Source organism: Halichoeres trimaculatus, unplaced genomic scaffold (assembly GCF_033239565.1).
Source record: "Halichoeres trimaculatus isolate MK-OKI-2021-1 unplaced genomic scaffold, fHalTri1.1 fHalTri1_scaffold_7, whole genome shotgun sequence".
Classification (NCBI taxonomy): domain Eukaryota; kingdom Metazoa; phylum Chordata; class Actinopteri; order Labriformes; family Labridae; genus Halichoeres; species Halichoeres trimaculatus.
In genome coordinates this window covers 2,975,315-3,047,403 of record NW_027437185.1, presented here as the reverse complement: position 1 = coordinate 3,047,403, position 72,089 = coordinate 2,975,315, and the positions used below count along the sequence as shown (strand labels likewise).

Below are 72,089 nucleotides of genomic sequence, written 5' to 3'. Positions count from 1 at the left end.
CTATTTATCTGCCATAATTGTAATTTTTTCTCAGTGAACATGGCTTACCATATTACCATGGTAATCCCCAATTACTGGCACAAACTGCACTCTGTGTGTGACACACAACACGTGCACACACACACACACACACACACACACACACACACACACACACACACACACACACACACACACACACACACGCACACGGGCACACACAGATACAAGGAAGTGAGGTGTGCTGTTTTTTTCATGGTTGTGTGGAGAGGAGAGCCAATTAGTGAGCATCCAGATGCTGTGTAGCTAATTCCTGCTCTGGAGGAGAGCCTAAACACACGCTACCCCACACATCCAAACACACACACACACACACACGCATGCAAAAACAAACAAGCACACACGCTCACAAGCTCACGAGCTCACAAGCTCAAAGTTGTATACTAATGTGAGCAATCAAGCTTCCAGAGAGCACACACATGCATGTAAACATCTCCTGAAGGAGGCAGCGTTTACACAAAATATTCACAAATTCTACAAACAAACCGACACATGTGTGGAAGTGGGTTTTTTATCCTCCTGTTTAATTAAAACAGCATATTTAAGAGTTAGACTCTCCCTGTAGACTTTCTCTGACCCCTGGTAGAGCTGTGAAGCTGCTTCTCCCAAACTGCATCCCTGTTTTGTTTTTAACGGCGCTCACAAACGACTACACGTTGAACAACCAGGTTGATGCCTATAGTGATTTATCAGCTCTGAATGTTGCTCCTCTCATCTCTAACTTGCCTTGTTAAATCAGTGCAAGCATCAGTATGTCACAAGGCAGAAGTGGTGGTTGTATCATAAATGTACTACATGTACTTTTAGGCTTGCTTTTATGCGTTGGGTCTTATTTGTAATGTGTGTTTTATTGCTCCTATTATTATTTTTTTATTGATGCGGGTGGTTTTATGCATGTTTTTTTATGATTTGACCTTTCTGCCTTGATACTAATTATGAATTGGCTGCACCGATGCAGTTTGTGAGCTCCAGTGTTGGGAAAAACAGCGTTAAAACTAACAGCGTTAAAACTAACAGCGTTAGTTACTAATGGTGTTACTTTTTCCAGTAACAGGTAACCTAATTAATAACTGTTTCATAAGTTATAACACCATAATCTCTACTGACAGTTAAATGTGGTGCATTACTTTGTATCCTACCTGGCTCACTCAGCCAGGAACAAGAAATGAGCTGTGAATAAAATGTGGGTAAAAGCGTCAGACACATAGTAATGATGAGAACAATCATGTTGACATGTCTTCAACAAAGAGCTGACGCTAAAGTCAACTTTTCATCAACAAATATCACACAGCTACCTGTGTGTGTCTGTGTAACCTCAGTCAGAGAGGATCTCCTGCAGCATCTCAGGATCAAACCAACTCCAGGGAGAGGGGTGGATGCTTTTCCAGGTTTGAATGTAAGGCAAAAGTAGCTGACTTGTTTTGACTTGAAAAAAAAATTAGAGATGACAGGACCAGACTTAGAAATGAAGGGTTAATCAGGAGAAATTACAAGTCAGGAGTGGAGCCAGAGACAGGGTTAAAAAGTAGAAGAATCCCTTCTAAATCAGGAGAGTTGGCAGGTCTATATGACCTGGATCACTCTGACAGACACAGGACAGGAGCTGCAGTTTCAATACGAGTGAGTGTTTTCAGGATGGGTGTAAACAGACACCACTACGATGTCATAGATCAGTGTTACCCAACCCTGGTCCTGGAGGACCCCCTGCCCTGCATGTTTTAGATGTTACCCCACTCTAGCACACCTGATTCAAATGAATGGCTCGTTATCATGCTCCAGCAGAGCTTGATGACGAGCTGATCATTTGAATCAGGTGTGCTGGAGTTGGAGATGGCCAATGCAGTCTGAGTCGACAGAGACAGAGGAAGACGTCAGGACATAGCAAGAAGAGCAGATACAATAGTGATTGGGAGGAAGCCAGGGTACCTGGAGAGAACCCACATATGCACGGGTATAACATGCATACTCCACACAGAAAGGCTCACCGGCCAAGCTGGGAATCGAGCCGGTGACCTTCTTGCTATGAGGCTGCAGCAATAACGGTTGCTCCACCATGCAGCCCCTTTTATTTGTCTTTCAACCCATTTTTTTTAAAAAACAATGTTTGAAGACATTTTTATTATTTTAAAATTTAAGTCAGCTTTATTGGTGCAATTTAAGACTTTTTATGCACCAAAGAAATGAAGCCTGTTTGCACCAGACTGTCATTGTTTTAATTTGAAGTGTTGCTCTCACCCTGGAAATTAACAAAATTACCTTTGTAGACAATTCTTTACTATTTTTAAACATCTCATTCATTTAGCTACAGTCCCTCCTTACAGGTAGCTTAGAGATGTTCTTCCGCTGGTGTCTGGATTGCAGGACAGGATGTAGAATGATGAATGTTAACACCAAGTATTCAACACAGCCCGCTGATAGGTAAGAAAGCCAGATGATAAACAGGAACAGAGAACCTATGAGGCCTGTTTCATATGCAAACACCATCTGAATCTGCATCTGAATTCTGTGTTTAATTACACTTCATAAAACTGATTAGACTCCGAGAATTTCTGATGAGTTAAAGGACCAAACACCTCATCAGAGTTCTGACAGACGCAGATTGTTATTCTGAGTGTCTGACAGTGTTATGGAAAGGATTCCTACAGGGACAGAGCTTTTATTAAAGAGGAAGAGGATTTTTCAAAGCCTTGAAAATCTGCTATTACATCCCTCTCTCTCAAAACACCAGACTCCACTGACAAAAACAGACATTCATCTTGCATTTAGAGGTAGGTGCTATTCTGCAGCTGCTCCAGCTGCTTAAATAGTTTGTGACTGAAGTATTTTAATCAGGCTTTTCAGCCTTCAACTCCTTAATGTGAATACTTTAATAGGCCAAACCAAAAACAGGCCAAAGAGATTCTAAGGCTAAGTCTGCTGAGCCAATCACAGTGCATATATCTATCCCCATACAGTCAGACATTCTCTGCCTAGACGTCCATTGAAACATAGCAGTATGTCAGTTTTATGAGGTTTTTCTGAGATTCTAAGTTTAAACATGGTCAAACTGTGTTCATGGGGTACATGCACCTGAGAGTCTGGGTGACAAGGTGTATTTTAAACACTTTCCTAAACAAACATCGGAACAGAGCAAAGTGTCTTCTTTGGTTGAAGTTGTGCAGCAGACCAACATCAGTTCTGTGTGAATCAAATGAAGGATGTCTCCATCTGCTCTAAGGTAAACTGACATCATATTTGAGGCAGCAGATTGTGACTTTGGGGTAAAGAAAAATAAAGTTATCTTTAACACCAGAACCACCACTGCAGTCTGACGGACGCTTTGGGATTTTCTCTAACGTTAGCTAAAGTTAGCCTAATGTTAGCCTAATGTTAGCCTAATGTTAGCTTCTAGCTGTGTTGTTCATCATGTCTCTTTGTTTGTTGGGAGTTCAATGGTCTCTTTGTTTTGCTCTGGGACCTCTAAATTGAGTCTGTAACTGAAGCTTTTTGTTGACTTTCTCAACAATAAAATGATTCATATATCCCTCCAATGTGGATTTTTAGACTTAGTCTGTATATAGAATGGACAGTGTGGCTCCCTGTTTCTCTGTACAAAGCCAAAATACCCCTGCCATTGTGCAGCCAGTTTCTGCTCAGTAAAGGTTATGAAGGACTCAGAATATGAGTGGACCGGGTGACTTTTTTTTTCATTTGGAGAGTCTAATCTCTTTAAAGCTCTCCCTTCCAACATATTTTACAAGGCAGCCAAATTATATCTTCAAATTATCACAACAATCAGAGATAAGAAACATTTATACAAGGTATCTTTATTTTTTTTTTAAGTCTGACAACAGCCAATCTGGAGTTTATGACCTGTACTGCAGCCAGCCACCAGGAGGAGCAGTTTTTGTAGCAACCTTACTTTGAGCCAAGCAAGACGACATACATTTCTTTTTTTTTTTACAGTCTATGGTTTGGACCCTTTTGGTGGCTTTACATGACAACATTTCATCTGAAACGCAAAAAAAACATAAAAATAAAAAAAATAACGGGAATGCTGAGGGACTGAAAACACTTCATTATTCTGGCTTTGTCTCCTCAGGGGTTCCATGAAAAGTAGATTCAACATTTTCTTCTCATGTGTTTTATATGAAGTATAATGTTGTGTCTTTTTTGAGGCTAAAACTGAAGCAAATCTCTAAAGCTGAGGCTCCATCTTATCTGACTGTTAAATATTTAAATTTTTCTAAATCTAAGTCAAATTTTTAAAAAAGCATTAAGTGCAGAATCAAATAAATAAATAAATATTAAATCAAGAACCAGGAGTCAGCGGAGTGGGTCTACCAGCTTGAGCATTTATCTCTGCAGAAACAAAACTGGAGATTTACAGCAAGTGCAACAGGTTTTATAGGCATCAAAACAGGCGTTTTTAATCATGTAAACAACCTTTAAGACAACTTTCCTTTCTTTAACAGTTTTTAATTAGCTGTTTGTAAAGATATCTTTTTTGTTTTTGTAACAAAGGTCATTCCCCGACATACCATTTTTAATTCTATAATATATAGGTGAGTAGCATGCAATGAATATATGAAGTAATATAAAACACATTTGTGTAACGTCTGAGAAAAAACATGTTAAAGTACTGTTAGAAAAAAATAACTTCAATATGAAGATACACAAGAAAATTTTCTTCATCAGTAACTCCTATATGTTTACATTTTTACAATAATGGATGAAAAATTAAATTGTCAATATTAGTCTGGACTCCAACTTTGGGAACAAGTGTTTGAGGGTTAAATGAGACTCAACAATGTACTATCCCCAACAGAAAACAATGGTAAAAGTGACTTTAGTGACAGTGCTGCAGGTGCAGGTCTCTATGTTTTAGTCAGTCTCCTCATAAAACTATCCTGAGATATCGTCAAACACTAAGAAGTGATACATCAAGGCTCATGTTTCAGCCATCACTGCCTGGCATAATGAAATCTGCTCAACTAAAGCCAAACCCTCTGAACTTTTTAGTCATTATTATCTTACCATATTGACTCATCCAGTCGCCATCCAAACCAGAGGTTTTTCCTCATTTCTTAGACTGCCTCTATCAATAAAGCCAGCCTCTCCCGGGACGCCACAGTGGATGTGTGGCTCTCTGTTTGTATCTACGTGCCCGATTAAACCTCAGGGGGAAACGAAATGCTTTCACTGAAAGTAAACTTTTTATTTGTCAGACTCCACGGAGCACTTTTAATTGGCCCGTTCACAATCCGTCACTGAGATTCCTCTTCCTCCGATCCCTCGACTTCAGGCTGCATCTGAACACAACAACTGACTTATTAGCATAAAATGTGATCAACATTGAAAATGTGTTCTGACCGGCAAGGCCGCATGGTAAACCCAGGAAGTGAGGCTTTGTGTGTGAATGTGTCATCTCTCCTCAGAAAGATCAAGTGGAACAGATGTTATGCTAATGTGGGCTGTCCGTCAGTTAGTGTGATTGACGGGGGCCTGTCATTATGAGGAGAGGGCCCCGACATTACAATTTCAAATGCTAAGAGCTGCCTCCGAATGTGCAGCATATGGGCAAAGTAACAGGCCAGTGGATGATGGATAGATGAATAGTTTCACTTGGAGCCTGTGAAGGGGAGGGGGCTGTGTTTGCAGTGACACTGAACCGCATGAGGGTGTATAAACAGGCTTTTATGGATATGAAGGTGGGGGTGGACTACTTTGAAGGCTCAGGAGAGTCTTATCTTGGCTCCTCTTCCATCCCTCTCGTATCTCCTCAGGCCCTGATCAGAAGACGTGCAGCTTTCATACTGAACGGCCGACTTTCACTTTGTTTTCTTCAGGCTGTGAGCCTTTGCACGCTGCCTCTGAGCTCCAGCTCGGCACGCTGTACAGACTCCAGATGCTTCATGTTTCAGAAGTGTTCGTAATGTTTCGAGTCAGAGAGGAGAAGTACCAAGTGACTTTGAGCAAAACACTGAACCCCAGATGCTACTACAGAGAACCACCGCCTCTCTGGTCTTTGACCCTTGACCCCCTGCTGCAGACAGTCCATCCCAGCTCTCAGCTGATTGGACAGCACCTGATGCTCCAGTGAGAGATGACAGGTACCTCAGACTTCCTCCGCTAACAGGTTTTCTGCTTCAGGCTCTGAGCTCCCACATGAGAGTGAGCATCCTGGTGCTTTTTTCACACAGAAGAGGAACGATCAGTGTCTGCCCCAGTCTCTGATGTTACTGCAACACGAGTCTCACCCAGCTCCCAGAGCTTTTTATCTTTTGACTCTCTGAAATGGATGAGCTTCTACAGAGCCAAGCAACCGAACATTTGGGCTAAAGTACTGGTGAATTAAAATTGTGGCACATTAGATAGGCTAAATCAAATCCAATAGTAAATATGAAAGAGGGATCATCTGGAGGAGGGCAGTGTGTGTAAACATGAAGGAGAGGAAATACACAATTCTTAATAGTAAAATGCAAAAATCAATAATAGTTTGACAAAAAAGTTAAAATATCGAAATGAAAAAAAAATATAGGAAAATAAAAACAAATAAAATTAACAAGAAGACTAGAAAACAATCTATTTACACAGAGCAGGTAGTGCAGTGTCGTGACATCCCAAGATATAAGATGTGAAATATGTTCATGTTTACACACACACACACTGATGTTTTGAAAAACCCTTACTTTTTAAATCAATTTATTAATTCATTTATTCATTTTATTATTATTTTATTTTTTTGTTTTATTTTTTTATTTAAAAAAGAAAGAAAACATATTTTTATTTTGTATTTTATTAACTAATTAATTTATTTTATTTTTTATAAAAATAAAATAAAATAATAACTTATTTACTTTACTCAAAGGCAGGGTTGGCAGTCCTGAAAAACTAGCATGAATTTGAGTGTAGCATCTTGTCAGGACTCCTCCTAGCCCCTCCTCCCCCTCCCCTTGGAGCTCCCTCAAAGCAACGCCCCTGCTCACATACACATGTGCCGCTGATTCGCGACTCTGATTGTGAATGACTGAAAGACGGACTCGGCACATCTTTTTATGTTTTGCAGTACGTAGAGTCATGTCTCATTTAGAGGTAAGGAAACACCAAAACGTTAAAACGAAAAGCCAAAAAAACAATAAACAAATGTGGCTTTTGTCAGTACTCGCGCCTGTCATGCCAGAATCGTTCACTTTTACCTGTGACATGATATCAGGAGTAAAGCTATAATACAAACAGTACATGTACATTTTCTCTAGGATTTACCAAATATCACAGTTTTTTTTTTTTTTTTTTTTTTTTTTTTTTTGCTTGTCAGAGCCCCTGTGCTGAGAGTTTTTTAGACTGATTTGAACTACAGCCCAGAGCCAAGTACCTCATCGGGTCGGAGGGGACATGCCCGAGGTCGAGCGAGAGGGGCAGTAGTTAGAGGCAGGGGAACAGAGCAAGAAAAGAAAGCCTCTTTCTTTTCTTGCTCTGTTTAGCTGGAGGAGCGGCAACAGGCAAACGAGGTATAGGTAGCTTCTCCGCCGTTCTGCAGCGCTGCTCCTTCCTTCTTGGCTTGGCCACGCGCACTGAATCATGTGCATGCCAGTGAAATGTACGCGGAGGAGGCGGGCCCAACGGCGACGGGATTTGATTGGTTTACAAAAAAGGTGTCCCTGGAAGACGATTGGTTGGTGTTTTCCCTGTTTTACTCCTGCTGTAGATAGCAGATATTTTCTGCTCTGTGATCTGTACACATCATGTATTTCTTGCCATCGGTACATATAGATCATTTTAACCAGCATAACAAAATGTGTAAATAAATCAAACTACCAATTATACCTTTAAGGTAAATAAATCCAGGACAAGAGAGGAATGCAATTAAACATAAAAAAGGAGGATGTCACAGGCAGATCAGAGACTCAGGCACAGACAACAGAGAGACATGGCAGACCAGCAGATACTCAACTAAAAGTTTATTCACAAACTGAAGAAATACCAAAAGTCAGCTATGGCAGAAAGAAGGAACTGAGAAGGGGAAGCTGCACAAACTAATAACGTCCAAATGAAACAAACTGTCAGGAGGGAGGAAACAACTAAAATACAGCAGCAACATAAAAACGTGTATACTAACTTTGTGTGAGGGCTAAAGGAAATGAGCTGAACTAGAAAAGAAGCCAGCAGGCACACAGGGCTACAACAAAAGGCTACAAGCTAATAAAGGCTAACCAGCACTAAACTTAAAGACTAAACTCTCCACTCTCCCTCTAACCCAGAGAGTGAGCAGGAAGCCTGGTGCATGGAGGGAAGGTGAGCTGAGGAGGAGGTGTGTGGAGAGGCTGAGCTGAGAGGAGGCTGTTGGAAAACCAGGCCAGGGACCAGACGGAGCAGGCAGGGGAGACAGGAAGCTGAGGCAAAAGACTCCTAAGCAACAGGTAAACACGGTTTGATAAGTGTCAGGATCAGGGCTGGAGTTATGGGTGCTGTCAGGTTTTATGGCAGAGGTTGGAGAACCCTGGGCCCTGTTCTACGAAGCAGGATTACTGCCTAGCGAGGTAGCTTTGAGGATAGGTTCTGGATTCCCTGTTCTACGACACAGGGATCACTCCTCAGCGAGGTGAGTCTTCATGGCAACGTGGCTAAACTGCTTTGGGGCAGGTTGGGTTCCAGATTGAACTCACAGACTATAAAAACCCCGCCCACTGACCAATGAGCCCTCATGAAAAAATGGCTTGTCCCTTCTTAGAGGATCTCGTGGACATCGGAGCCTGACCCACTCTCATTTTCGGATGACCACCTTTATGAAAGGTACCGGTTTACCAGTGAGGGGTTGGTATAGATCTGCCAGCTTTTAGAGCTGTACGTGGCTCGCGACACTCGTAGAAGCTGTGTATTAACGGTCTCACAGAGTGTGTGTATCGCCCTTCGCTTTTATGCGTCGAGTACATATCTATATACTGTTACACTACACAGTACATGACACTTTCTACAGGTAGTATAAGGGAATGAAGAACTCTCATTGCCGTAATAAGATCCTCAATGCCAACACTTCTGTTCCATGACAATATTTTATTGCCCGTATTAAAACTGTGACAGGAATTCATGTAGGGCTCATGTGGGCTACATATCACACAAAAAATGTAAACACAATAAATGAACAAATGAATAAATTCATCTAAGAAATAAATTAGGTATGTTGCATGTTACAGTAAAAGTGCATGGTGAACAGTGCTATTTCAGGATGATAATGTCACAAAAAGATTTTTTTTGCACTACACTCACGCATTTAGACTGTCAGCAATTTTCTGCCAGCACTCCTTCCATGCTTTAGCAGCGGCGACGGTGTTGCTTTTAACGTTAATTACATGTTTCACCTCGTCATACTTCCTCATGATCACCTCCTGCTCCTCCTGAATGAAGTATGCGGTCCTTCTCTCTCCGGCCTGCTCTGACGCTCCAGACTGCTCCAAGTTCGCGATTGGTCAGATGCAGCGGGCTCCGCCTTATATGTGTGCACGCGCTCATTGCCAAGCTGGATCAACTTATGAGGTTGAAAACCAGTGTCGTAAAACCGTGTAGCGAGACCGCCGGCTACCACGCTCAGTTCAGCGAGGTAGCTCCAAGGCTATCTTGCCTGACCAATCATGAACATGGAGCAGTCTGGAGCGTCAGAGCAGGCCGGAGAGAGAAGGACCGCATACTTCACACAGGAGGAGCAGGAGGTGATCATGAGGAAGTATGACGAGGTGAAACATGTAATTAACGTTAAAAGCAACACCGTCGCCGCTGCTAAAGCACGGAAGGAGTGCTGGCAGAAAATTGCTGACAGTCTAAATGCGTAAGTGTGGTGGTGTAGTGCAAAAAATAATCTTTTGTGTCTTATCATCCTGAAATAGCACTGTTCACCATACACTTTTACTGTAACATGCAGCATACCTAATTTATTTCTTAGATGAATTTATTCATTTGTTCATTCCTATCGTGTTTACATTTTTGTGTGATATGTAGCCCACATGAGTCCTACATGAATTCCTGTCACAATTTTAATATGGGCAATAAAATATTGTCATGGAACAGAAGTGTTGGCATTGAAGATCTTATTACGGCAATGAGAGTTCTTCATTCCCTTTAACTACCTATAGAAAGTGTCATGTACTACCAACCCCTCCCTGGAAAACCGGTGCCTTTCATAAAGGTGGTCATCCGAAAGTGAGAGTGGGTCGGGCTCCGATGTCCACGGGATCCTCTAAGAACGGACAAGCCATTTTTTCGTGAGGGCTCATTGGTCAGTGGGCGGGGTTTTTATAGTCCGCGAGTTCAATCTGGAACCTAACCTGCCCCGGTGTAGGTTAGCTGTTCAGCGTATGTTGCCATGGAGACTCGCCTCGCTGAGGAGTGATCCCGTGTCGTAGAACAGGGAATCCGGAACCTATCCTCAAAGCTACCTCGCTAGGCAGTAATCCTGCTTCGTAGAACAGGGCCCTGGACCTTATTTATAGGTGTGTGCATGCTCATATACTCACTCAGACAAACATTGTGCAGCTCGGGGTCCTTCAGAAGTTATTTAGACCCAACCGATTTTAGCCGCATTTAGCGGGGGCCAGGGAGCTTCAGCGCAGGACATAATCTCTGCAAAATCCCTCATTTCAGCTTTATTTTTTCATCCATCTCCAGTGTTATCATAAAGTCAGCTTGTCTACCGTCTTCAGGTGGGTCAGCTGACCCAGAACTGACCTGGTAAACAAACGTTTGACGGTTGCCCTTACCAGTTTGAGCCTGAGTACACGGCAGAGGAGCTCCATGAAAGAAGGGTGCAGAGGGAGAGACGAAGAGCTGGCTCAAGAACAACAAACAGGAGCGCGTCCACGACTCAGTGTGAACAGGTGGTACACTTGTGGACAGTGTTCGTCTATGGCAACAGGTGAGGAGTGTGTTTGTGATAACTATGGATAGCGATGGATGAAAAAATATAGCTGAAATGAGCGATTTTGCAGAGATTATGTTCCGCGCTGAAGCTCCCTTGCCGTGGCCCCGCTAAGTGCGGCTAAAATCGGTTGGATCTAAATAACTTGTGAAGGACTCTGAGCTGCACGATGTTTGTGTGAGTGAGTATATGAGCATGCACACACCTATAAATAAGGTCCAGGTGTCAAAAACCTGTAGTTGCCCTTTAAGGCCTGCCCTTCCAACATTATGTCATGAACCAGTTAGGAGATTCTGATGTGATAACCTCAGTTTCAGCAAGCCTCATGATGATCTGGTGCTATTTTTTAGAACAAAGTGTTTTGAGTAGTTTACAGACAAATTCAGGTATGTAGAGGTTTGGAAACCTGCACACGCTCAGTCTAAGCAACCAGCATTGTTACTTTAGATGCATGGAAAAACAGATCAACCTCTCCAAATGGGTGGTGGCTGACTGAGGATCAGTGTGGGAGGCTGTGGTCTTGGAGACACCCTCAGGTTGGCACGTTGAGGGAATGTCACAGGGTTTGTGATCTTAGGGTTAATTCCAGGTTCTAGCATGATTCCCTGCATCTCATCCTCTCCCTCGCTGCATCCCCAGCTTCCCTTGAGATGTCCTGGGAAACTATTTAGAAAAAACAAAAACAGTTCTGGAAAAATCAGATGCAGTTGCTTAAACCAGGAAACAATGGCTGATTGAGAGTGATCTCAGTATGAACTGTTTAATGTTGACACATGAGATGTTTTGTTCATACATTCCTGTATTTTTAGGTTTGGACTTTTTAAGCTGCTCTCTTTAATTCATGCTTTCAGAGCACAGTGGTACAGAAATGGAGCAACAGTTTATTTAATTATAAAGTGAAGATTATAAAGTGGATCTGAATTTTATTAATTTGATTCACAAAATAACACACTAGTTAGACTCGCTTTTCTTTTGAATTTGAATTTTAAAACAGTTTTAAAGGCAAACTAATGGAATTTTGAGCATGCAATGAAAAATGTGATCCAACATTTACTCTTGAAACTCTATGATGAATCTTTCATAATTTTAATATCAATCCCCCAAAGAGACCTGACTCACAGCCCTGTTGGAAACACGTTAAGCATGGCCTGGCCTGTGCTTGAAGTAACCCCACTGGAATTAGTTCCTCTGTTTGAAATGTATGTTAATATAATGTCTTCTTCAGTATGATATATTTAATTATTCAGTTTCCAAAATAAGTTCCTTTCTGTTGTGATTCTGTCAGTTTTCTGTCGACAGATTATGTGAGTAGCTGTGCTGCGATGACAGTAATTATTTCCTAATCTGTCAGAATGACAGACAGCCGTTCGACTCCTCTCCCCGCTCCTGAAGCTCTGTAAATGACAGCTTACACAAAAAAACTTGATTTCAAAATGTGTGGGCTAATTTTGACTCCTTCTCTCTCCAGACTTTGACTGATGTGGGATTTAAAAGGCTGATATTTCATTTGCCAGAGAAAATGCTTCATCACAGGGACCTCCTGCAGAGGTGTCCCTGAAGCCTGGGACATGTTTAAGAAGGAGAGGACGGGCTCAAGGCCTACATGAGGTGAAAGAGGTACAGAACTTCCAAAAGGTATTCACAGCACTTTTCACATTTTGTTATCTTACATCTTGATTTCAAAATTAAATGAATTCATTTTGAGTGAGGTTTGATTGGACCTGATGTGGAAAGGCACACACCTGTCTGTATAAGGTCCTACAGGTGTCAGAGTATGTCAGAGCACAAACCAAGCATGACGTTAAAGGAACTGTCCGTAGACCTCAGAGGCAGGATGGTCTCCAGGCACAAATCTGGGGAAGGGTCCAGAAACATTTCTGCTGCTTTGAAGGTCACAATGAGCCCAGTGCACTCTATCATCTGTAAATGGAAGAAGTCCAGAACCAGGACTCTTACCTAAACTGAGCTGTCAGGGTAGAAGGGCCTTAGTCAGTCTAAAAGCCCTTAAAGGACTTTCAGACCAGGAGAAAGAAAATCCTCTGCTCTGATTGGACAAAGATTGAACCCTTTGGCGTGAATCCCAGGCATCATGTTTGGAGGAATCCAGGCAGCGCTCATCACCTGGACCATACCATCCCTACAGTGAAGCATGGTGGTGTCAGCATCATGCTGTGGGGATATTTTTCAGCAGCAGGAACTGGGAAACCAGTCAGGATTGAGGGGAAGAAAACCTGATCCAGAGAACTTTGGACCTCGGTCTTGGGCCACAGTTCATCTTTCAGCAGGACAACGACCCAAAGACCACAGCCAAGATATCAAAGGTGATGTGAGTAGAATTTTGAGGGAAAAACAATTAATTTCTGATTCAATTTTAGAAAGAGGCTGTAACATAACAAAGTGTGGAAAAGTGAAATGCTGTGAAAACTTTCAGGGTGAAGTGTGTGTGTCGGTCGTCAGCGTAGTTTTGGATTCTGTTGGTGTGATTTATTTATTAACAGAGTCAGCAGCTGCTGCTTCAACGACTGTGACATTCAGCTCATGGAGGCAATTAAGCTGCGCTAAAGTCTTAACGAGAAAACACACACACACACACACGCACACACAAACACATAAACACACAACATGCTTGTTTTATAACTAGTGTGACTGAACCATGCCAGATTCTTTTATCTGCGACGTCCATCACAAATAAACATACACTGAGCTGTTCTGTAAATACATTTGGAAATCACACATGCTCTCTATGATCAGTTCATCTTTTTAAAACATTTTATCCACCTCTTTGTGTTGCTTTAAGATATAATTCATAATTTCATCAACTAATTCAGTTTTAAAAAGACATAACAAAAATGAAGACATATAGGGCTCTAATTTCGTAGACCAGGCGCAGGCACAGGCGCACCTGCCCTTGACGGCTTTTGCCATGCGCACAGGGTGTGACCGGTGCACTTTGCAAGTTTCCTGCAGCGCCAAGAGAGGCGCAGTCAAGGCGCAGAGGAGCGCAGAGCTGCGCAGAGCTGCGCGTCCACGCCTCCCTCCGCGCAAATGGCAGAGAGGGAGGAGAAAAGCCGTGAGTGGGTTTAACACAGCCGAGCGCTGCTTTCACCAATCAAATGAGCGCCTCTCCTCGCCTTTAAATGCCCTGTGGCCGAGGCGCATCGTGTGATTGGTCTGAGTGATCACCAGCACCATTGAAACATTGCTGGTAGTGGAGACAGTCAGAGCCGCTGTCCCTGCAGCAGGAAAACAGACAGTGGGGCACATCAGAGGACACGAAGCACGTCACCGTGTGGGCCAGCTCCCGGGACAAGTGTAATCTGTCAACTCCCCTTGGCCCCGAAGTCACACCCATCTCTGCGCAGACAGTCTACCAAATTGTCAAATTGGCAGCGCACCGTGGTGCGCCGCACGAAATTAGCACTGCGCCAGGCTTGCGCCAGGAGCCCTTATGCCGCGGCCACACCAAACGCGAACACGCGAATTTACTCGCGCGAATGGCCTGTCACGCGCCGCGTGAACGCCCAAGTCTCGCCGCTGGACTTTTTTGACAAGCTGAGGCGCGAACACGCGAATGCGCATGCAGAGTAGAGAGCTCGTTCATTTAAAGACCGAAAGTCCAAAAGAGCAGCTGAAAAACAATGAGTTGTGGTTTCCAAAGCATGACAGGAGAGTGTGTGAAAGCTTTGGAGATCACAATCAAGGCCTGCTGCCTCTCCCTGGTAATCCACCAGCCCTGCTTGGCTGTTCCCTGCGATCTCATCCTCGATCCCCCGAACCTCTGACCCCCTGTACCCCCGACCACCCGAACCCCCGACCCATGTTCCCGGAGGTCTCCCTGGGGATAATGAAGGGGTGGAGGAAAGAGAGGAGCACGGAGAACTTCCATCTTTTCCCTGGCTCTGCCCCTGCCCCGCACTTTCCTCCTCTTTATCAGGCTCAAAACTCCGCCGAGGAAAACACAGTCGGACTCAGTGATAGCCCGTGCAGGCAAATCCAGCTGGGAATGAATGTTTTCAAGAACTTACATTCAAAACCTGTCTCCTCAGAGACTTTCACCCAAGCCTGCTCCTGTTTTTCCAGTCTCTGTAGAGTACACACGTTGTACTGTAGAACTCTGGATGATGACACACCACACAGATTGTTTTCTCCTCCATCCTCCGGCGGAGTTGGAGCCGGAGCAGGCGGCAGTTGCCCCCCAACGTTGTCATAACAATGACGTCGTGGGGGAATATTTTGAACTCGAGCGAATTCGCGTCTACCGCCCAAACGCGTGAACGCTCCAAACTCGCTGTGCCAAACGCGCGAATCGCGCCGCCCGAGGCGAATCGGCGGCTAAACGCGTCTTTGCATTGACCTTGTATGTAATCGCGCCGCAAATTCGCGTTTGGTGTGGCCACACCATTAGAGTTATGAGCATAGACTTCCTAAAACATGGACATAGTCTCCCTGACATCACCCGTCTGTTTGTGAGGCGGTAAATGAAGCACATCGGATATAGCGGCCACTTAAGTAGTGGCAAGGGCTTCACGTACAGCTATGGGATGCCTGTCGATCATGTGACCCTGAGCTGTGCCTCTGATTGGACGAGCTTGCGATCTTAATATCCTATGAACAGCCGAGTTAGAAAAAAATTCACCCCCCCATACATTGTGTACTGATAGTTAAATTAACGACTCAGACAGGAGATGTTTTTTGAACCAGGCTGTAAATAGGTTAATTTCTGCATTTAAAACAGTTTTTTTTTTTTTTTAAGCTTGGTGTGTTTGTGACTTCCACTACTTCTGGAGCCAGCATCAAGCGAACACTGGAGAAACAGCAGATTTTAGCACTTCCGCACTGTCTCATATTCATGGATCAGAGGTTGCCGCTTGGTTATGAGTCACAGTTATTTATGAATTCTTTGTTGTCAGCCTTATATGCTGGTCATGTAGTCTCTAAGCTGTACAGCTTCCACCAACTGGGCCTGTAGCTCAGATAATGGCTGCTGCCTTACCTTACCTCTACTACAAGGATGTAAACAGTCACTGATGCCATCATGTAGGCTTTATCTTGTTTCTCATCTCAAACTGTTGATAAGGTTGTATGCAGGCTGTGTCTGGTTAAACTGACACACAACCACTCAACCAGAGACTCGAGGAACACAGCTGGAGCTCGCTCTGCTCATATTAGCATAACTCAGCTGACCGTTTGACAAGGGGGGTATCTGTAATCTCAGGTTCAACAGGTTTTCTGTTAGTCCAAATTTGAACTTCCCTTCAAACAACTGTGAAATGACTCCCCTCCAAACATCCTGGACATGTGCAATTAATTTAATGACAGTAATCAGATAGTAGAGCAAAAACTGGAGCCAATTTGAAAACTTTCAAAGGTGTCACTTTGCTAAATTGGAAACAAACAGTGGGTAGAGATGAGCTGCTAAAACTGTAGCACAGAAATAATTCAATGGACCAACACCAGATTCAGCAGCACAATTTCCCCCAAACCTGTGAGACTCATAAACATGCTGCAGCCATTCAGTTCCACCTCTATAACCCCACCAGCTTATCGCAATGTACAGTAAATCCACAGTAAATCTACAGTGTTTTGAGACCTCTCTTTGCATTTTATAATGTGAGATAAAGCTCATGTTCAGGATTTAGGCCACACTGTGAATGAAAATAAAGGAAATATGAGTTTCTATCCACTGGAATTGACAGGTCTGGTCAACAGTGGTTGTTCTGGACATGTGACTGGTTATGAAACATATCAGCCATGTTTACAGAAGCACCATTTTCCCCAAACCTGTGAGACTCATAAACATGCTGCTGCCATTCAGTCCTGCCCCTACATCCCCACCCCCTCATAGCAATATACAGTAAATCTACAGTGTTTTCAGCACTCAGACCCCTCTCTGGATTTTATGTTGAAAGGTTACTCACATAGGTCACGTTCAGGATTTATGCTCTGTTTTGATTGAAAATAAAGAAAATCAAAGTTGATTTTCACTTATTGTGGCAGGTAATTTAGGAGGCTCTGGACATGTGACATGTTATGAAACACATCAGCTGGGTGTTGGACTGGAATAAGGGAATGTTTTCTTAAAGAGGCTGTAAGGTAGTGTTGTGCGAATCTTGAACGAATCGTTTAATACCCAAGAATCACTCTACTGACTCGAGAATCATGATCCTTCACCCCAAATGACTAATTTACTGACTCGGTACAAAGCTCACGGTAGCCCAGCCCCTCACTCACATCACGGGAGAATGGTACATAGAATGGCTCAACTCACAGTGTATACGGGTCATTAACTCACCCACAGTACATATAGATCACTCACAGAATGACTCATACGTGTCACTCGCCAGCTCGAACGTACGTTGCATTACCGTCTCAGTCCTGGAAAGGTTCGTGAGATCATTTTCCTAAATGCCAATTTGTTGTGAGGACAATTCATTTTAAAGGAGGGGTGACTTTTTGATGACTGCTGACACTTTATTTTTATTTTGTTAAAGCTTTTTCCGTTTATTTTCGTATTTGTCAAGAGCCTTTATTTTACTTCAGATTAATTGTACGTAGTTATTTTTTCTAATGTTGCACTGTTTGGAATTTGTAATTTTTCTCAGTTATATTAATCTAATTTATTGTTATTTTATTTGTGAGTTGGAAAAATATAAGTTTCTTCAATATATGTTGATCTTTCACTCTGTTTTTCACATTGGAGTGTATTAATTGTCCTTTTCAGTCATTTCGCTGGTATGAATCTCCCTGAAATATAGATTTCTGTGTGCACTTTCTGGGTAACTGACTCGAGTGACTCAAATGACTCAAAAATCCGATTCACTTTGGTGAGTGACTCATTTAAACTCGACTCGGTAAAAAGAATCGAGTTTCCCATCACTAACTGTAAGGAGGATCTGTTTTAACTGTATCACCTCACCACCTTCTGGCCCAGACTCTCACGCATACGGTGGTGAAGATGTGACTTTCAACCAGGGGTGTGTTTGTTTTGGAACAAATTTTCTTTGTTCAAGTCAACTTTTTAGCAGATACAACGTGACCAGGTAAGGTATTTATCAGTACAGTTACGTAATGCTACAGTTTGAAACATGTTAACAAGCAAACATGAGTTTGTGCTGTCCGTCAGTAGACAGCTACATGTAGCACTACTAGCAGCCCAGTGCTACATGTAGCCGTAGGCTAATGTGACGACAAGCCAACGCTCAGCTTGTACAGGAGTTTTGGTGCTGTCCATATGTAGCACTACTCACAGCCCCGTGCTCTGAGACATGTGTGTAATGTGTAAGGTTAGTAAATCCTGGTTATGTCCTGCCAGTCATCTACCAATCAGAGCTAACGTAACCTCACTTCATTTTATTGACAGACTCTCAAGTTTGAACAGACCACTGCAGAATAACTGCTGACTGTGGGTTGGAATGGACATTATCACAAACAGATTAGCTCCTGTGTTAGCCTTTAGCTCGAGCTCTATCTCTCTCCTGTTTCTTCTGCTCTTCTGTCCTTTTTCTGTCTGACATTTAGGCTCCAGTGTCCACCATCACTACAAAACTAATCACAGAAATCATTTTCAGCAGAGAAAAACACAGACTTCTTCTCACTGCTAAACTTCATTAGCCGGTGTAGCATTGTCATAGAGACTTCTATGTGCTGTAAATCAATCCAGTCCTGCTCAACCCGATCAGGACGCTACAAAGTAATATATTGAAATAACCTACATTGGTGTTGATAATCTGATTTTAAAGTCTGGATTATGATCAGGCTTATATCTTAAAGGGGGTCTTTTCAAGATCACTTTCAAACTCCTCACAGGGACTTTTAAGATAAACCGTCAGATAGAATAGAATAGAATAGAATAGAAAATACTTTATTTATCCCCGAGGGGAAATTCAGGAGTTACCGCAGCATTTAAGAAAACAAAAGTAAGAAAGAGTATAGAAAGTGCAAAAATGTCCATAAGAAATTAGATGACGACATCCCGTCCACCACTCGTCCACCACTCTCCAGCCCAGCCAGTCTCCACCTCCACAGGGTCCAGGACTGAGCCTCCCCAGCAGTCTGTTCAGTCTCTGTCTCCTGGATCCTGTCTGCTCACAGCAGGCGAAGCTCCTCCGATGTGTCGCGGCGTCCGATGTCTGCTCCGTCAGCCACGTCCGTGAACAGCACGATGCCGCTGGATTAGCACAGCTAGCTCGTCCATCCCCCGGGGCTAGATCCCACGTTCCCAACAACGATGGATGGAAGGACAGGTCCACGTCGTCACCTCCCAGCTCACATCCGAGAACCAGCACGTCGTCCTCACCTCCTCCTCCTCAGCTCGAGGGAAATCATCAAGCACTACACTAGTTAGCATTGACATGCTACAGGCTGCTAACAGCTAATTTTGCATGTAAACAATGCAGCCATGGTTACATGTAGGATCTCCAGACAAACACAGGAGAAAAGTAGTAAAAAATACCGCCGAAGCCACAAAAAGTTTGGTGTCCGTGACCGACAATGAACCAGACAAAGTGATGATCCACTCCAAATACAAAGAGGACGAAAAAGAGACGAAAAAATTACAAGAAACGGACAAAGACGAGAGAGCTGCTGCAACAGGCAGCTACTTGGGCAGCGCCTAGCGCTGGGGGGGGGAAACAAAATTTCCTTCAGAAACTGGCTCACTGCCCCACCTCCTCTCTCCTCTCTCCTCTTGGTTTGTGAGTAAATGAAGCTGAATGAAAACCACATTGAGAAAAAAAACTAATGATTTTTCTGCTTTGTTTTGTTATTGAAAGAGAAACTGAACTGAAGAAATCTATTGAACTCTGCTGTTTGTTATAGACAGAAAAAATGAACTGGGAAAAACTATTGAACTTGTTTTTTTCTCTGATTATTAAAGAAAAACTTGAAGAACTGAGAAAAAAAAAGCCAAACTTTGTTTTTGTCTATGGATTGAAAAGAATAGCTGAAAAACTGAACTCCTTGTTTCCTCTTGCTTTTGAAAAACAGATGAATGAAGTGAGACTGAAAAGATTGTGCAGATTGTTGCTTGAGTTTTTGGGAAATGGTTGTTTTTTTTTTTTTTGTTCTCTTCCTTCATGAGTTGGGTGAAAGTGTTTTGAGTAATGGTAAAGCTGCATGAGTTTTATTTTAACCTTTGACAGGTGCATCCTTTGTGTTTGTCATGACTTAGCCTGACTGGCACCACAGGCAAAACAAAACTAAAATTAAAGCCACGTCCTTTAACCGGGACAATCTGTACCTCAGTGTGTAGAGTTTGCTCATTCATCGTCCTCCACACTAGCACACCTGTCCTCCTGAGAAGGTCCCTGCATTACTCAGGTGTGCTGCATGTTAAAAAACCCTACTGATCCAAAATAAAATGTCTTTGCACTGGATAAAAAAACAAACACACAAACAAACAAAAAACAGCCTTTGTGGCTTCAGATAAATGAAAATACCAAGATTCCCGATGGTCTGAATAAAACTTATCACATTTCATTTCAGGAAAACTTAAAAATAAATCTCATAATTAGACTTTCAAGCATCAGTGTCTCAATGAGTGAGATGTGATATTTTGAAGAAAGCACCTGTTTGATTGGTTTACAGCTGATAAAAATAGTGTGTTCACCATATCCATGATAGATAACTCTAATCAAAACCATCTGCTTCTGTTAATGAAACAGCAGCGTGGGACCTTAGAGATACTTTGTGTTTATGAGCCAAGATTTACAAATGCAGAGTTAAACGTTCACATCGAGCACACACACGTGTGAGTGTCTGCGTTTAGTTCCTGAGAACAGCTGATGCACCCTGGGGAACATTTGACGGGGAAACATGTTCTTCACGGCTTGTTTGAGCGAAATCATGAGATTTTAAGGCTCACTAAAACACACACATGCACACAAGCACACACACACACACAAAAGTCGGTGCATGGGTACAGCTCCCCTGGGTCTACTTCCTCGTCCGTGGTACATCACTTCATTTGACCATTTAAATAATCCCCAGGATGCATCAGAGAGGCAGAGCAGCACTCGCATAATTACCACCTGAGAGAAGGCCGAGCACCGGTGAGCGTGTGTGTGTGTGTGTGTGTGTGTGTGTGTAAGAGTGTGCTCTGTTTATGCATGTGTGTGCACAAACAGAACAGCCTGTTGGGGGATTTTCTCCCCCATGGACAGGCTCAGAACTTCATTCTTTATTCATCAACAAGTGCGAGAGGAGGAACAGTCAGAGGAACACACACACACACACACACACACACACACACACACACACACACACACACACACACACACACACACACACACTGTCTCCCTCTGCCATTGTTTTTTAGCATACCGGAGGGGCCACTGAGGCAGAGAAAGAGCTGCAGGATTACAGGGTTTGTGGAGGAAATGGATGGCGATAAAGTCTCAGGTAATAGTTTGGTTTGTGCGAGCGCAGCGGCTGACTGGAACAGTTAGAGCGACGGGGGCAAAGTAGTTACAGGGGAATTAACTGAGAGGAAACACACACACACACGCGCGCACACACACATAAACAGAGGCAAAATTGAGCGCTGTGCTGGTAAATTCACTGAGATAGTGGTGAATGAATGTTGGGGAGGTTGTGTTTTTGCAGACGTCTCAGAGGAAAAGTAAAGATCTGTTGAACCAAACATGTCCTCACATGTTTACAGGGCTGCACAGGAGACCCACAGGAGACCCACAGAGGACCCACAGGGGACTTCACATCCTCTTGGAGCCTGTAATGTATTTTTAGAGGGACGTATTGGGTTGTGTGTTTGAGCTGCAGACTTCAGCTCTGAAAGAAAGGATGAATCAGTTCCTCAGAGAGAGCTGAAAAAGCAGCTCTTAAGGGATGATTCAGATGGGTTAAATGAAAAGGGAATAGTCATACCGTCTCGAAACAGCAGGGGCTGCTATCTGTCTCTGACTTCTCCTGTTGGGTGTGGTTGTTTCTTCTGTCTGCAGCTGGACAGAGGTGAAAGGACGTGGCAGCAGCAGCTGCCTGAAGCCTCTGCTTCTTGAAATCAGTATCATGACTCCATCTCTGGTGCTGTCTACTTCTCAGTCACTCTGAATGATCTCCGTGTATCTCCACCTTTCATCCCCGTAAAGGCTGACCTTGTTGCGCTGAGATTTGACAAATCACTTCTTGTCCCCATATAAACCATACTTTTCCAACTGTGTTTTAAGCAGTGGTGATTGCTCTAAGACTGCAAGGGAAGCTCAGCTTCTCCTAAAATGTCCCAAAAAAGTGGTGATATCTGCTGCTGTGTGTACATTTCATTGATAAAATATGAGCTAGAATTCCTTCATCTTCTGTTCAGAATCAGCTCCTATCACAGGTAACTGGCTCCACCTCCTTCTCATTCATCCCCGCAGCGTCTCAGCGCTTTAACACAGTCGGACGCTGAGCGTCCTCTGACTTCGGCGGGGAAGCGTAGAGTGGGTTGTTCCACTGTGGAAACTGGACGGTCATTGGATAAACACTGGGCTTTGTCCCGCCCATCGGATGCTCGGCGTCTCTGGGGGTCTATGAGACAGTGGGCTGACCTGGACGCTGGGCTTCTGCATGATGATTGGATGATCTGTCTGAGGCCGAATCCCTTTTTGATTGACAGTGAAATGAGCCAGTCAGTGATCTTGAAGTATAACCCTCCACCGGAGCATCTTCTTAGTTTTACATTCAGTTGTTCTGGTCTGATCTGGTCTGGTATTGATCCCCAGCGAGTTTACTTTTCTTAAAAATGACGAGCGTTGTGTTTACAGATTCTCTCTTTTTTCACCAATAATCAGCTACAGCTACAGCTGTGGAGCTTCTCCCCCTGTCACTCACACTTACAGCCTGTCGTAGTCTCACATAGCATCTCCAATTGCTAGCAAGCTGGTACAGAGGGTAGAATTTACGTTAAATAAACAAATTTATGATGTAGGCCTGAAAAAAAAAAAATGAGCCTCCCCTCCCTGACTGACCAGCAGCCGCCACTGGTTGTAAAGGAATGAAAAAACATTTTACTTTATTACATAAAAAATGTGGAAGTAGTGAAACAATCCTAACAACTTTTCCTCGGAGTAAAACTACAATAAAATGTCAACTGTAGCTGTAGCTTCCCTTACGTTTCTGAGGTTAGTTTTTTTCAGTTCACACTGAAGATATATATGAAGCTGCACAGTTATTTTCCATTAACATTAGGAAAGCTGATTTTTTTTTTCTTTTTTTTTCAGTTTCATATCTGTTTCATATCTATTGATCTGTTCTTTTTTTAATGTATTCAGTTTTTATTTTGTAATTATTTAGTCTTCAGATTTGGCAGGAAACTTTATTTAAAGGAAAACCAAGGTGCTGATTGACTCAAAATTTATGAAACAAACAAACAAATCAAAAAAAAAAAAAAAGAAAGAAAAGAAAGAAAAGAAAAGAAAAAATCCAAAGTTTAAAACAAACAAAACAAACTAAAACAAAGTCACTGATGTTGAATTCACCAACATAATCCAAACTGAATAAATCCAGAAATACTTGCACTAGGAAAGATGCTGGAGTATATGATAAACTAAGGCATACCCAGCAGGGTATCTGGGAAACCATAAAGTATGTATTAGGGCTCTCATAATTGATGCGATAATGGGTTGATTCAATTTTTTCTTAACACCACCAACTTATTTGACATGTGATCAATGCACACATGTTTTGTGTATGACCCTCGGCCCATAGTTGGGAAATCAGGAATGGATACAGCACTAACATAACATTGTGGTTGATAAGTAGACATGAGTGAAGATGTTTTGAATGGGAAATTCCCCTTTTTTTAATTGTGAAGTGTCCAGGCAATTGTGTCCAGGGAATTATATTTCTTTTCTGACCAAAAGTACTTATTGGACAATGCATCTGTTGTTGTGATGACTGAGCTCTATTAGTTTGTGTCGAGCTGCCTAACAAACAGGCTGTTTGGTTTAAAAACTTGAAAATTATCCCTTGAAGGGACATTTGGAAAAGATAGAAATGTACAATCAATTTGAGATTAATCGCTAGTTGACTATGAACAATCATATGATTAAATGGGATGAAATATTTCAATAAAACAATGTTTTCTGAAAACTCTGGCCAATGTGAAGATTATGTTAACTCCAGCTTCATGGTTTCATTTCATGGTTCATTCTGATTGGCTGACACAGGCTTCACATGTGAAAAACACTGCCATGTATAGATTTGGCAAGCTTCTAGCAGCACTTATCAGTGAATATCCCCGGTTATGTGTGGACAAAAGTATTTTTGGACATCAATGAGAGGGGGAATTTGTTTTTGAAAATACCCAGCTACGTGTGTATAAGGCCTGAATAGACACATGGTGTGTGAGTAGACACAGGTCAGACTCATGAGGGGCAATCATGACAGGAAGTTAAACTTTGGTGCCACACTTCTGTGAAATTATTACAATGCCAGGGTGACATCATGTGTTAACAGAAAGCTCACTTTTTCACCCAGACCTGTTTTTTCCTATCCCCTCATAAAAGTCTCCCTCAAAGTCAGGGTGTTCTGAGGTCACATGATGTTAAAGACTCTCATATCATGTGACTGGTGTGACCATGGTGCATGTTCTGAAGCTGCTTCATCCTCTTTTCTGCCTCCATTCACTGATTGTAAGTAGTTAGTCATGGGACATCTCATTGTTAGTGTTCACTGACCTAACACAATGAGCTTTGGGCACACACACACACATACACACATACACACACATGCTGCTGTAGCCTCCCTGACATTTCTGTTTGTCAGTGTGTTAAATTGTGACTCAGGACGACCATCAGATCAGCTTCATCTCTGTGCACAGACTGCTGCTTCTCCGTGTTCCTAAAGCACAGCCCATGTTTAAACTTTATCTGCCATCACGCTCTTATCACACGCTGCTTTGTGTACACTGAGGCAGCAAACAACAGCATGAAGTTCAAACCAAGGTCTCCTCTGCTGTAATCAGAGTTCTTCTGCAGACATTTGTTGTTTCTTTCAGTTTATCCCTAAAGCTTTTGTTGGTTTGAACTCCATTTACACTTTTATCCACAAACACTTCATTCTCAAACTCCACTACACTGATACGGTCTTTATTCTGTTGGCTGGAGCTGTTAGCGCTGAGTATTTTCTCCCATGTCTCTCCAAATATTGGTTTATGAATGTGAACAAAGAAAGCAGACAGAAAAGAGTTTCAACGTTCACAGAGCAGACACTTTACAGCTTACAGCAACAGGGATAGACACCATACAGCTCAGTGCTTCATGTGCTGAATGACTCTGAGATGTTTTCTAAGTAATGTCACTTCAGTCAGTTTGAATGGGGCTCATCAGAAATGTAGGACTTAGAGCCTTTATTCTCTGTGTGGACTTTTTGAATTATTTATCCATAAATGTTTTCATTTTACTGCGGATAAACTCACATATAACTAAAGGGAATACAAATAAAGCAGACGGAGACTGTTTCAAATGTGCAAAAATGTCAAAATAATTTGCAACAAATCAAAGTGAGCTCTGCATTTCATATGCTGATAAATTGCTCTGATTGTTTTTCAGAGATAAAGTTGAATAACTTTAAAAATATTGAAGATTTTTTTTTTTCCGGTGTTCATGTCAATTAAGTATTAGCCAGTTGTCTGCCTTCATACCTATTATTAGCACAGATTCAGGGCTTTAATCAGAAATCAGATGTGGTCTGAGATGAAGTCATCAGTTTGTTTTTTTTTTGTTTTGTTTTTTTCAGAATAAAGACATAGCCAGCTTCAGAAGATGCACAAAGAAGTTAATGGAAATTAGCAACAAAAACAGTGTAGTAACTTTTCTTTGCTGATCTGACGTCTGAGAGTATTTACATTTACTCAAAAATTAAAAAATCTTTAAAACATAAAACTAACCTTAGCTGTGATGCAGTTTTGCTTTATCTTTCGTAATCAGGATTTTTTTTTTTTGTTCATGTAAATAATACATAGCCATGGTGGCCAGTGGGTGTCGGACAATTTGGTAAGCCCTCAACACAACAGGAGTACAGCCACAACTGAAGTTACAGAAGGTTTGTAAATGATTATGTTTTGTATCTCCATGTATGATAAATAAAGCTTGGTAGGGGTCTCTCCTTGAAATATCCTTCCTAGTACTTATATATATATATATTTTTAAGAAACATGTCATGTTACATTTAGCTTTATAAATCAAGAACATTTGTTTAAAGCTATATTATCATAAGTTAAGGTAAAAACAAAAACAAAAAAAAACATCATTAACTTACTTTCACAACTTTTCTGTGTCTGTTAGGATAACTGTCCTCTTAACTTCTCTTGTGTTGTTGCATTTGCATTCTAGTTTTCACTCGTGCATTTGTGTTGAGGCTTTCGCATTCATGTTGTTGCTTTTGCAAATCGGCTGACACATACACCTACCTACTGTAGATAATGGTTTGGATTGTCTGCTTTACATATTCAGTTTGTTATTTATGCTTCTGGAAATTGCTTTTCTAAAGAATCTAGAACAAGTTTCTTTATCAATAAAGAAAAAAAGAAAAGAAAGAAAGAAAGAAAGGTTGCATGTGCAGAAATTTGCACATTCAAAAGCCGATATAACAGTTTAAAAACTAACCAAAACAGAAATGCACTGTTGATGAAAAAAAAAGAAAAGAATCTTAGTAAAGATAACGATTATTTAACAGAAAAAGCCCTGCAAATAAACAGTGCAACTAAATAACACAAAAAATACAAACTGAAAAAACGAGACAAAAAAAAGAACTCTGCAAATTAAGAAGTGACAGAGTAGCTCCAGGCCTATAGGGGGCACTTTTTGAAACAGTTCATTATTTTTTATAAATTTGACTTCAATCCTATCTAATGCCTAATCCTATAATGATAAATCACCCTATCCTCACATGTGGATTGGCTGCAATGCTGTTTGTCGAAACAAACTCTGGAAGGAAAATAGTTGGTAGGGAATAGCTTGGCCATCATTGCCCTGTCAGTCTCCTCCTCCACAGGGTCCAGAGGGTCCAGAGGGTCCAGAGGGCAGCTCAGGACTGAACTGGCCTTCTTCATCAATCTGTTCAGTCTTTTTTGTCCTGTCCCCTCACAACAGGTGAAATCCTTCCAATGAAGCGTTCCTATCCAGTGTTAGCTCTGTTACTCATGTCTACAGAAACAATATGGTGCTTGTCCATCTTTTTTGGAGACAGAGCTTACATTTCCAATAATGATAGCTCAAAGGAAAAGTATGTTGCCTCTTCTTAGCTCACACTGCAGCACCAGCACACCAGCACATCATCCTTGTCTCCTTCTCCTGAGCTCGCGGGGAACATTGGGCCTAGCACTGGTTAGCACAGACATACAGAAGGCTGCTAACAGCTGATTCTGTGTGTAAACAATGCAACCATGGTAACACGTAGGACCCCTGGACACAGGAACAAAAATATTGAAAATACCACTGTAAACATTATCAGTTTAGTGTCCATGACCCACAAAGACATATAAAAAAAAGTGATGACAGACTCCAAATACAAAGAGAACTAAAAAGAGCAAAACAGAAGAAGAAAAAAAAGAGACAAGGAGTAGAGAGCAGACATTTCAGCATGTTTCTCCTCATAAAACCATTTTTTTGTAGACACTGTTGTGATGGTGTTAGAAATACTTTGACTATAAAACATTTTGGTTTCATGCCACAAACACTCTTCACTTCCGCCTCAAAGTTTTCAAACAGTTTCTGCTTCTATTTTTCTTTTCAGAGTCTTAAAATAAATGAGATTCCTCCCAAATCCTCCTGATGTGTCCTCGCTGTTTCCACCGTTTCTCTGCTCTTTGACCCCCTCCACCCCTCCTCCTGGGTCTGGGAGGCTGTGGTGGGGGCTGGGTTGGACCCCCAGGGCACCCCACAGCATGTTTTGGGTCTGTGGCAGGTTCAGGGGCGTAGGTGGAGGGAGATAATGTAGCGGTTCTCTTCAGGCGCTTCCTGGCCTCACCGATCCCAGATGGAGGAAAGCCAGGCAGAGCCGCTCTCAACATTCAGCAAAATATACGGTAACCTTTGCCCCGCTGAGGAGGTGGTGCTGAATGAAAATATGGGTCAGGCTGTTTCATTTTAAATCTTCATTTCACCCTCCATCTGCAGTCTGTCCATTCATCTTTTCATGTTTCAAAGCTTAAAAAAAAAAAAAAAAAACCATCACAGAACACAAACCTGATATTTTCTCTGAGCAGCACAAAGTAAACAAAACAACACACCCACAGTAAATAATGCACAGAAACAGAAACAGAGGCTGCAGATTGACTCCTGAAGGGTTTCATTTTCCACCAGTCAAAGAAAAAAAAAAAACAAAGAGAGAAAAAAAGAAACTTTGTTAGAGGAGATTGTGATGGACAGGGCTGGGGTCAGAGGCTAACATAAAAGTTTTTCTTGAAGGGCTCAACAAAACATTTTCAGAGGCCTGCAGTGTGAGGAAAGCTCGACATGTTCAGGAGAACTTTCAGGTGTTCAAATTTTTGAAAGCTTACACAGGTGAGTGCTCCTGCCCATCTTTGATGTGGGTTTTCAACTACACGAATCTGTAGTCTAGTGGAAAATGTAACTACATTTTGTTCTTATAGGATAATAAAGAAATAAATAAACAGAGTTACGGAAGATTTCAAAGAGGATCTGGTCAAAATCAGATTGTAAATAATGTCTCATCTAAGTTGGGATTCCACTGTAATTTATTTTTTATTTATTTGTTTAATTTTTGCACAATTAGTAATAGAACAAGGACGAAACAACTATCACACACCTCACTGAATCCGAGCATCCTTCTGACATTGACATTCAATTATGAATCAAAATCAAAACATTGAAAAACTTTTTTTTTTTTCTGTTTTCTCCTCTTTAAAAGGAAAACAAACACACTCAATTTGTTTTGTTTTTTAACAGAAAATAAAAAGAAGTTGAATTACAGGCCACTGACTGATTCTGATTTTATTACCGTAATGACCTGAATATAGGTCTGGACTATTAGAAGACCCTCCTCTTTTTACATTATTTTCAACAAAGAAAAAAAAATCATATTTAGGCCAATACTGTATTTTGTTTGTCCGATCATCGTGACCTGGAAGTTGTAGATAGAGTAGCTCCTCCGTCAAGAGAACATAACTAAGGCTGTCTTAGTGGTAGTTGCGTGGGCGATGATGGACAGCTACATTTTATTTAAAGGAGCTAAACAAGTGACTCTTAAGGATGACGAACACTGAATTGCTTTTCTGACTTCCCTACCTCACAATGCTTTCCACCAATCATTTGGTTTTATCTATCCATTTAAGTGTTTTTACTGTCCTTTTAGATCCTGTGTATGTAAATGTCCATGTCAGTGTATGCATTAATTCATCACCTTTACATTTTGTACTTAAAGATCTTTACTTCTCTACATTTTCATGGTATCAATTAAACTGTTATTGCGTATTCTCCTGTCTTTTGTCATGTGTGTGTGTGTGTGTGTGTGTGTGTGTGTGTGTGTGTATGTGTGTGTGTGTGTGTGTGTGTGTGTGTGTGTGCATGTTTGTGTGTGTGTGTGTGCATGTTTGTGTGTGTGCATGTGTGTGTGTGTGCATGTTTGTGTGTGTGCATGTGTGTGTATACCCACCACTAATTGAGTGTTATATGTGCCTGGTTGGTTTTGACCAGAGATGAGTGGGTTTAAAGAGGGAAGAGAAACACGTTTGTTCATGTGCTACCTCAGAGTTCTACCAATGTCCTTTACCAAGGTTTATCATTTTCAAAAAGAAAAAAAGAAAATGTAAATACAAAGGATAAAGGGGAAAAAAAAGGGGATGCCAACATGACAACTGAAAAAAAATCAACAGGATCTTTCAGGTATGTTCATTTACTTCTAATAAACACCTGTGTTTAGCAACTTAACAAAGAACATAGCTTCTAGCTTCTCCGATGTATTACCTGTGATGAGAAAAAACTCTCTGCAATGATTCATCATCAAATGAACAACCAATATTGGTTCCCCATATTTTGCTGCGGCTTTTACACCCACTCTTATTAATCCGAGGGCATATCATTAACCGTTTGGTTACTTTTTAAAACATTGCTTGTGGTTTAAAGTGATCTTTTACTGAGTGACTTTATGAAGAAAATTTGATTTCCCCTTTTAATACAATGTCGAATGTGTAAATATTTCTAAAATGGCCATGTCAGACACTGAGCATGTGTCAGATGCAATGGCCTCCTTATAATATTGCTGAACTTTTTTTAATTTTATATTTATTTATTTATTTATCTATTTATCTATTTTTAAGAATCCAACTTGATCCTTGTGAATAAATTGTGGCAGAACCTGGTCTTGTCTGAGTGCCAATACCTTTAATAAAACCTCACAATCAGCATTTATTGAGCTGATAGGTCGATAATTACTCAAGTCTTTTAGATTTTCATTTTCTTTTTCTTTTTAGAATAAGTGATATGAAAGCTTCATTGAAGCATTGTGGTAATGAATCTATGTAATTGTCATACAGGAGAGCTGGTTAATAGGTGATACAAATTGATCTGTTGTCTTGAATTAAACTTTATTGGGGCAGGAATGAGCCATGATACAGCTGTGCTGTCCAGAGACAATGAGACACAACGAAAGCTGACAAACAACAACCTTTCCTTTTGAGTTAAGTATTTCAACTGTCTTTCTCTCCAACAGCTCCAGGTTTTCTTTCAGAGCTGTGTTTCAAACTTCAGGGGCCCCAGGCCCTGCAGTGACCTCCCGTGGAATTTCCTGTGGACCTTTAGAGGGATCTGAGCAGCTTCCTCTCTGAAATCTCTCTAACCTGTGTTTAATAAATGAGCTCAAAGTTATGATTGGAAGGTTTCTGCTTTCTCTAATAAATATTCTTAGCTCTGTCTGTTTGGTAAATCTCTTTTATTTTCTGTTGATGTCTCTGATTTTTCAAAACTCTCCGTAACCTTGATGGGAGTAAAGAAGTGGAAGTTTTTCCTGTGGAGCTTTTTAAGAGGTCTGAATAAATCTTCATTGAGGATCCACTTTGAATTAAGTAGAGAATGTAATTAATGAAAAAATGAGATGTTAGAAATTAAAGAGTTTAGACAGTCAAAGGAACACACACACACACACACACACACACACACACACACACACACACTCACACACACACACACACACCTATGCACACACACATCCACAGACTTCTTTGAACATGGGGAACCTTACAGTGGATTGGATCATAGGTGTAAATTTGCATAACTTTAAATCAATCAGCTGATTTAAGATATAAAACCAGAAGTTGACATATCTCTGCTCCTTTTTTCACCTGGACTGTTAAATGTGCCGACCGAGTGCGGCCTTCTGAAATCTCGAGTTTTTCTCAGGGGGTGTCTTTGAGCTGTGTCCTGTCTGGACCTGGGGACTGTGAGGAGACAGAAACTAGGAGGGAAGAGAGCTGGTGCAAGAAGATGGAGGCAGAGGCAGGCTTTTGGAGAGGACATATAACCTCTGTCTCACCTTCTTCAGCATGAGATCTCTGTTAACCCTTGTATTATGTTCGTGTCACCCCCCCTTACTTTGATGTTCCTGGTCAAATTTGACCGGTCTGGTTTAACTTCTCTTATATTGACACAAAAAACATAATTCAAGCATAATCATCACCAACACCCTTCCAATGATGTAAACAATGTCTCCAACTCAAAGTGAGCATGTATGAATGCAGTCAATATACAAAAAAATTGACACTGAACATTAAAAGAATTATCCAAACGGACCAAGTTTTTAAATGTAAGATTATGAGGGTGTCTGTGAAAAGATGTGATGCATTGTTAAGTCTGGAAAGTGTGGTTCCCGTGGAGGAATAGGCACATAAGCACGGGAAAGAGACATGTTACAAAAACAAACACTTAATTGTTTTGTTTGATGTGCCTTTGAACAGGTATGATGCATTAGTTTGGAAAGTGGTTCACGTGGAGGGATAGGCACACAAGCGTGCAAGAGAGAGACAGGTTCCCATAATTGACACCTAACTCTTCAGCCTAGATGTGTGTGTGTGTGTGTGTGTGTGTGTGTGTGTGTGTGTGTGTGTGTGTGTGTGTGTGTGTGTGTGTGTGTGTGTGTGTGTGTGTGTGTGTGTGTGTGTGTGTGTGTGTGTGTGCGGGTGGTGGTTGTGGATGTGCGTGTCTGCATGGATGTTTTCCCATCTAATGGATGAACATAATATAGTATTACCCATTCATTTTCTATGCAGGTCATTTTTGACCGGGAACACCACAGGTGTTTCAAAGTTGATTGGACCAGTCAAAATTCAATGAAAGTGGTGATCAGCAATTTTATATGTTCAAATGCCTGGTGTGGAGGATATCATAAGACCTTGAGGCGATCAGAGGAAAAATATTTGTTTTTTTTATGTTTGAATGAAGTTGTAAATAGGTCTGATTTGACCCGAACATCATAGGAGAGTTAAATTAGATGAAGGAGCCAACAGAACCAGCCAGGGGTCAGACAGAGGTAGAGAATGCAGTATGGTGAGTCTTGTACCTCAAACACATGCATCTCAAGTCCAGCTCTGCTCTTTCCCGTGTTGCCTGCATTTGTCGGCTCACACTGTCTGCGTGTTCAGTCTGGCAAGCTCTATGATCAACAAATAGCTGGAGTCACAAACGTAAAAAGTTAGGCCAGAGGGGGTCGGGGCAGTCCAATTAAAACAGATCCTCATCACTGCATCTCTAAGGTATCAGAGAAACCACAATGCTGAAAAGATTTTGTGACCATGGCTGTGTCCCAATGCAGGAGCTGCAGCCTATGAAGGCTGAATTTGAAGACTGATTACATCACAGCCGTGACCCATTTCAAAGGCTCCTCCAAATGCAGCCGATGAATCCGGCCTCCTTTTTGGGTGCCACGAAGGACAGATTCAGTGAATCCTTCGTAGCCTGACATATCCCAAGATCCATTGCCCATGAACGCTGAAGATGATGGACACGGCCAAACTCCACAAGAAGTCCTGTTTTATCCATATATAATAATAATAATAATAATAATAATAATAATAATAATAATAATAATACATTTTATTTGTAAAGCACTCTTTCATCAAAGTGATCTCAAAGTCCAACAGTGAAACAAGGTTAAAAACAAAACAAGATAACAAACAGGTTAAATGCCTTCAGGGAATGCCTTCAGGGAAAGCTTTTTTTTTTAAAAGAAAGGTTAAAAAGACAGGACATCTGGCAACAACTATGTGATTATATTTTCAAAACATCTACGATTTTGTTTTGCTGTAGCAAAAAAAATGTTGTTTGGGCTTTTTTTAAGTAATATACTGAGAAAATAAGTTCTTCGTATAGATCTTTTTTCTTTTTTTCAAGTTAATTAATGTAAATTCTTTGGAAACAAAAAAAACATATTGGTGTTTTTTATTTATTATTGTTTTTTTTTGTTTTTTTTTTACAGGGACTTAAGAAAAGACATTAAATCATGTCAGCAGCTTTCATTTTATTTTATTTTTGTAATCTACCCCCATAGCACTTTTTTAAATGTTGAAAATTGACTCTCATGTAAATGGTGGTTCTATACTCTATCAATACAGGGAGAAAAAATAGAAATAATAAAATAAATAAATAAATAGGCAAAGTTAAAAAAAAAAAAAAAAAAAGTAATAATAATAACAGAAAAAAAAACATCCTGTGAGGTTTTAGTGCTTGAAAAGTAAGGTAAGCCTGACAGGTAAGGGTGGCGCTGTGTGACGTCCAGGGTGACAAACAAACAAACAGGAAATGCTTGGTAGACTGTCCCAACTCAGTTTGGCCTTTGCGGTCTATGAAGGCCAGGTCCTCCGAAGGCCACAGCCTCTGTAGGCTGCAGCCCCTGACTTGAATCACAGCCCATAAGATCCGGAGTGTTAGGGTGTATTCACACTTGGATCGTTTGGGGCAGTTGTTCCAAATAGTGAGCAACCTCCACAGTTCGTTTGGGCATATGTGAACACAGGCATCACTTGGTTGAAGAACAAAACAAGTGGGTCAAGATCGCCAAAAATAGGTGGTCTCGGCTCGCTTCCACTGAAGCCCTGATTCCTTTGCAGTGAAAACACAACCCCCCCAGCAACCAGCACAACTGACTCATAACTGTGGCTCACACTGTAGTGATGGGGGCAGTAATGAGCCTGGTTGACAACTGTACAGTCAAAACAGTAGAAGAAGGTGGAGAAGAATCAACCACAGCAGCAGAAGAAGAAAAGACTGAAGAACTGAGGAAAATGAGTTGTGGGCTTACGTGGAGTGGTAAATAAATAAAGTGTCGGGACTCTTAAAAACTACGTATGTTGATCATACAGCACACACCTGTACATGAGCCATAAACGCTATAATGTGAACTAGCCACACATGTTACTGATGCTCCATGGCTGTTTTTCACTGTGGAAAGTGGGTAAAAACATGAATAGATGAATGAATGAATAAAGATAAGGAAACTCCCTGCCTTCAGGGTAAGATTTCTGGCCAGTGAGAGAAAAAACACAACTGCACATGGGGTTTGTTAAAAACTTTGGACCACAACAGACTTTTGCCTTGTGAACACAAACAACCAAGTGACAACCACTACATTTTGCCCCTGAATCAGAACAAAGCAAACCAGCCACAGGTATGAATACACCCTGAAACATACAGTATCTGCATTTTTGGATTGACTCTTCCAGGACTGACATCATGAGAAAACTTACTCTGCTTTTCATGTGAACACCCCCTCAGAGACGGTGCAATCCCTTCATAGAGCTTGTATTTGCTCTGACCCTGATGGAGACGGACAGGAAGAACCAGCAGCCCTGACTGTGAATCACCACCTGATATTTTACTGCAAAGAAAACACACACTCTCTACCAACCTTGACTCTTCCTGCCCTCCGTCATTCTCCTTGAGTTTGTGTAAATATAAAGAGAGCCGGCCTCTTTTAGTAACAGCGTACACATCACCTCTCCGCTTAAACTCCCCCTCTGAACCTGCCGTCACCTCCCAGCGCTCAGACGTCAGCGCTGTTTACACATGGCCTGTCACAGAGGATTAAAGCCAAGAGGAGCCCAAACTGGGCTGACGTTACCTCTCTGTGAATGTGATATGACCCACACACACACACATGTACACACATATGTGCACACATAAGGCGGATCCTCCCCTCAGGCAGAGACTTTCCTCCAACAGTTAAGAGGTTAAATCAGGTGTTGTGATCCTTCTGGCAAAACAAACGGCAGCAAAGAGCGACGTCAGGTTTTTGCCCCTTCACTGGCTCTTCACCTCCGGCCCCATCAGTCACACACGACTGGCTATTTATTTTCATGTTTAATGGTTCATTCACCTCAACATAAATTCATCGTCAGGTTCATTCAGTCTGATTTGACGGCCTGTAGATGGAGCTGTACTGACCTCACTGAGAGATTTCTGCTCTGAGATGGATGTGCTCTCACTCTCAACATAAATAACTATTATGATCACAGCGAACACAGGAGATGTTTTTATGTTGTCTCTGCATTTGATAATGAAGATCCATGGAGAGACGCGGCAGTGCGGCGTGTTTTCTTCTTCTAACAGATAAATCATACATGAGCTGGAACAATCATTTCACCTTTTCTATCACACATGATTCACGCCAGACTTCAGCTACGGGAAACAGATCAGATGGAAGGCCGTGTCAGGAAAGGATGTGAGGAGAATAATGCTGACGCTGTGTTTTTACTGACAGCGTAAGACGCTCTGTTTGATGAGCGGTTAAAACAGGAGAGAGGTGGATTTATAAACTGTTTGTTTTCAGGGAAGATGCTTAAAGTCTCTGTGAGGATGATCAGTTTGGTGCTGTTTGCAGTGGCACCTGTGGCGGGAATCTGTTTTCAAGGATAAAGACTCTGTTTTCCATGAGCACCATCACCCACTAGGAAGACCAGGTGTCCCCCTTTATGCTGGACTGCACAGCATTTGTGAGGTATTATTAAAGGTAAAGCTGGGTTAACAGTAAAGCTATTAACCCATAAGCCAGTGGGTTAACAGCTGTGACTTTCACAGAGTACCACAGAATATAACAAGTGTTAGGGTGGGTATCAACACCCATTCCTGTACAGAGGTGTCAACTCTTTTACTTTCACAGTTTTGGAACAGGTCACTGATTTATGTAAATCTGCGATAAATTGTTAACTTTAACCATGAACTTTTCAATCATCCCAACCTTAAGGCCATGAGTTTGACGTGATGTAACGTACACAATGTGCTCATAGTCTTTTTATTTATTTATTTATTTATTTATTTATTTATTTATTTATTTATTTATTTATTTATTTATTTTTTATTTATTTTTTTTTTTTTTGGGGGGGTCCTTTTTTTATGTTGGCTGTCAGAAGAAGAATTGAGGGCTGATCCTGCCATTAACCCTATAATGCAAAAAGTATCACATTTGATACATGACTTTTTCAGAGTGGTATTTTTTATCCTGAAAAACCTGATGTGTACAATCAGATACATGCAGTGCACAGATCAACCAACACTGGGTAGTAAGTCACTCATTAACCACCCTGCCAGTGACACTGTAAGACTGCTATGACTCAGGAATTGGACACAGGTGGTTTTTCAAGAAGAACTTTGCCAAGTTTAAAAAGGTTAAGGTAAGAAAAACATTACAATATTTACTGGCACATCAATAGGAACAGTTACTGGCACATCAATAGGAACAGTTACTGGCACATCAATAGGAACAGTTACTGGGTTCATGCAAAGTAAAAATACTAAAAAAATCACAATATATGTTTGAGTAAACTGTGTTGAAGATGGCATATCAAATTTGATACAGCGGGTATATAAGGTCATGAAACTCTAAAACAGTCAATCACCATTTACTTGTATTTCATGCATTATATCTAAAATCAAGCAACAAACAGTCTTTTTATTTTTAAATTACATCATTTGGTACATTTAGAGTTAAAAACTAGGTATGAAACTTGCTGTACTGCTGTATGAAAGGATGGCCTGGATCGTTTCCCAACATGGGAAACCCGACAGAGATGCAAGCAGAGCACAGGCCACTTTGCCCATGTGTACTGTCAGAAATGCAGAGTGCATCTTTGCTTAAACAAGGAGAGAAACTGTTTTCAGGCCTTCCACCGTGCAAAATAAAAGGTTGTGAACGGGAAAATTAGTAAAATACTAAAATGTTGATTTTTTCGAGGCTTCCACTCAGCCAGTTCCATTGGTGGCTTTCTCACTACTGCTGATGGTAGCACTGTTTATGTTTGGAAATACAAATTTGTTAGATTTGTTTGTGATTTATTATGTTTTTGTATGTTCAGGAAAAAAACAATCATTGAGCATTGTGACCTGATGTATCAAATATAATACAAATTGAAACTCAAATATGGAAAGTGATATTTGAATTTTTTTGGGGGGGGGTTGTTCAGAGGGACCAATCAAGGCTCCAAGTTCAAAGAAGTGGAATTTTCTGTCAACTATTCAATGGTTTGGGCTTTACAGGGTTAAGTGATGTGATAATTAACTGTTGTACAATGTAGATCTAAAAAAAAGTGACTGAAGCTGAATTTTGGGTCTTCATTACAAACACATGACATAAGGTGGTTATTTGTATTAGTCAGTGTTGTTTTGTTTTTCACATTGGAAACTAAAACAGCTTTTCCCCCAAGGCTGAGGAGGAAGAGACTGCTGAGGGACACATGACCTCCACAACCACCACCACCACATGTGCGCACACACACACACACACACACACACACACACACACACACACACACACACACACACACACACACACACACACACACACTACTATTACTACTACTACTTATACTACTACTACTACTACTAATGAAGCTTAGCGAAAGTTCAGTCAGGAAGACTGGGGGCACACTCACACACACTTCTGTTCACTCATTCTTTCCCGCTTTGTCTATCAGCTGACTGGGAGGCGCGTCAATTTTTTCTCTGTCCAATCACATCGTTTCCGCTTCAATCGTTAGCCAATCATTTCATAGCTGTCAAAGTTTAAATGCCATCTCTTCTGCTTGTCAGCTGTCTTTCAGGCTCGCGTCTCGACCCTCCTCCTCCCCAGACACCCCCAGTCTTTATGGCTCAGTCCTCTTTCTTCAGCCCAGCAGTCGTCCGCCCTGCAGCTGCAGATTGCAGTTCGCAGCCTCGCAGTCACAGCCCAGCAGTTCTCAGCCCAGCAGTCCGCAGCCCGAGTCCGAAGTCCGCAGCCCGCAGTTCTCAATGAATCACAGATCAAGCCTCTTAGGACTATCACCACCACCAGTGTCTAGACTCCATCGGGGGATATCATAATTCTCAATGTCATTGCACCCCCTTTCATTTATTAATTGCTCAATGATTGATGGGGTCTAACCGCCAAACTATCTTTGCATGCATTTGTTCATTAAATTGGTTCATAACTCTTTATGGTGTTTAAGTCTCTCCTGATTGAACTACCCCCAGCCCATGGCCGGCCCGTGGCATAGGCAGCATTGGCAAATGCTAGGGGTGCCGGCAATCATAGGGTCGCCAGAGCAGCTATTTTTTTTTGTATAAATGAATTTCCAGACTTAAATTAACAAAAGAACAAAAGAATCCAGCAAAACATGACAATAACGTAAAAAAGCCCTATTTTCCTGCACTCAGCTTGATCCCAACATCAACACCGCTCCTCCTCACCTGCTCATTTGTGGACGACATGGACAGGCAGGTTATGCTGCTTAAATGATACTGACCGACAGTACGCTAAATAACAGGTAACAGCTAAAGAGAAGAAGCGAGGAGGAGGAGAAATGTTAGAAAGACAGAGGTATGTGTGGAATGTTATGTAGAGGTTTTACTCTCAGTTATGCTAGCTTGTTAACAGTTGGTAGTCACGTTTGACTGTGTAAGTCCTAACTTCTAATAAAGTTATCGTCAGTGATTTTCACTACTTTTTAATCAGGTAAACAAACACTTTTATTTGTGTGGATAAAATAACCAGGTATAGACTAAGAGTTTTTCTTTTTTGAGGCAGGTATTGTAGAGTCCTGATTCTTATTAACATCGTTGTGCACTTAGTGAGCTAACATCTGGCTGATTTCAAATACAAATATTGTGATAAATAGTTTGAAGCTCACTTGCCCTGCTGCTCTGATGAAGAGGAAAGCGGGGAACCTCTGGAATAAAGCGTTTCAAATGTTTGTTTTATTTTATTATTTATTTATTTTTTATCAATAAATATTCACTACTACTAACTTGACTGATGTATGTGACTACCTTGATTTCTTATTTATTGTATTTTGTTGTAGGTTTTATATATATATTTTTTTCAAATATTCAATTTGTATTTATAGATCTTTGTATTTCAGTTCCTGATATTTTATTAGTTTATTTATTTATTTATTTATTTATTTATTTATTTATTTATTTTGTATTTTTTAATTTGATTAAAGTGTTTGTTTGCAGGTTTTTCTTTTATAAAAATAAAGTCACTAAAACAAAGCGCTGTATGATAGTTTTATTTCAGTATGTAAAAATTGTTATTGGTGCTGGAATACAAGGGGAACCAGATAAAATCTTGCCTGGGCACCAAATTGGTTAGGGCCGGCTCTGCCCCAGCCCAACAGACATCTACAAAAAAAAAAAAAAAAAAAAAGACTTGCACAGTCTATATTTCATGTCTTTTTATATTTTATATCTTTTAAGAACTATTTATGTAAACAACTGACCTGATTTTTTTTCTCTGCCTTTTTGAATTATCTTGCTGCTGCTCCTAAGAGATGCTGCCAAACAGAATTTTGTGCTATTCTGTATAACGACAATAAAGCTTCTATCTATCTATCTATCTATCTATCTATCTATCTATCTATCTATCTATCTATCTATCTATCTATCTATCTATCTATCTATCTATCATGAACTGAAGCGACCTGTGTTCATGCTGTTCTGTTGGGTGACGATTATAGTGGAATTTCCCACTCACCTGGGGCCAGTGAACGCAGCACTGCAGAACAAGAGGCTGAGAGACATGCGTGTGTTGCAGCTTCTGTTGTTTCTGACCACATCAAGAGTTTTGTTTTTGAAGTGCGCCATGCCAAAGTTGTGGATAGCGAAGCCATCCTGAAAGGAGGTAATCAGTTAATGAATGAGTAAATAAATAATAAATGAAGGTCACGTATTTAAAGCCACAAGTTTGAGGAGGAAACCCTGGCGCTCTAGCTTTAATCTTCACGTCATGTAGTTGTGGTTTTGGATTAAAAGCCGAAATGTCGTTGATAGAACTTTATGTGTTGGACCAACATTGAGGTGACGTTTGTGTGCTGTCTGGGTTGTGTTTTATGGATCTGTGTTAGTTCTGAGTAACACCCAAAGCCGACTTTCATATCAATCAAACTAAACCATCGTCTTAACTCTGTGTGAGAGCAGGATAAATAACAGAAATAACACCACACAGGTCTTACCTTCAAGCTCTGATGCCATGACCGACTGGCTGTGTGATCATGACCCATTACCAAATCCAAAGTTTCCTCTGAGTCAGAAATAACCACAGATATTTTCTGCTCTGCTAAATGATCAGGCAGGCTTTATTTTGTCACAACAAGCTTTAGTTTGACATCCAGATTATGTGGGAACGGCTCAGTATGAAAAGAAATATATTAGACTCCCAACCAGCCCCTCTGAATCATATCTCAAATGGAGCAGAGTAATTGCAGAGCTGTGTCTCCTGCAGCTCTGAGCCGTCCTGATGCATTATGAAGCAGAGCTTCGGTGTTTAACAGCCAGCTGAACCGAGTAGTATTTAGCTTTAATGTGTCTCTGTGCCGTCGTGCTGACAACTGTCACCGCCCCGGGAAACAGTTGATATTGTCAGCCGCGGTTTGACTCCCACTAGGCGATGGGACAAATCGGTGTCGGTTTGATTCCCGGCTCGGTGGAGGATTTGGCTTGAGTCTGAGCGGAGCTGGCGTGTGCCAACGCTGTCGCAACGCCAACGAGGAACTGAACCAGGAAGTGACTGCAGCGGAGAGGATGAGAGAGACGGAGACATGGAGGAAATGATTACAGTAAGAAGTGGGTCAGAGTGTTTTTTCCCTTTTTCTTTATTATGACTCAAAGACGCTCCAGGAATCATTCTGTCTCCAAGACAGTTTCATTAACCTCCTCATCTCTACACATGTAAATAAGTCACTCTGAAGTGCATTAGGAGTTAAAAATAGTAGTCTTTTTAAAAATAACAAACAGTCTAAAAAACAGCCAAATGTGCAGTGTTAAGAGTTCCAGCAGTTAACGAATGATGAACGTACCAAAGAAAGAGCTGAAGTGAAGCATCACAAGTTTTTAAAAACACACGCATCAAGTGAGCAGGGGGAATTTTCTCTTAAATACATGAAAAGATCATTAGTTCATCTTCATCCTTCAGCCTCAGTCACCTTTACTGACTTCATTTGTTGACTTTGGGAGCAGGTGAGTTCTGACCAACAGAACCCAGCAGCTCAGACTTTAACTTGACAAAAGCTTTCAGATCATATCAAATTTTAACGTTGGATTGTGCAAAAGGAAGAAGAATTATAAAACTGGTCAAAGGGACTGTGAGGAGTTTCAAAGTGATCTTGAAAAGCTTCTATTTTAGATATATGCCTGATCCTAATCCACACTTTGAAAGGAGATTATCATCACCAGTACAGGATATTTGGAAATGCTGCTTTGTGGCTTCCTAATTGGGTCGGGCAGGACTGGATTAATTTAAGTCAATGGTAACCAACAATGGCTTACAGAAGGTCTGGACTAACATTGAACAAAGGTTGTCAAACTCTTCTTACTTTTTAATTTTTTTTCTGCTAAATTTACTCATCTTTTTTAATTTGTACTTTCTATAGTCACTCTAATGTTTCTTTACTGTGTATAAGGGACACTGTCAGACTGAAACTCATCCAGAGACAAATAAATTATAATCTTATTTATCTTGAGCTTATTTATAGTATTTAAGGGTTATGTCCTTATTTTACTATTTGATATCATATAAATGATAGTATGACATATTATGTCCCATCATCTCTTAAATACGAGTTTAAATTTGTTTCATAAAGACAAAGCGTTTGCCTGTTTTTAATTAAATTGAATTCAATTTAATGAATTTATTTTTTTGTTCTGAGAAAATAAAAGTCCATATAGTCAAGCTTTCAAGAAGCAAGAGTTCATCTTATTTCCAGGTTCAAGAGGCTGTGTGGATTTTTTTAAGTGATTTTGAAAAAGTCTTCCTTCTAGATATAGGCCTGATAGTAATCCACACTTTATCAGTGCCGATGCTACAGGTTACAGGTTATTTGAAATGCTACTTCTTAGCCCCCTGATCAGGTCGGGCTGGATGTTTTTACAGCAAGTTTTAGTCTCTATGACAACACCACGCCGGCTTATGGAGTTTAGTAGAGATAAGTTTTTCTCTGCTGAAAATGATTTCTGTGATTAATTTTGTAGTGATGGTGGACACTGGAGCCTAACTGTCAGACAGAAAAAGGACAGAAGAGCAGAAGAAAGACAAACAGGAGAGAGATAGAGCACAAGCTACAGGATAAAACGGCTAATCTGTTTGTGCTAATGTTGATTCCAACCCACAGTCAGCAGTTATTCTGCAGTGGTCTGTTCAAACTTGAGAGTCTATCAATAAAATGAAGAGTGAGGTTATGTTAGCTCTGATTGGTAGATGACCAGCAGGACAGGACCAGGATTCAGCTGAATCCTGCTCATGTTCTGCCAGTGCTTATGTATTGACACAACACATTATCAACATGTCTCACAGTATTGGGCTGTCAGTAGCTGCTTATCTACTGCCTGAACTGACAGTTTGCTTGTTGCCACGTTAGCTTATCGATCCGTCGTAGCACCAGGCTGCTAGGGCTACATGTAGCCAGCTACTGACATACGGTTCAAACTGATGTTTGTTTGTTGTCATATTACAGACAACAGCGCTAAGTAACTGATAAAGACCTTACCTTGTTATGTATCCTGTAAAAAGTTGTCTTGAACAAAGAAAATTTGTTTCAAAAACTCACCCCTGGTTTAAAGTCACATTTTTAGAACAGTGTGTGTGAGACTGGCCAGAAGGTGGAGAGGGAGTTCAATCAAAACAGATCCTGCTCATAGCATCTCTGAGGTCCCCCATAAAATTAGTTTAACCTTGAGTTTAGGGAATAGGTAACTATATCTGCACTAGATTGGAATAACTTTGGTCCAAAGACCCTAACCTGTTAACCCTAACCCAAAATATAAATATATACATAACAAATATGTCCACCCCAAACCTGATGAATAAATATGCTTGGTTAAGAGTTGTTCAACCTGGGGTCCCTGGCCCCTAGGGGGTCTGTGGAGGTAGTGTAGGAGGTCTGTGACCGTTTTGGTTGATCATGCAATTTTTTATATTTTCAAAAAAGGCCAAAGATTCTATCTTTTAGTCAGAGATGAACACATTCAGCAACACAGCAGCTCTCTCAATCTAAAACAATTTTATGTATACATTTGTTTATCTATATCTATAAGAGGTTCCTGCTTCAGCTCTCCATCAGTGAGGAGGTCCTTGGTCTGAACCTTTAAGGCCTCTGTCATAGATAATTCACAAATTATTTGCGTCAAAGACAATTACCATTCCCTGTTTCCATGCCCCACTCCATACCTACCTCCCAGAACTAACCAAAGGTGTTCAAGACCTCAGATCATTTCCTGTGAGAAAGTACAGAGGTAAGAGTCATGTCCAACATTACAACTGAACAATAAACAGAACAGTCGCACTTCCAGGTGTATTGTGTCATACCCTCACTACACAATTGGCAGAAAAGTCACAATCCATGTTGGATTGATTTATTTATTGACCAAAGTTTCCTATTTATCTACAGGTGAATCAGTAAATGGAAAAGCTTGACAAGCCTGCTGTGGATCACATGACCCTATTATCTGTGGTATAAAGGAAAACAAGCAAATGAAAATCCAACACCTTATTGTCCCTTCAGGGGAAGTTTATAATGTCGACCAAATCTGCTTCCAGTATCCTCAGGAAACAGATCATAAAGTTCAAAATATGCACAGTTTCATTTTTTTGCTTCACAATGTGAACTTAGACATCAGGTCACATCCATACTCTAACATGTTTTCTTTTGATTCCTCAGGAAAAGTCTTATTATGTCTCTGCACAGTTGCTCTGAGCCTCTGGTTTTTTGGTGGATGGTTTTAAATTGGCTGATGATTACCTGTTTTGTGAACAAACAATGCTGTTTTACTTTTGTTTGTGTGATAATGAACAGTGAATACAAACAGGCTGCTTGATTACACAGTGAAATTGTTTGTAAGAGCAGATCTCGGGCTTTTAAAAAGTGTGTTTTTGTTCATAACTCTGTGGCGTACTTTAATGTGTTTGTGCTCCTCGTGGACAGCCCTGTGGAGCGCTGTGCTTTCTATGCCGTCACAGTTAAAAGGATATCTGTAGTAATCCGAACTCTGGTGTGTTTGTGCCTCCAACATACCTTTTCTCCTCTTTGTTGATGCGAGGCCATTGGGAAGCTGTGTGTTCTGACACAGCAGGAATCAAAATTAAAGAGAGCTGAAAGAAGCTGTTTCAATAATATGAGATTGGATTTGTGCTTGCATCCAAAACTGCTTTTAGTTTGGTGCCGTGTCCTCACTGCTAAGTGGAAAAAATTAAGGAAACCAAAGAGTGATAATGCTCACAAAAGAGTCCTGTTTTCAAATGTGCTTTTAATGCACTCATTTTCCCCACAATACATCACACAAAAACAGAACGAGGAGGTTCGAACAGATGCAAAAACTGAAAATAAATTACAGAGACAGAAAGAGGAAAACAAATCGCTCTGCTTTCATAGTAACAAGAGTAATTGGCAGCGGCATTTCAAAGCTGCAGATTGATTAAAGTCTGCGGGTGCACTGCTTGTATCATTTCATCTGTGTTCAAAAAATGCTTCTTTCTGGTTTCACAAGGAGAGTGCTGTGGGAGAAGAAGGTATTGTAACAAGGAAACATCTGAAAACAATGGGCGGTGTGTGAGTGAATGTGTGGTGGAAACTTCAGTGGCTCAGGTACAGACTGCAAGATATAGATTCAACTCAGCATTTGTTTATCAGTGTGCCTAAAAATACCCATTGAAAACGTAGAGGTCCAATTAATAAATACACACATCTTAAAGAGGGGGGTTCTACTTTCCAGACTGAGCGTGTGCAGATTTTCAAACCTAGAAATCCCTGAGTCTGTCTGTAAACTGATCAAAATGCTGATGTAAAAAATAGCAACAAATCTTCACAAAACTTGCTGGAATGATGAGGTCATCACATAACCTCCCATGACACATTGCTCACATTGAAAGAGTGTGGATCTCAAACACCAAGGTCTACACTTTGTCTGGCCACCAAAAGCCACCAAAGAACTGGCCAATCAGCAGGAAGGGGGCTTGTGGAGCAGGAAGCCTTAAGGTGACACTCCGGGATGGAACAAGTTGGGTCCTATCACAGGGTTTAGGGCAGAAATTACCCCTACAGCAGTGATTTTTGTGCAGCAGAAGCCCAGAGCGCTCGCACCAAACACCCCCTCTCAGCTCGTCAGCCGGTTTCCTCTGCACTCAGACGGGGCCATATTTTACTTGACCAAAAACAAAAATAAACAGACTCCCACTGAAAAAATCTGATATCATTCACGCTTTATTTAGAGAATTTTCAGCGCGTTACTTACACACAAAAACACAGCTAAATAAGGCTCTAGTTCTCATCGTGTCGTAAAACGGCGCTACCTCCACTGGAGAGCCACAGCTGGCTATGAGGCGCTCACCGCTTAGTGTATCAGTCCGCGCGCGCGGCGTGCCAGATGTAAACAAACGCAGGTAGTCTGCCAGGATGAAGACACACGATGGGAGGGGGTGTTTGGTGCAAGCACTCTGGGCTTCTGCTGCACAAAATCACTGCTGTAGGGGTAATTTCTGCCCTAAACCTTGTGATAGAACCCAACTTGTTCCATCCCGGAGTATCACTGTAAGGCCCATTTCTCCTCCCCTTTCGTACAAAAGTGTATCCATCCTTTTCAAAAGATGTTACTGTCACTGCTCACATGCTTCAATGCGTTTGTTATATTGGCACTGCTGTTAACCAATACATCCACCGGGGGGCAGCCCAAAAGTTTATGACAACAACAATAAACTCACAAACAAATGTTGTGACTGTGGAGGATTTTTGCTAATGTACCTCTAACATAAGGAGGCACTATCTAGGAGACGGTGAGGCAGTTAGATACAATGAGAAAGTTATGCATTTGTTGTTTCTTCTTCTTTTTGTCTCACTTAAGATGCATATCAGGTAGTAACGGCAACACTGCCCCACGGTTTCCGGTGGAACTGCTCTGTTTGTAGCATATCCGTAAGCTTTATGGAAATGTGCAGAAATACAGATGTAATGAATGCAGAGCATGGACAGATTCCTTCCTTCCATATCCCAGTCCGTATTCAACGTTAAGCATAGATGGGCCTTTAAAGTGACAGCAGCTAATACTGAGTGTATTAGACAAACCCCCTTTCCGCCAGTGCTCATTCAGTGCTAGCTTGGCTGGCTGTAATCACGCTCTTCCTGAGGACTGGTTTGGTTTTCCATCAGCAAGGAGCCAAGTTGGAGCCACATCATTGCGTCACCACAAAACATCAGTTTGTCTCTGTGTACGGGCTGTGGACGGTCGGGGTGAGGAGCAGCAACTAAGATGGTACTGGGAATGCTTAAAACAGAGATTTTTTTTTTTCTTCTCTTTTTATGTGTGTTTCTTGTGGTGATTGAGACATTATTCTTCCTGAATGTCTGTTATGCAGAATGTGCTTGTCTGTGTGTGTGTGTCTTTGTATGTTTGTATGTGGAAGTATGCTGTGTGCGATAAAGAGAGCAGAGGAGAAATGTGAACGACTCAATTTTCAACAACATTCAATAGTCAGAGCTGAATATTCCCTAAGAGCTGAGCTTAGACTTTCTGACTCATCTTACCCCTGAGGATAAAGAGAAGAAGGGTCAAAGTAAGGGCCTAAGTGTTCCCTGAACAGATAAGTCTTCAGACATTTCTTGAAGTAGAAAGGGACTCTATGGATCATATAGAGTTAGGTAATTCATTACACCCTTTGGGCACAACGGAGGAGAAGAGTCTGGCTAGGGATTTAGAGCCGCGTTGGACTGGGAGCACCAGGCATCTTTCACAAGCAGAGCGTAGAGACCTAGAAGGAGTGTAGACCTGGATGAGGGACCCCAGGTAGGCAGGAGCCATTCTTGACAATAGCTGTGTTTCCACCAAGAAGTCCGGTTCGGTTCAGTACGGTTTGGCACGATTTGGTTCAGTTAAGCCTGATCCCGTTTGTGTTTCTACAGCAAACTGTGCCCTCTTGTGGTAGACAGCCTGTAAGCCGGATGCTGAAAGCCATAGCTGTAAAGTAATAGCGTGACGCTGTAGCAGCGTGACACAGTGTCCCCCACAAATAAATCCAACGAAGAAGAAAAATGTGACACAGTAAACAAATAGCATAGATGGAAAACATGCAGCATTTCATCCTCTTTGTGATTGGCATGTAGCTCCTTGATACAAAGTACAGTCAATTTTTGTCTCAGTGAAGACTATGTGCCACCAGGAGAGATGCAGCCACTGTTGCACTGTAAGAGACGATTCCACCAACCAGCCAACGGTCTGCAGTGTTGTAGCTCCACCTTCCGAGAGCAGATCAGTTCAGTCTGGCACCCATAGAAAGGGTCCCAAAAAGTTGTCTTGGTTATTTGGGGATCTGTCACGGGATAAGTCGATGGAATCGCCACAAAATGCGCCGTACCAAGACGGACCAAATCGGTCTGCTTGGTGGAAATGCGGCTAATGTTTTGTAAGCCAGAAGAAGAACTGTTAATTTGATTGGAGCTGCTACTGGAAGCCGGTGAAGAGAGATTGTCAGCGAGGTGATGTGTGCTGTTTTGGGCTGGTTAAAGACCAGATGTGCTGCTGTATTCTGGGTAATCCGCAGAGGTTTAAATGTACACACAGGGAGGCCTGCTAGGAGGGAACTGCAGAGGTCGATGCATGATATCACAAGGGCCTGTACCAGAAGCTGTGTGGCCTGTTGTGTCAGGTAGGGTCTCATCCTCCTTATGTTATACAGGGCATATGGACAAGACCGAGCAATCGATCGATCAAGCCTTAAAGGTCAGCTGGTCATCAATCATGACATTCAGATTTCTGGCAGAGTTTGTGAAAACAAGTTGATTGGAACCAAACAGGACAATAAAACATGATCTATCAGATCTCCAGCGAAAACTCCAACAAAACATCAGAAGACTCACTCAGCAGCTTTCCTTTAAGAAATGACTGATTTTCATCACTGGGTTGGTCAAGGTAGCCCCGCCCCCAGCCCCTGACAAAGATGGTGCTTTGCTCTGGCCCTAAGAGCTAAGAGTTAGTGCTTGCTTAGCACCAGTTTTGAGCATCTGGGGTCAGAAATTTGTCTGTGGAAACACAAAGAACCACTGCTGAGTCAGGAACTGGTCTGGAATGAGTAGTAGCACTAGCGCAGTCGAAAAGGGGTGATAGAAGCTGAAATGGGAACAGGGTTTTCTGACACACCAGTGAGAGACAAACAGAGATTTTCTTGAGCTATAAATCATATAAAGATACTACAGAGGCACCAGAGGGATGGAATAAAGACCTACAAAAATAGCACAGCAACCCCCCCAGAGAACACGGGTGGTATTGATACTTTGTCATACTTCGATATGCTATTTTGTAGTGCTGACTGACTCATGACATGAAAGAATCATATCACTGATGAACAAGAGGAGTAATCCATAGTTTATTTTAAATCCTGTATCTACCGTCAATTTCCCTGATACTTTGTCTACAGGGGGCGCTAAAGGTATGTCACACTGAAATCCCTATACAGAGCTGTCAAGTCCTCTATTCTGCTGTTAAAATAATGTATTATCTTTTTTGGAACAACTTTAACAGAGGTCATCTTGGTCAGTGTAAACCATAAAGTGATAGTCCTCACTTGGTACTGTAGGCGGGCCTCTGTGTGTGTGTGTGTGTGTGTGTGTGTGTGTGTGTGTGTGTGTGTGTGTGTGTGTGTGTCTTACCCTTCACCTCCTCCTCATCATCACCCACACTATCTGTCAAACCCTTCTGCTGCACTAACCCTCCTGATAAACTATTCAAGAAGCCCTGATATTTAACTCCACGTCCCACCCCCACTGTCAGCACCCCCACAAACCCCAAAACCCCTCCCCCTGATCTCTGGCCTCCCTAGAGCTTTCCAGAGCAAGTGAACAACCTCTTTAAAAAGCAGCACAACATCCAGTCCCCCTCTCTCCCCTCCACCCTCCCTTAAAACTTCAGCTTTTGTTCGTTTTAAAATTTGAAGAGTGCTGCTTCACTCTGACCGTGATGTATCGGCGCGCTCACCCCCACAGAGCCGGCTTAATGTGCACTTAGTATGCGGGCTGGTCGCTCATTAAAATGCAAAGTGTGTTCAGGGAGAGGGAGGAAAAAAAGAGGTTGCTGCGCGGTAAACATGGAACTGTGATTTGCTCCGACGAGCGAAGCAAAATGGAGCCAGACACACACTCACTCCCTCTCTTTTGGTTCGGTGATGTCTCAATCGTGAGGAAATCAGCAAAGTGTCTCTGGACGCAGCCTGAAGCAAAGCAGAACATAACAGTCAGGGTGGCTTTTGAAATATGCAATTTGGAACAGAGAAGCATTGTCATACTTTTAGCCACGCATAATCTCTGACTCTGTCTCAGCCCCTCCCAGCCTCCCTGTCTCTTTTTCTTACTTATTTAGCGAGTGCGATCCTCCCTGCGCTGGTCCCACACTGTTAAATATGCAGGGGAAGGCTGTCGTGTGGAGTGCTCTCCTCGTGGCGCTGCGCCGCGGCCTAAATGTGATGCTAATAGAAAGAGAGCGGAGCATTTAGTGAACACAAAGCATTTGCTTTGGTGATTTATTAAAACGCAGAGACTTCACCATGGGATGCTGTTCACTCGGTGCGTGGCCTCCAGGGTGATTCACCTTTGGCTTTGTGTCTGGATTTTTCTGCGTCGGCATTCAAAGCTTCACACAGCGAAAAAAGAACAACAGGAACACACTGAATCCTTCTGATGTTTTATGAATCCCTGAGTCTGCTTTAATCTGCATACCCTGTCCTCCTCCAAACACATACCACAGCAGCACATGTAGAACAATCCATTATCTTAGAAACCCTGAACAAACCTTCATCTCCTCATTTTTGGGTAGTGATGGCTGGAAACAACCTTTCCCTAACCTGTCCCTAAAGTCCAGGTCTGTATTTGCTGAATAACCTGTGAAACTGCACAGATCCAGGAACAAAGTCCTTCTGGGGCCTCATGTGGCTCTTTGACTTCTTTGCAGTGACTCCTTGTAGCTTTTAAAAAAAAAACACATTATTAAAATAAAGAATTAATATTTTTCTTACAGAGGGTATTGCTGATTTAAGACACTGACACTAAATAAAATTATGTGTTAACCTTTTATTGAACTAAATCTTCATCCCATCTGTCAATGAAGCCTCAACAAAACATCAACAGCCCACCAACTTTCCATGCACCTGTGGCTAACTTTAGGTTCTACTGCCCTGGTACTAAGATTTCATTTTTTTATTAATTTATTTATAAATTTATACATTTATTTGTAAATAAGTTTTTGAAATTTCAAAATAGTTTAAAATTTTGGAACATTTTTTTTACCTTTCAAAGTATTCTTTTTTTTTTTTTTTAACCATTGCCATTTTTTTAACCACAAATTTTGGAAATTCTTTTTTTACTTTTTGTAAATTTTTGTTATTCTTTTTCTTTATCATTTACTTTGCAATTTTTTTTTTTGCAATTTTTGAATTTTTGAAAAAAATGCTTTTTTTATTTATCAAAAACTAAGACTTCATATGTACAATCTTTAAGTAAAAAACTTCTTGTTCAGATAATTATTTACTAGATTGAAAGTGTATATAGAATTTTACACACTTTGTTGTATTTATTGTGAAGAAAAAAGTTGATTTGTGATGATAATGAACACACACACACACACACACACACACACACACACACACACACACACACACACACACACATATATATATATATATATATATATATATATATATATATATATATATATATATATATATATATATATATATACATATATATATATATATATTTATATAAGCGTAAGGCAACATTACATGTGCTGCAGCCGAGAGGAGCCTTTCACAGACATGTACTTCCACAGACACACTATAACAGACACATACAGTGTGTAGGTGCTAACACAGCCCCAGAAATCTAGAAAGCAAATTCAAGCACAAGATGAATAAATAAACAAATAAATAAACCCTCTAAACCTAAATTCACAGACCAGTGCTTTGGAACAGATCCTGAGCAGGTTATTTATTAAAACTTACTTCTCTCCACCATCCCTAGAGGTGTCCAATTAAAGGAGTCTTTCCCATAGAAACAATTCTGAGTCAGGTGCTTTAACTTTCTAAAACAGACCTTCTCATCATGATTTGGGACAAATAAATTCCCTATTTCCCTTTATTTAACTCACAGTATTCACAGAGTCCTTCATCTGTAGGCACAGCTCTATACCTCCTGGTCTCATTATGTAGTGGTTATATACCACATCTTAACTGGACGTCATAATCTCTGACTTTTGGGCAAATTACACTCAACACAGTTCATATTCATAGTCTTTGAAGAACTAATAGGGTGTCAGTTTGGCACCAGCCACATTTCTTCCTTCCAAGTCTCTGTGTTTTTCTTGTGGGCATTGAATGTAAGTTTTTCTAATGCTGGTGGCCACGAAAACAGTTGGCATCAAGTATTCCTATACAGTTACCATAATACCCTGGACTATGCCTGGAAACTTGTCTTATACTCTGTTAGCAGCTGTTTGATTTTTCTGGCTTGTCTGAATGGTTAAAGATAGGTTATGATAATTTAAAAGCACATGTAAAAAGGGACTGTTGCCCTCTGATGAGACGATTAATCAATCAAAGGCATGAAAGGAATGAGAGGAGACAACTCAGATTATCATCATGAGCAAGGGTCTGCAACCTGTGGCTCTTTGACTGCTTTGCAGAGCATTATTGCATTATTGCTCTCTCTCTCTCTCTCTCTCTCTCTCTCTCTCTCTCTCTCTCTCTCTCTCTCTCTATATATATATATATATATATATATATATATATATATATATATATATATATATATATATATATATATATGTACGGATTAAACAACTCGGAAGCGTGCATTAGACCGTTCTAAGGCACGACGTGGAGTGGGAACACCATGACGCGCAGCGGAGTGGTGTTACTCCGCGGAGTGCCTTAGAACGGTCTAATGCACACTTCTGAGTTGTTTAATCCGCTTATACCATGATACCACAAACTGTAAACTTTAAAAGAAATGATGAATAATTTGACCACAGAGAGTGATCTGCCACATGTGCTCAGTTGTTTGATCTGAGGTTTTTAGCGCACTAGTGGAACAGGAGGAGAGAGAAGCGGAGCTGTCTGCAGCGGTGCCTTTCATCCATGACGCGCACGCAGAGGGACAGAGGTGAAACTGTTGCTGTATCAGCCAATAATTGCATGATCTCACACCGAACACTGATAAAACAACAGTTTGCTACTGTATGAAAATGGCGTGGTTATGTGTTATTTTTAAAGGCGTTACTGAACTGGCTCGAGTGGACCAGTGGAGCGCGTAGTCAGCTGACCAGGAGCCTTTCAGTTTCACTTTCAGCCTGCGTGTGTTGTCTGTTGTCCGGTCTCTGGGGCTCTTTCTACTTGTCTGTTGTCATCCTCAGTGAGAATGAATGTTGTAATCATCCAGATAAATATCAAACATATTTGAAAATCATCGGGGTGGCTCCGACGAGTCTGTGAGATGATAGTGGGGCAAAAGATCCATCTGTCAACCGCTCACACTAGAAGATAATCTTGCCCGAACGTCGGGCCCGATTTTAGTCCCCGACCAGATTTCTTCCCCGATTGTCAGGAGGACCGCATCGGGGTTAAATCGGGGCGAGAATCCTGTAATGTGAGCCAGGCTTTATAGAGACGGGGCCCAGTAGGAGCGCAGGCTGCCCTCACATGTGTTGAAATGTGTGTGACGCGTGCTATGGTAACGCGCACAGCGGAGTGATACAACGGTGATTTAACTTGCCGAACTAACTTTGCAACTGGCGTGCATTAGACCAATCTAAGGCACACCAGTTGACATTGGAATTCTCCCTGACCATGGTATAAATATATATATAAGCCTGCCACTGCTCTACTCCACCTCCTACAACATCAACAGCCCACCAACTTCCCATGCACCTGTGGCTAACCTCAAGTTTTACAGCCCTGGGAAGAAAACTAAATCTACAAAAAAACAAATCTGGTGGAAATACAGGTCTTAATTCTGTGTTGATGGATTCATGTAACTGCCAACCTGCTGGCTTACTATACACGCTCAATACATGACAAGACATTTGCGAATAACAAAAAGAGATAAGTTGAGGGATAATGTCAATATATGTTATTAAATTCAAATATTCCTTTAAAAATGTTGAAATTTTTTTTATTTTTTTTTTTACATTTTTTTAACTTTCAATACTGTTTGACATTTTAACAAACTTTTGAAAATTAAAAAAACAGCGCAATCTTTGGAAATTTTGACATTACATTTTTTTTGTATTCTTGGAAGTTAATCAAATTGTGTTATTTTTATTTATTTTATTTATTTGTTTTTTTTTTTTTTCATTTTTTAATTTTTTGTACAACTTTTGGTTTAAATAGTTTTTCTGTATATTTTAACTATGTATAGAATTTTATACACTTCATAGGTTTTATTTTGATGATGAATTAGTTATTTTGGCATCAGGATGTCAACAGTCAAGGTGTGCTTGTGGTGCAATGGTTAGCTAACCAGTGGTAGCCATAAATGTTCCACACGAGCTGTAGAGAAGGAGGCAAAGTCAGATGCAGGTACTGTGGTGCAGGCTGAGAAAAGACAACATCAACCTGTCTTTCTATCTATTGGCAGTGCTAACCCAGCACCAGAGGGAAAACCAGAGGGCAGAGTAGCATCATGCTTTTCACAGACATGGCTAACAGAGCTAACACTAGATACCAACGGGTGGAACCCAATTACGTCAAAGCCCTTATGACAACACCGAACCAGCTGACAAAGTTTAGTAGAGAAAAGAGAGATCTGTGTTTTTTTCTTTGCTGAAGATGATTTCTGTGATTAATTTTGTAGTGATGGTGGACACTGGAGCCTAACTGTCAGACAGAAAAAGGACAGAAGAGCAGAAGAAAGAGAAACAGGAGAGAGATAGAGTACAAGCTTTAGGCTAACATATGGATTTAACTTTTGGTGCTACTGTTGACTCCAACCCACAGTCAGCAGTTATTCTGTAGTGGTCTGTTCAAATTTGAGAGTCTATCAATAAAATGAAGAGTGAGGTAATGCTAGCTCTGCTTGGGAGATTCACTAATGTTACACATTACAGACATGTCTTAGAGCATCGGGCTGCCAGCTGAACTAAACACAGACAGCTACTAAACTACAAACAAACTCACAGTGTTAACTTGTTGTCACATTAGCCTACAGATACATCAGAGCACTGGGCTGCCGGTAGCACTACATAGATTGAAAGTGCTACTACAATGTTTGTTTGATGTCACTTTTCAAAACATAGCGCTATGTAACTGTTCTGATTAATACCTTACCTCAGCGCATTGTATCCAGTAAATTACAATATGTGTTGATCTGATCTCTATTTAATTCACACACCTCACTAAAAGTCATTACGGCAGTGTGTGTGAGACTCCAGTCCAGAGGGGGGCGAGGCAGTCCCATTACAACAGATCCTCCTCATAGCATCTTTAGGAAAACACCAACAAGGAAAGGATGATATTCTCTGATTTCTCCAACCCAAACGTCAGAACAAGACTCAAAAGAACTGTCAACACACAAAAAGACAGCAATTAAGAATAATAAGATAAGCATGACTTTTATAAACAATGTGCTGCAAACAGAGGAATCACAACGAAACACCCACAATCTGCAACACGTCAAAACTGTAACACATACAAGACAGATATTATCCACAGCAGATCTGAGGCTGTGTGTTCAAGACTCCACTGTAGCTCTGTTTCCACCTACTGACTGACTGAAAGGAAAGCAGCAAACTCTCACTGCAGAGGAGGGTCTCTTTCACAGGAACAGACGTGATCATGCCAGCACTTCCTGCTGCACATCTACAGCTGATTCAGTAAGAAGACGCCTGATTAGCTTTGAGAATCATTAGTTCACAGATTTGTTAAAAGCTTTTCCACTGTCGGCCTTGAGTTGCAGTTTTTCAGCGGCACTCGTAAACCTGATTTTTCATCATCTGTCTGAGTTTCAGCTCTTTCTTTTTCCACAAAAACAACCAGCTTCAGCAGAGAGAAAAAGCTGTAATACGGTTTCTACTTCTTTTTCTGTCCTTTAATACATGTCCTCACTAAAGAAATCAATTGCAGCTCATTAGATTCTTATAAAGGCATATTAGATCGAGTGAGGAATCAGATCGAGCCTGAAATTACACAGCGGCACGCTGTTGCAGAAAAGTGTGTGCACCATGGCAACGCATGAATATATATTGCAAGACAGATCAATTTGATCTATAGTGAGGCATAGTTTGATGTTTGTGTTTGAGCACGCTGTGATCTCCCCCGATAACAGCCACACACACCCTGGTGCTTCCACACAGAACATGAAGAATACATGTAGCCTGCAGAAATGAGCTCAGTGAGCTGTTTTGAAAGTACAATGAGAAGTAGAATATAAGGGAGCGTATGACAAATAAAAAACAGCCAGCCTTTCTTATAGCTCACATCACAACAAATTGTCAAATTTTGCCTATTTTCAGTGCTTCCTTTTTTCCCAGCGAATGGTGTGTGTGACGTCTCGTGTGGAGACACTGTGCCTGCTCATGCAAAATAAATTCATGCATATTTAAGAGGGATGCAAATGAGAGTGCATGATGAACAGGGCTTTTAGCTGGAAATTTAATTACAAGTGTAGTCCCCTTTGCAAATGAGTTTACTTTTCCTCTCTCTGTCTCTTACTGTTTTTTTTTTCTTTTTCCTTTTTTGCTCCCTTTCACTTTGCATGTCCCCTGCAACCCATTATGCCGGTCCATGTCATGAATTCAGAATCTCTGGCGTGACAGCTCGAGAGGGGAAAGAAAACGCTGCCATTCCAAACATCCATCTCATATTTTATAGAACAAAGTGGTTTGTTGTTTGCCGAGAGACAGCGAGGAGAAGATGGCGGGATTTCTTCTTCTCAACAACTCCAACTGGAGGTTTTTATTTCTCTCAGTGCAGCTCACCTTGGCCCAGACTGAGAGGACGGCCTGTCAACTGCCTCTCCAACGCCACCATTGATTCTCTTTCCCGAGGTTGGCTGGTGTGAGCCCCCCTCCTCGTTCTGGTGTGGCCTAGTTTCTCAACAGCCCTTATCGTATGTGACTGCTCATTACCGCGTTCAGACCAGAGCTAATGCAGGAAACTTGACCCCCCCAGGCGAGGTCAAGGACTCTCCAAAGTCCACCAAGCACTCTCTTTTTAGCTCCTCTCCTTGTTCTTCCTCCGTGTACACCCACCTCTTTGTCCTCCAGCTTCTCTGCCACTTCAGGGCCTCCTGCTCTCCAGAAGTGTCTGACGCAATGTCTGATCTGGCCCTGAGTGTCCACCTCCCCTCATAAAGGTTTTTATTTACAGACCTGAGCCGCCTCTGAGCCTCCACCAAATCAAATAGTGTGAAAGTGTGCTTCTCCGTAGCATTAGCTTCACATTAAAACGCAGACACTGGGATGTAACGCTCATTCAGGGCGCTCTCGGTTTACATCTGCAGGCTTCTTGATGGGATTTTTTGAGCAGTTAGAGCCTCTGGGGGACGTAAGAGCACAAAGTGACCGTCTAACTGTCTTTGGGAAGAGCTCATTTGAAATCTTATGATCCCACGTCAGGTTTTTTCAGTGGGTCTTCCACCCACGTCGGCTCATTGAGAGGAGCCTCGTAAATATCCCTTTATCTCATTCCCTGTTTGAAAGGGCAGGACGACAGCTCTCTGACAAATCTCTTCCCATGTAGATTTTTATGTAGGGGCCTGTTTTTGGTGGGGAGGCAGCGTTTCCTCTGGTAGAGGTCTTGGGCACGTTCGTGACTGGTCACCATCTGTAGTACGACATATAAAACCATGAGCTTTTACGCAGTTTGGTGGTTTTGTGGTTTGGTGGTTGTGTAGTATCAGAGCCAGCGTGTGAAACAGCACTGTTTGGATGTGCGTTTATGTGCTGTGTGTTCATAAGCTCTCTTCCCTCCTAGTTTTTGACGTCTCTCCTCCGTGTGTCTCAAATATCCAGATCTGCAGGAATCTCCAGAGGTTTGGTCGATGAGCCGGCTGGCTTCAGAGCTACCAGCTGAGCACAGTGTAAACATAACATCAACAAAAACAGAAAAGAAAAAAACATCCAGGGAGAAGGAAGAAATCTGACATATTTTGTAAAGAGAGTGATGTAAAAATGAGAGATTGAAGAAACGGTGGCAGGCGACATGCACAGTCTGTGTACTCCTACTTTAAATATCACACCTCCTTTAAAAACATCCAGAACAGCTGAGCTCAAAAGTTAAAAGCTATATGCACCTTGTGAAAACAGAGTTCAAATATCAATGACGTACTTCACTTTCAGCTAACACTAACAGTTCTGGTGTGAAACAACAACAAGAAACAAAACTGCTTTTGCAACAGGGTCCATTCTATTCTCAGGAGGCCCTTCAGCCTGAAAATCAGAGGTCAGAGGGCCTGTCAGTCAAAAATTAGTTTGGACTTACTTAATATTTTTGAATCCAAACTGATTTTTTGACCAACGGGCCTTCTGATTTTCTAAAAATTAGTCTGGATTCAAAATAATCAAAAAATCTTAACTAACTTTTTGGCCATCTGATTTTCTAAAAGGTCTGCTGATTTTCTGACTAACAGACTGATTTTTTGATAAGTAGTCTGGATTTAAGATTATCAACAGAATCCAAGCTAATTTTCTGGCTAACCTGCCCTCTGACTAACTGACCTCCTGATTGTCTGTTTAACTTGCTTTCTGACTAATGGGCATTTTGATTTTCAGACATGAAATACCACCTATAAAGCATCAATTACCTGGGTTCAAGATCTTTCAACCAATGGGCGTGGCCACAGTGAGTACATAAGCGTTCTTGTCTCACCACTACAATGCCAGCACAGATCAGAAGTATTGTGAGTCTTTTTTTTTTTTTTTTTAATTGTATATGAAGTGACATAGACTCTATGCATAATCTTCATTTGAATAGTTTTAAATCAAACACATCTGTCCTGCTCTGGAGAAAGAGATGAGGAAATATCCCATCCCCACTGTGATTTGGTCGTGGTGTCAGGAAGAGATGAGACAAGTGGTGTGTATAATTTAGAGACAGTCCCTCAACCTAGACTAGTTTTCTTCAGATTATTACCAAGAGCAGAATTAGACCCAGGTAGAATTCCTTGCATGCATGCACATTTTTTTTTTCTTTCTTTTTTTTTTTTTTTTTTTTTTAATGACAGGACTTAATTACAAATAGTGAAAAAAATCAATTGGAATTCAATCCAACATACGTTTTTAGCTCTTAAAATGGTAAAATGTCACCATCCGTTACGACATTGCCAGCTTGAGTGATATGAGTATTTTATTTTTGGCTAAATTCTTCAGTACAGAATATGAATTGTGTCTGATTGTCTAAATAAAATAAAGAAATGTATATGCATGCTTGCACAAGCATTTTTTTTTATTAAAAAAAAAAATCAGAGACACAAATGAAGGAAAAAAAAATATCAAGACAAGATTTACTCTTATTTATTCTTTTTTTTTAATCATTTAACATTGAATCTTTTTTTCATTGTAACCCTTTATTTCACTTTTCTGTGTTTTTTTGAAAGGGATTTACACAGTTTCAAGTCAAGATTAAGCCTGTTCCAGAATTTAACTCCCAAAATGACACACATCAGTGTTTAACATAAGTTTCATTCTACTTGTTTCAAAAACTCCAAACCCCCCTTAATTATTTATACTTTTTCCTTTTTTGCCTTATTAAAAAAAAATGAATACACTTTTTTTCTTTGCTTGAAATAGTATTTCCAATGTTTTTAAGTATACAATAGTGTACTGATAGTATGTTTTATCAAATTGCCTTTAACCAAAGTTGCACCACCTTGAGATAAAAATGAGTTATGTCACAATGGGCAGATTGGCAAAAACACTCCATTCATTGATAGCTCTTTATGTTCTATCATTGCTATATTGCAAAGTAAATTCTTTAGGTGGGTGATTCATTACAGTTTCATTTAGGATAGTAACAAAATGAACTAAGTGAGGTTAATTTCTTTATGTTCTAAAATTATCTTATTTTCCAGCCATTCCCAGCAGCCTTCTGTTTATTAGGACAGTGGGAAACATACACCTTATGCCAAATAATAAAGAAAGAGATCTGGAAATGTGATTTTTTTTAACGGGATCAATCCAGGCTCAGGTTCAGCCTTGGGGTTGACCATGCCCCAAGTTCAGAGACAATAGCCCTCAAAGCATGATGAAAAGGAGGATGGACCAGTTTCCTGCTCCATCCAGAGTCTTATTCTCTCTGAATGAAAGCAGAAAGGACTGTAAATAACAACAAACAGACATGATGTAATAAAATATCTTATCTCTTTATGATGCAGCTTAATAGTAAAATAAATCTTCTTCCCTGATTCGATCTCTGAGAGGAGAGAGATCCAGATTTTGATTGATTCAGTGTTTTAACTTTATTTTGTTGTGACATCAAAGGTCAAGTTTCCCTCCACTGCTCTCATTTTTCAAACTAGAATCTACTGTCTCCATTTGACCTCTGAAACCCCACACAATACCTTTCTCTCTGTCTCACTCACACACTCACATACACACACACTTGTCCACACACTCACTGAGTGTTTAAAGTGGAACCTGATAGCTCTCAGCTGGTAACCAAACGCACAAACGTCCAAACACCAGCCCACACGTTTCACCTCTACTACTCCTGGCTGCTCCCACTCAGCCAATCAAACGCACCCATTCACTTCTTCTGCGCAATTTCCAACTGAAAGGATTAATTAGCACTGAAGCTTCAAAGGGTGATTCACTAGAGTATTAAAGTAAAAAACGATCATGATTATTAAAATCGCTCCAAACAGAAGCTTTCTGTCAGCTCAGTTCAAACATGACGCGAAGAGGACAAAAAAACAAGGACAAACTGTAATTCTTGAATTGACTGGAGGTTTTAAATTATAGTGTGCTGGAGTAGCAGATACGGAGATATTTAAGGGAGTTATAATTACCAGTAAATATCTCAAAGTTGAAATCTGCCAGTAAAAGAATTGATTCCTGGGCTGAGCTGCTGCATGAAGGCTGCAGTGAGCTCCCCCTGTCAGCTCAGTCAAACTTCGGTCAAATAATGAACTATAATTAACACAAATTATATACATTTATAATTTCCTGGCTTATAAATGCTATACATTTATTCTACAGGCAAAAGAGCAAAAGGTGAATTAAACTCTATATTAAAACTTCAGGTCCCTGTAGGTTTAAAAAACATTATTTCACTTTTTTTTTCCACTTAAAACTTTGCCAACAGGGAAACAAAGAAGCTGTGCAGAGAAGAGGGAGAGAGGACTGAGAGAGATGGCTGCAAAGATCCAATTAAAGTTTTTATTTGTTTCTGCTCAAAGACAGTTTTGCAGGAAGCCTTCTGAATGACTTGGTTTCACCAAAAACTGACCAGGAGAAAATCTGAAAAACATTTAAAGGTGAATATTTCTGATGCTGAAAGAGTTTTGTTGGTGTCACTTTCATTGTTTTTGAAGACAGGACGCTCCTGTAATTCATGAAAACCTACAGCTGTCAAGTGTAATCAACAAAAAATATCTTATAATACATGATTCTTTCTTTTTTTCTGTTGTTATTGACAACCACACTCTTTTGCTTTCTAGAGGTGCATTAAATGCAGGAAAGAACGTCAAGCCACTGCACCTCTAAAGTCAACATACTTTACCTTAAAATACAACGCACTGTGCCTTTAAAAATTGATCACTACCTTTAAATGTTCTTAACCCTACCTGTAAGTTGCTAGGCGCTGCCCTGTTGGCTATGGCTGCCTGTTGCAGTAGCTCTGTCTTCTTTGTCCATTTCTTGTAATTTTTTCGTCTCTTTTTCGTCATCTTTGTATTTGGAGTGGATCATCACTTTGTATGGTTCATTGTTGGTCATGGACACCAAACTTTTTGTGGCTTCAGTGATATTTTTACTACTTTTCTCCTGTGTTTGTCTGGAGATCCTACATGTAACCATGGCTGCATTGTTTACATGTTAAATTAGCTGTTAGCAGCCTGTAGCATGTCAATGCTAACTGGTGCAAGGCCTGATGTCTTCCCACAAGGTGAGGAGAGGGAGGTGAGGACGACGTGCTGGTTCTCAGGTGTGAGCTAAGGAGTGATGACATGGACCTGTCCTTCCATCCATCGTTACTGGGAACATAAGATCTATCTCCAATAAAATGGATGAGCTAGCTGTGCTAACCTAGCAACAGAGGGAATACCAGAGGGCAGAATAGCATGATGCTATTCACACACATGGCTAATGGAGCGAACATCAGACACCAACACCACATTGGAGGAGCTTCACCTGCTGTGAGCAGACAGGATCCAGGAGACAGAGACTGAACAGACTGCTGGGGAGGCTCAGTCCTGGACCCTGTGGAGGTGGAGACTGGCTGAACTGGACAATAATGGACGGGCTGTGGTCATCTATTTTCTTATGGAGCTTTTTGCACTTTCTCTACACTTTCTTACTTTTGTTTTCTTGATTGCAGCTGTGACTTCTATTTCGTTGTACTTGTTACAGTGACAATAAAGTTCTATTCTATTCTATTCTAAATGTAACGCACTGTGCCTTTAAAATACTCACTAAAAACTATCTACTTCACCTTTAACAAATATACGTTTTAATATTACACACTGTAACTTCGAAACTCCTCACTGTACCTAAAATAATAAAAATAAAAATAATAACAAAACACACACACACACACACACACACACACACACACACACACACACACACACACACACACACACAAAAAAAAAAAAAAAAACCTACACACTGTGCCTTTGAATACCGCATGCTGCACCACAAAAACTCCTCGCTGACCAAACTTCCCACTGTACCTTTAAATTCCACAGTCTGTACCTTTAACTCATTTGATGCCATTTTCTAATCAAACACAGAAAGACACATGAAACGAGAGTTACTTTTCTTTGGTAGTTTTAATGTAGTCAGAGAAAGCAATATTCTGTGGATCCTTAAAAGATCAGTCAAAAAGCTCTGGCAGCCCATGAGTAAAATAAAATTTCCTTAAATTTTACAGACTGTACCTGTAAAAACATTGCACTGTATCTTTACCACTACTCACTGTTTCATTATATTTTAAAAGGTGAAAGCAATGATTTTTCCTTTCAATTGTTTTTGTTTTTCTTCTGCAAAAATGAAACTATAAATCCTGTAAAATATGTGTTTTTGATGAAGTTTTTGTCACATTTGCATCTTGTGAGTTTTTGAGTCAAACATCAGTGTATTACTCTCCTCCTCTGACTCTTCTTTTTCTTCTACTGCAGCCCTCGTACTCTGTGGTATCAACTATGTTGTGGTCTTTATAGACACAGCCTGCAGTCCAAAAATAACAGACTGTTACTGTGAATTATTGAGTTTAATGGCTTATCAGAGCAGCCAAATAAAATGTTGTTTGGACAAATTTACTTACAGGAAACACAGTCCTGCTGGCTGATGTCCCTCCAACACACACACACTCACTCACACACACACATACACCTTACATGAATAAACTGTCTCTTTAGCGCTCTCTGATCCTCGTTTTACTTTAGATTATTCTCATCGGTAAAATGAAAAATTGGGACAAGCTCCACAAAGCGCAGTGGATGTATTCATCAGCTGTTGTGTGGTCAGACTTCACATGAAAAAAAAAGTGTTTTATCCCTCAGAGGGAGCTGATTGAAAATGCTCCTCTGCTGTTTGAATGCCAGGGGAACCACATTAAAGGAACGTGTCTGTTAGCTGCCAGGTTGACTGTGCACGGGGCCATTCACTTTTTTTCCCCCCACGCCGAGCGAGCAGGATCATTATGTGAGGTGGTGAGATAGAGGACTCTATTATGCAACTCACGGTGCACATCATTTATCACTCAGTGCGCTAGAATATTTATACCAGAAGCATTTAATTTAATAATGAAAAAGTCTTTCAGCAGCAAATTAAACAGTACTCCGTCTTTAAAAAGCATTTGCCTCGCTTGTTTCACTTATTTCACGGGATTTGACCCAGACTCTACATCTGTGTGTTCACAACTCAAACAAATATTGACAGAGAGGGGTGAAGGTGAACCTGAGGGCCAGACAAACCTGCTTCAGTGGGTCCACGCTGACAACACACTGCTGCAGTGATTCGTCACATGGAGCCAGGTAACTCCTAACCTCCTATCACCCTTACCGGATGCTCTCCTCTATGTCACTACCACTGTTAGCTCAGGGGAACACAGATCCTCATCATCATCATCATCATCATCACGCTGCTTCTCCTTCATGCTGTCGCTCCGGGCCCTGTTACACAAAGAGCAGAGCAGCGTACGTGTCCTCTCATGTCATTTGTCTTAAACTCATTTACTCTCCTCCCTCCCTCCTCCACCCACACATCTTAATGTCATAAAGTCCTAATTAATAATGCTGCTTAATTAAACTCCCATATTTAAGGTTGCAGCAACCACAGGATGAGGAGGAGGAGGAGGAGGAGAAGGGGGAGGAAGCTCTCACTCGTGCTATTAATCGTTTGTCATTTGCTTGTTTTATCTGCAGCTGAATCGGGCTGTGATGAACTTCTTTTAATGTGATTTTTCTTTTGCTTTACAAAAGAGAGAAGAAAAGCATTGATGTGAATCTTTTATCGTGTGCAAAGTCTCAACAAAACCTTCAACACTTCAGGATGAACACAGGGAGCTGATGTTTGTGGCAGGATTAATGATGCTACAGTAAGAAGAGTTAGGCAGACTCACCCATAAAAGACTGCTGTACTTCACAGGAAGTAGAAATAGACGTCAGATGTTTATATTAAAGGGGACATATCATGCTCATCCCTGATTTAATACTTACATATAATATAATAAATTTGAAAAAAAGACCTTTCACCCCCTGAATTTTCAAAAAATGAGATATTGTATTTTTTCTGATATCCTCGAACGAGATTTGATGCCTCTGAAAATAGGTCATTGCCAGTTGGCCGTGAGATTTTGACCGTCGTGACACGAGGATCCTTTCTTTTTATTGGAGTAATCTGATAAAGCAGCTCCTCCTCTGTGATGTCAGTTAGTCACACAACCGCCACCGAGAGATACATCCACCAAGAGCTGACTATAAGCATATAAACTTTAAATGATACAGTACCGGTTTGACTCACCACACTGAAGCGTCCTGAGATGATCTGTGTCCAGGTGGATTTTCTTCCTCCTGAGCTGCAGAACCGTCCGGGTCTGACTCAGGGTCCAATACAAAAGGACGTATCCTACACTCTGCCATTTTATTAGTGCTATCAATGCCTTACGGTGAAGTTTTGGCAAACAGCAAACTCGCTCAGTCTGCCCCATCCAATGTGGCGATTTTGTAAATACTGCCATGCTGCAAAAACTGCCCCCTGGTTCTACCCCCTCTGCTCCTCTGATAGAACTGACCAATCAGAGCACAAAGGGCTGTGACGTTGCGAGGTTACTGGAGGTCATTCTCCAAACGGAGCGTTTCAACGAGATCTTCAGAATGGCCTAAACTGAGGATATTGAGAACGCTATTGTGGGGCAATGAAGGAACTAAATGACTTGTACTGAGGGCAGAAATGCTTTACAGGCATCTTAGTCTGGCATAGTGAAAAGGAGAAACATGATATGTCCCCTTTAAAGACACTGAGAGGACTTAATAAGTGATCTTGACATTTTCTCAACTTCATTCCAACCCACATGCAGCAGTTATTCTGCAGTGGTCTGTTTAAACTTGAGAGTCTATCAATAAAATGAAGAGTGAGGTTACGTTAGCTCTGCTTGGTGAGGCTGGAGTTGGTAGATGAGCTCTGGTGGGACAGAACCAGGATTCACTAACGTTACAGACACGTCTCAGAGCACCGGGCTGTGAGGGACACTAAACAGTCTGCTCACCTTCTGGACACTAAGCTACAAACGGAATTTACAAGTGTTTGACTCTTGTTATGTTTCATACAATAGCTTGATGTAAGTAAAAATAAACACATTACCCTGTGTTATGATTCTGTTTTGGCTTTGTTTTTGTTGTAGGGTTTCGTTCTGTTTTTCCTCCTCCCCCTCCCCTTTCTGTTCTTTCTCCTGCAGGTAGGTGAGTGGCAGGGGGTGTGGCTGGCTTCTCTTCTCTGCAGCAGAGGCACACCTGGGTCCACTCAGCTAATCTACTCACCTATAAAAGCCTGGTCTTCACGTCACTGCTCTGCCAGATAATTCCGTTCACCTTGGTAGTCTTCCAGTGTTCTTTTGTGTGGTCTTTCTAGTTTCTAGTTGCTAAAGTTTTTGGTGTTTTTTCTGCAGTGTGATTCTTACCTGTGTTTTTTGTGTGCAGAAGTCCCGGTGTGCCTTGCGGCGTTTTTTCAGTTTCACCTGTATCTGTGCTCCTGTTTGTCTTCGGAGGATTCTCGTCGGCCAGCCAGCTCCCTGCCTTCACTGCCTGACTTTTTGAGTTATTAAAGACTTCTGGTTTTTTGACCTTACTTACCTGTGTCAGTCTCTGCTTTGGGGTCAGTTTGAACTAAGACCTAACAACCCTGTACTTGGCCATAAGGCCATAAGAATTGCATTGAAAAACTTCTTACGTACCCTCTGTGAATTTCTTTCTTTCTTTCTTTCTTTCTTTCTTTCTTTCTTTTTTATTTTTTTTATTTTTTATCTTTTCTGCCAAGCACCATCTAAGAAGAGTAACACAATTGTGGTTGGGACAAAAACATGAACATAAGTGTCTCCTTTGTTTACAATAAGCAAGGCAAGGCAAAGCAAGTTTATTTACATAGCACATTCAGCAAGGCAATTTAAAGTGCTTCGCAGACAGAAAATAATTAAAGAAAAAATAAAATTCAATCAAAAAGCAGATTAAAATATATAAGACACAGTAAAATAATAAGATTAAAATCTTACAAAAGTTAAAATAGGTTTTAAAACAGATTTTAAGATAAGAGTCACAGTGCAGAGTTGCAAAATTGTGCAATTTATTTATTTTTTGTTTGTTTTTTGTTCTGTTTTGTTTTTAAAGAAAAGTTATTAAAATGAATTGTTAATTTTTTTTATAAAAGGCAGCTGTATAAATGTGGGTCTTCAACCTAGATTTAAATGAGCTCAGAGTTTCAGCAGACCTAACCACGGCTTGTTCCAGATATTTGGAGCATAGAAGCTGAATGCTGGTTCTCCATGTTTGGTTCTGACTCTGGGGACTGAAAGCAGACCTGATCCAGATGACCTAAGTGGTTTTGATGGTTTATATGGGATCAAAAGATCATTGATGTCTTTTGGCCCTTATTCATTCAGAGCTTTGTAAACCAACAGGAGTGTTTTAAACTCTATCCTCTGACAAACAGGAAGCTAGTGTAAAGACCTCAGAACTGGACTGATGTGATCCACTTTCTTGGTCTTAGTGAGGACTGGAGCAGCAGCGTTCTGAACCAGCTGCAGCTGTCTGACTGATTTTTTAGGAAGACCTGTAAAGACGCTGTTACAGTAATCAAGCCTACTGAAGATAAAAGCATGGACCAGTTTTTCCAGGTCCTGCTGACTCATCAGTCCTTTAATCCTCCACACATTCTTTAAGTGATAGTAGGCTGACTTTGTAACTGTCTTAATGTGTTTGTTAAAATGCAGGTCCATGATCACGCCCAGGTTTCTGGCATGGTCAGTGATTTTTAACTTTAACATCTGGAGCTGCTCACTGACTGTAAATCTCTTAAAAAAGCACAAAAACTTCAGTTTTATCTTAACAATAACATCTTGTGACGGCCCATGAAGCCGTCCATGCTTGTGTGGCACTGTTGAGCTGCCCTGCTCTCTCTCATAGGTGACGTCTGGAGTAGGCGGAACATGCATGATGGAGCAACCCGAAACACCTGGCCAGTGTGAGGGTTGGGCCTCCTATTTCTTCGAGCCTGCAGGGGGAGATTGGGCTCTCTTGTGTGTGGACGTGGTCGTCATTCTGGATGTCTCTGCGCGGCTGCGCCCGAGTAGCTCTGATTCCAGAAGAGATATTATGGACTTTTGCTTTTTAAATAATAAAAACAAACGTAAACCGGTTTAAACCTTGGAGTTGTCTCCTTCCTTTGGTGCGCCTGAGAGCCGGGCGTAACAAATTGGGGGCTCGTCTTTTGATTTCGAAGGGATAAATTAGTGCGTCAGTGCGATTAGGTAATTATGTTGCACGCGGGAGAGGGAGATTAGGCTCCGGTGTGTGTGTGACGTCATTCCCTGGGATTTCCTCTGCTGCAGGTAGTGAGTGATTGCGCTCCGGTGTGTGGAGGCTCACTTCAGCTGATTGTCTTGCTGTGCCAGCATGCGTAATGCGCTTAGGGGGACGCGCTAAGGTTTAAAATTGTGATAATCAACCCGTCCACTTTTTTTGGAATCAACAGGACCGGTGCGGTGTTTCTTTCTACGGAGATTTGGAGAAGGTAAGTGTAGTGTGTGTGCTTTTGTGTGCGCGCGTTACCTGTCGGTGTTTCCCCAGGTAGGTCTAAGCGGCGTCTCTCCTTTGGGATTCGTCGGGGGGGGGGGCTTGGTAGTGCTGAGGTACGGTGGTTGAGAGCATCCCTTTCCCTTTTTCCTACCGCCGCTCGGGAGCACATCCGTGGTTTCGAGGGGGGTGAACATCACCGGGATCCTCTCTCGGGCCACCGGGCTGCAGTGCGTAATTACCCACCGCCACGCCTCATGAAGACTAGGGGGAAGTGAGCTAGTCAGATTTTGGTTAGGCAGTCAGACAGGGGGAAACTCCGGTGGAGGCAGTTCATGCTTGGTGCACGCAGTACGTACCTACACTTAACAGTTCTCAGTTCTCGTAGTGTGCTTTGTTTGTTTGAAAATGGATCCTGTGGTAAAAGCTTTCGTTGACGCGCCGGATGAGAGTTTTCTGGATGATTGCTCTAAGGATGAGTTAATTAAAATAGTTGATCACTTTGCGATCGATGTCGGGGACAGACGGCGTAATGTAGAGACGGTGAAAGCGAGTTTAAAATCCGGTTTGGAAAAAATGGGAGTCCTGGGTGCTGGAAAAGCTGAGCTTGGCGCTGCCGGTAAGGATGTCCCTCCTTTCCCACAGGTATCAGGGCCCACAACGGGGTTAACATTCGAGCAGCAGAAAGAATTAATGCGTTTACAAATAACACTAGAGACGCAAAAGGAAGTAGAAGTGGAAAGGCTGAGGCAGGAAAAGTTCATATCAGTGGAGAAGTTGCGACAGGAGACGGAGCAGGCTAAGATTGAGCTGCAGAGACAGAAGCTTGCGTTAATTGGCGACGGAAAAGTTGGAACAGAGGTGTTGCTGAGTGACGGTCCGACTCTCTCTAATGGTGTTGCGAAGCGCGATGAGTTAGGGGATTTGAGGCTCGTACCTAAATTTGACGAGGGGGATCCTGAAACGTTTTTTGTTTTGTTTGAGCGTTTGGCGAGTTTAAGAGAGTGGAGTGATCCTGTGTGCACACTAATGTTACAATGCGTGTTGACCGGCAGAGCTCAAGAAGCTTTCTCGGCTTTAAGTAGCAGGGGGGAGCTCACTTACGACGCGGTGAAGTCTGCCGTTCTTAAGGCGTACGAGTTAGTGCCGGAGGCCTATCGTCAGCGGTTCCGCGGCTGGAAGAGAGGCAGTAAGTCCCACCTTGAATTTGCGCGTGACCTGTCAGCACAGTTCGATCGTTGGTGTGCTGCTTCAGATGTCCACAGTTATGAGGATCTGCGCGATCTACTAATCTTGGAACAGTTTAAAAACTCTGTACCCGAGGCAATTGCGGTCTACATCAGCGAGAGTAGGGTTAAGACTGCGGCTGAGGCTGCTGCCTTGGCAGATGACTACACTTTGACACATGGTGGAGAGTCCTGGCATGCCAGTGCGCAGAGTGCAGGGGCGCACAGAGGACGTCAGTCGGCTGTGGGGGCCTGGTCCTCCCGCCCAGGGGGAAACTGGGGAGCCGACCATGGAAAAGAACGTGGAGTTCGTGAGTGTGATAAAATTTGTCACTTCTGTCAAAGAAAGGGTCATATAAAACGAGACTGCTTTGCTTTCAAATCTAGGCAGAAGCAAGCTGGAGCTTCTGTAAATCCCAAGCCAGTCATGTGTGCAGCGCCAGTGGCTGGGCAGCTGAAAGGTGTCACTGGGGGGGAGTCGAGACCTGCGGTAAGTTGTCAGGAGCTCACTTCTTACCTGCCCTTCATTAGAGAAGGCTCTGTGTCTCTGGTGGAGGGAGGAGAACAGGTAGCTGTACAGATATTGAGAGACACTGGTGCGTTCGACTCTTTCATTGTTGCATCTACCTTACCTTTTTCTGATGTGAGTAGAACAGGGGCTTGTATTCCGGTGCGGGGCATGGGAATGGAAATTTTGTGTGTTCCCCAGCATAAAATGTGGTTGTCCTGTGAGTTGTTTCAGGGTGAAGTTGCAGTTGCGGTGCGGCCTGCGCTGCCTCTGGAGGGCATCCAGCTGATTTTGGGTAATGACATAGCAGGAAGCCAGGTGTGGTCGGACAAGCGGTGCCCTGCTCCAATCCACTCTTCTGCTGGTGGTCAGGGGTGCTCCAGCCAGGGAGCAACCCTTCCTGTGATTGCTCCTACACCCCTGATAAGGAAGGGGCCTGAAGAGAGTGGAAGTGAAATTCCAGGTGTCTTTGCTGCGTGTGCAGTGACACGGGCAATGGCAAAGGCTCAGTCAAAGGAAGCAGGTGGTACAAATGGAGACTTTTCTCTGGATGTTGATGTGTTCAGTGTTGATGCTCCTTGGTTTGTGTCTCGCAGTGATCTGGTGTTGGAGCAGCGAGGGGATGAGTCTTTGAGGCCCTTGTGGGAGGTGGCGCAGCCCGTTGGTGAGGTGAAAAATCATGCACAGTGTTACTTTGTGAAGGATGAGGTCTTGATGAGGAAATGGGTGCCACAATGGGAGGACTTTGTCGGTGAACCTGTGTATCAGGTGGTGGTGCCGTCTAAGCTCCGCGATGTGGTGTTAAAAATTTCTCATGACCAGTCTGGCCATTTAGGAGTAAGGAAGACCTATGACCGCATCTTGAAGTACTTCTTCTGGCCTAAACTTAAGCGTGATGTTTCCTCTTACCTCAAGTTGTGTCATGTGTGTCAGGTAACAGGTAAACCCAATCAGGGTATTAGCCCAGCACCCTTGTGTCCAATCCCAGCAATAGGACAGCCATTTGAGCATCTCATAATTGACTGCGTGGGTCCGCTGCCGCCTTCTAAATCAGGTGCCAAATACCTTTTGACTGTAATGTGCCAAAATACCAGATACCCTGCTGCTTATCCCTTAAGAACAATCACAGCTAGAGCTGTTGTGCGTGCCTTGACACAGTTTGTTTCTGTGTTTGGTATTCCCAGGGTGATCCAATCTGACCAGGGGTCGAATTTCTCGTCACGTTTGTTTGCACAGGTGCTAAAACAGTTGCAGGTCGCTCACAATCAGGCATCCGCATACCATCCACAGAGCCAGGGAGCCTTAGAGCGCTTCCATCAGACGCTAAAGTCAATGTTGAGGGCATACTGTGTGCAGATGAACCGAGACTGGGAGGAAGGCTTGCCCTGGTTACTTTTGTCAGCTCGTGAGGTGGTCCAGGAGAGTACTGGGTTCAGTCCAAACGACCTTGTGTTCGGTCACAAGGTTCGGGGGCCTTTGGCCTTGGTGCAAGACGGCTGGACTGATGCTCCACCTCCCCAGAACCTGCTAGAGTATGTAAATGGCTTCAGGTATAGGCTGTATCGGGCTCAGGAGGTGGCTCGGGAGAAGCTGGTTGCGGCCCAAGGGAAGATGAAGAAGCTTTTTGACCGTCATGCAGAGAAGCGAGTGTTCCTTCCAGGCGATCAGGTGCTAGCTTTGCTACCCCTTGTGACGTCTCCCTTCCAGGCCAAGTTTTTAGGTCCTTACACAGTGATGGAGCAACTGTCAGAGCAGAACTATGTGATTGCTACTCCGGATAGAAAGTCACATACTCAGCTCTGTCATGTTAATCTGCTTAAGCCCTATCTGTCATCTGAACGACAGTCAGAGAGTGAGAGTGGGGGTGCAGAGGGTGTCCATCCAGCCTGCATGGCAGTGTCAGGGTCTCATCTGGTTGAGGCAGCACAGGTGAGTGAGGATGTTCGGGAGCCTGATGAGATGGAGTTGTGTGGCCGGCTAAAAAACTCAGAGTCTTTAGAAAAACTTGACCAGCTGCTTTCCCATTTAGATGTGTTGAAGCAGAAGGATTTGATTGAGCTTATCAAGAGCTATCCATGTTTGTTTCAAGACACGCCCACCCGCACGCACCTTATTGAACATGACATAGATGTTGGTGATTGCAAACCCATCAGACAGAGGTTTTATCGTGTTCATCCAGAGAAGCGCAAATTTCTTGATGCAGAGGTACAGTACATGCTGGATAATGATATAGCACAGCCGTCCTCTTCTAGTTGGGCGTCACCCTGTCTTCTCGTCCCAAAATCTGACAACACACCCAGGTTTTGTTCTGATTTTCGCAAAGTGAACAGTGTGACCAAGCCTGATTCTTTTCCACTCCCTCGGATAGAGGACTGTATTGATCTTGTCGGTTCTGCTAAATATGTCAGTAAATTCGACCTTTTGAAGGGATATTGGCAGGTGCCGTTATCAGCCAGAGCTCAAGAGATTGCAGCCTTCATCACACCCTCTGGTTTGTATTCATATTCTGTAATGCCTTTTGGTCTGCGAAATGCACCCGCAACTTTCCAG

General features: G+C 41.7%; 1 long non-coding RNA gene across 1 annotated transcript; it reads right to left on the bottom strand.

Moving 5' to 3' along the window:
- Window positions 1–11,446: 11,446 nt before the first annotated feature.
- LOC141793247 (uncharacterized) lies at window positions 11,447–40,480 on the bottom strand. The gene is made up of 3 exons (XR_012598402.1): window positions 40,353–40,480; window positions 39,875–40,011; window positions 11,447–11,582 (listed from the first exon to the last, which is right to left on the bottom strand). It is a non-coding gene; the product is annotated as an uncharacterized LOC141793247 (long non-coding RNA).
- Window positions 40,481–72,089: the final 31,609 nt, after the last annotated feature.